Genomic DNA, 72089 nt, shown 5'->3' on the forward strand with positions numbered 1-72089 from the left:
TATAATTATAGAGATATGTATTTAGTATAAAAAAGTACTTTGGTAGAAAAAATTTATCAATCATCTGAATCATTTTTGCACAGTATGTGGCCAGCTAATTTTAAAATCTGAGATGAAACTTTATTCCTCTAGTTAAGTAAGCACATATACTCTATTTTGGTTCTAAAATAGGTGATCAGGGTTAGGTTTGAACCCCTCTCTTGTATTGTTCCACTTGTGTTAGACTCAGTTGAGTTCAGTTATTTTTCAGTCTTGTATGACTCTCTGTGATCCCATTTATGTGTTTTTTTTCTTGGCAAAGATACTGGAGTGGTTTGCCATGTTCTTCCCCAGCTCATTTTATAGATGAGGAAACTGAGGCAAACAGGGTGAAGTGACTTTCCCAAAGTCATACAGCCAGTAAATGTCTGAGACTCAGGAAGATGAGTCTTCCTGACTCCAGACCTGGCAGTCTATTTTCTGTGTCATCTATGTGTTAGCCTAATAACTAACTAATGAGATATCTAGATCTTATAATATGTGGTTTTCAGTAAACAATGATTTGGAAAGAACAAAACAGCCATTCCATTATATTTGCTTAATTTCTGTATATTTCTTGTCTCTTCCATTAGAATATAAGCTCTTTGAGGATAGAAATGGTTTCATTCTTTGTATTTATATCCTTGGTACTTGGCACAGTCCTTGGCACATAGGAGGTACTTACTGACTGGTTGACAAATGTTTCAGGGATTACCTGCAGGTTTAAAATACTGCACTAAACCTGTCAAATCTAAGATCGGTTAAAACACAACCTGAAATTTGGATGAATCTTCATCTTCTGATGAAGCTGATCATTTAGACTACAGTGGTGGAGCCCAGTATGGTAAAGTAGGAGATTGGAATGTCAGTGAACATGGAAGATTTGGAGTATTGGTCTTTCATAAATTTGGGGTACACTTTAGAAGAAATGCTCAAAAAGAAATGATATACATGAGTTTGTTAAATATACACACTAACAGAGAAAGACTTTGACTTGAATTTTATAGTCTTTATGGTTCAAATGCAAAATACCTGAACTCAAGAATATATGTCTAAAGAGATCTATGGTCTATGGAAATCTGGGAATCAAACTGTTGATTATTTTAACATGCCTTGTAGTGGAAAGATGGAAAACATTGAGCTATCTGGGGTGGGCCTGCAATAGATAAAGCTTAATGCCCCTTTGAGCTTTGCTTCATTCTCTTTTAACAATACAGCATTACTTAGGAAAATAAAAAAATAATTTGCCTAATGTAACTGCATTTCTCCCCACTCAGAATGAGAGAAGCAAAGAATTAAACAAATGTGCTTTCATTTGTCACAAAGGGACTGAACTTGCAAGTTAGTTTAGGAAGTATTGAGAGAATGAAACATCTGAGACAAAATCTTTTCAAGTTAAGTGAAATGGAGAATTGATAGTAATCGATATAGTGTCTCACCATGCCACTTACCTGTTGTCCAGTCTTTTCCAGCTGTGTATGACTCTTTGTGACTCCATTTGGGGTTTTCTTAGCAAAGATACTGAAGTGGTTTGCCATTTCTTTCTCTCAGCTTGTTTTACAGATGAGGAAACTGAGGCAAACAGGGTTAAATGACTTACCCAGGGTCACTAAGGCTAGTTTTGAACTCAGGAAGATGAGTCTTCCTGACTCCAGGCCTGGTGCTGTATCTACTGAACTACCTAGCTTCTCATGCCAATTACTTAAGAAAGGTTTACTGACATGATATAGTTTAGTGGCACAAATACTAGTCTTGGAGCCCTAAGATGAAGCATGTTACCTTCCTCTTGGCAGAGGTGATGATAGACTAGGTGTGCAAAATGAGACATCACAGATAACATGCTGATTTATTTGACTATACTTATTTGTCACAGGAGATGACTTTTTTGGGGGGGGGGTGATGTGGATCAGTAGGTTGGATAGGGACAGTGATGCAAAAAAAAAAAAAGGGAAAAAAAGACCACTAATGAAATTGAAAAAAAAAAACCAAACAAATAGAAGTGAGTTTAGAATTAGATGCAGAAAATACAGGTTTGTCACTATCTTCTTTAATACACACTTAACAACTGCACATAACATAATTCATAATTTCACAGACAATTCTCTTTTTCTGTTCTTTGTGTATTGCGATTTTACTTATGTTGACATTTAAATTCATAAAAAAGAAAATTGAAAGATAGCTCCTGGGAGTATAAAATATCAGGCTGTAAAAACCTCTCACCTTCGCCTGGGTTCTCTCAATATGCAGATAAAAATATCGTTTTGATTTGGTTTTTTTTTTTAATTACTGCTCCAACTTCACAGACCATAGTCGAGCCTAGGATTAAACTGAGACACTTATTTCAGGTCTGAGCCATCAGGCAAAGCTCAGAAAGAGCAAACTTATCTGTGGACCCTAGTAGGTCTTCTAATGAATATGTAATAAATATGACAGTCCTTTCACTCTTTTAAAAGTTTTCTTTTACTTTTAACTTGACAAGCATCAAGAAATATAAACATTTTCACATACAAAAAGAAAAGCAGAATAGATTTTGAAATTATGAATCTATTAGGAAGTTTGTTTTTCAAAGTATATTGTTGAATTGAATACAATCTTTGCAACATAGTTGAACCAACTTTTGCTGTTTTCTATGTGTTTTTAATGTTATATTGACACATTTATTTCTTTTCTTCCTTTTAATTTTGTCATTATCTGCACCCTACTCTATCCTACAAATCCCCTTGGCCAATAAAAACCCTCTTTAAAACAAATTCTGTCAACCAAAACAAATCTATACGTTGACTATGACTAAAAATGTATCTCTCATTTTTCACTTCTAGTCTATAATCTTACTGCCTAGAAATAGAAAACACGAATCATCAATGGTCTTCTAAATTAGACTAGGTCTTCTGAAATAGGTCAATTCAGATAAATATGAGGTTTTTCTGAATCCATCTTTCATCATTTAAAAAAATAAATTTATTTATTTTTAACATTAAAAAATTTCTGATTTCCGAATTCTCTCCCTCCTTCCCATCCCTCCCCAACCCATTGAGAAGGCAAGAAATATGATATCAATTATACATGTGAAATCATGCAAAACATTTCCAAATTAGCCATGTTATAAAAAAAGTGAGAAAAATAAAGTGGAAAAATTATGCTTCAGTCTGCACTCAGATTTCATCAGTTCTCTTTGGAGGGGGTTAGCATTTTTCATCCTAAGTCCTTTGGAATTGTCTTGGATCATTGCATTGATCAGAATAACCAAGTCACTCACAATTGTTCATAGAACAAAATTGCTGTTATCGTGTGCAATGCTCTCCTGGTTATGCTCATTTCACTTTGCATCAGTTCATACAAATCTTCCCAGGTTTTTCTGAAACCATCCTGCTCATCATTTCTTATATCACAATAGTATTCCATCAAAACTGTATACCACAGCTTGTTTGGCCATACTCTAATTGATAGACATTCCCTCAGTTTCCAATTCTTTGCCACCATAAAAATGGCTGCAGAAATATTTTCATACATATAGTTCCTTTTCCTTTATCTTTGATCTCTTTGGAATACAGACTTAGTAGTGGTATTGCTGAGTCAAAGGGTATATGCATTTATATAACAGCCCTTTGCTTGTAGTTCCAAGTTGCTCTCCAGAATGGCTGGATCTCTTCACAACTCCACCAAAATGCATTAATGTCCCAATTTTTCCATATCCCCTTCAACATTTGTCCTTTTCCTTTTCTATTATGTTAGCCAATTAGTTAGGCATGAGGTGGTTACCTCAGAGTTGTTGTAATTTGAATTTCTCTAATCAAAAGTGATTTACAGCATTGTATACCCAATCTATTCCACTGATCTACCACTCTATACCAAATTGTTTTGTAATGTAATATAGATTCCCTTGATATTCTGGACTTTTCTTCTTCCAGATGAATTTTGTTATGATTTTTTCTAGCTCTATAAAATATTTTTTTTGTAGTCTGCTTGGTATGGCACCGAATAAGTAAATTAATTTAGGTAGAATTATCATTTTTATTATATTGGCTCAGCCTACCCAGGAGTAATTAATATTTTTCCAGTTGTTTAGATCTGTCTTTATTTGTATGAAACGTGTTTTGTAATTGTGTTCATATAGTTCCTGGATTTGTCTTGGCAGGTAGACTCCCAAGTACTTTACATTTTCTGTAGTTATTTGAAATGGTGTTTCTCTTTCTATTTCTTCCAGCTAGACTTTGTTGATAATATAGAGAAATGTTTATGATTTATGTGGATTTATTTTATGTCTTGAAACTTTGCTGAAGTTGTTCTTTCAACTAGCATTTTAGTTGCTTTGCTATGATTCTCTCATATGGTCCTCATTGCCTATTCAAAGTCCTTCAATTTCTATTTCTTATTGCTGTAACCAGGATTTATTACTACAATGTTGACTAATAATTTTAATAATCAACTTCTTTGCTTCACCCCTGATCTGGTGGAGATGACTGTTTCACAATTTTTTACAGTACAATACTATCCTATTACATTTATATACTATAATTTATTCAGCCATTCCCAAATTGATGGGCACCCACTCTGATTTTAGTTCTTTACTATTTTAAAAATGTCTACATTTGGATCCTTTATGTCTTTGATCTTTTGGGTTTATGTACTAAAAAATGATATTGCTAGGTCAAAAGATTTAAGTTTAGTGAATTTGGGGGTATAGTTTCAAATTTCTTTCCAGAAGGGTTGGATCAGTTTCTAAAATCTACTCTGTGTGTGTGTGTGTCTGTGCGTGTATATGCATATATGTGTGTTTGTAGCTATGAGAGGTTTGTAGATATGAGAGATCCATGAAATGCCTGTCCTGCCTATGCTTTTCTCTGTTTCTTTAGTCTTTGTATGTACCCCGATTATACAAAAACATTATTTTTCTCCCAGTGTTTGTGTTTGCATGTTACTTAGTTCTCTCTGTGACTACTGGTGACAGTGAAAACCCCTATGGAAATTTATCTCTTTTCCTCATATTAAAATTTAAACATTCAATCATTATTCAGCCCCCTTTCAGTTGTTCATAGTTTTGTGTTTTTATCGAGGCTTCTTTTGACTTAGATTTCTTTTGGCTTCCGTGTTTGCATTTCACAGTTTTTGTTTGATTCTGGAATGTTCAACAGGAATGTTTGAGGATCATATTGATCCATTCTTTCTCCCCCTCTCGACATAGCATCATACTCAGTTTTTCAGGGTAAATTGGTTGTGTTCCCTCATCTTTTGTCTTTTGGAATGTCATATTTCCAGATTTTTCTCTCCTTTTTATCATTGAACATAGTCTTGTGTGATTCTGACTGTAGATTGAACTCTTGAACTTGGCCCTTGAACTCTTTCTTTCTGACTGCTTCCAGGATTTTTTTTTATTGATTCAAAATATCTGAATTTTGATTATGACATTTATGTATGTTTTCAGTTTGGGGTATCTTTTAGGATGTAAATTCCATTTTCTTTGCCCTCTAGTTCTAATAGATTTGGGCAGTTTTTTTTTTTTTTTGTGATTTCTTAAAATATGGTAACCAGATTTTTTATATAGTCAATAAGCATTTATATATCAAGCCCTGTGCTGAGTACTGGGTATACTAAAAATCTTTACCCTCAAGGACCTTACAATCTTGTGAGGGAAGACAGCACGCAACATGAAACTGAAAAGCAGGTCAGGGGAGAGACATGATGTCTCAGATATCTGAACTACCTGACATCTGACATATCTGAGCTGAGTCTTTTCCTGAAATGGAGACTTGTAGTTCATAGCCCCGCTCTCCAATCAAAACGGCAAAGGATAGTGATGAGGTCATCTCAATAATGAGCTTCCAGTAAGGAATTTCCAAGGGCATCATGGAGAATTCAGAGGGCAGCCACGTGAGCAATTAGTTTGGTAACAGTTTTCAGGTATGCTTAAATTAAATTAATTCTTAAATTATATCTCCTGCACCTGTTTTCTGGGTCAGTTTTTGATAGTAGATACCTTATATTTTCTTTTTTTCAATTCTTCCCTTTTATTTTATATTTTTTGTTTAATAGAGTAATTTAGTTCTAATTACTCCATTCTCTTTTCTATTACTTTCCATTTTCTGTTCTAAACCATTCTCCTTCTATTCCCTCCCTCACTCCCATTTTGCATCTCTTATGTTAATTTCAATTTCATTCCTTAACCTTTGCTTCATTTCTTCTAGCCATACTTGTGGTACTTGTAGCCAAGTCATTTTTTTTCTCTTTGTGTCTACTAAGTACTTGTTGATCTTTTCTCTCTATCTGGGTTTATCCCTTGAGTTTCTCTTAAATTAGAGATTTTTTTCACTGTGGTTGACATTTTTCCCCATTAGCCATATTTTTCCTGGTGCAATCCTTCAACCCAAACTTTTAGGGCTCAGGTCCATTTACTATATTTTGGGCTGGTTTCCCTCGTGTGACCCCAATCCCAGACACTGCTGTCTCCTTGTTGTTTTTGTAATTATGGATTGGATGAAGGCATTTCAGGTTTTCTTTTGTTCCCTCTTTTTTTTTGCTGTTCTATTTGTGGGTGTTTTCCCCCCTCACATGTGTCTGCAAGAGCTGTGCTCTTTTACACACCTTCACATCATCATCTTAACTGCATGTATAGGATGAGATGTTCACAGTCAATACCAGTTTCTATTCTGAGGCAAAGTCCAGAAGTTGAACTTTGGTCATCTGACTGCTCTTCTGGGTTGATAGGGTTGTTTGGTTAGTGCTGTAGAAGGGGGAAAGGATCTTGTTCAGCCAATTGCCAAATCCTCTTTAACTGGATGGGAGTAGGGAGGCTTTAAGGGGTAGCCTAGGGAAAATTATTTGGGTATCTTCTTACTCTTATTCTTCAGTATTTTAAGGAAGTGTAATTTCCAAAGTATAAATATTCCCTTCACCAACTCAGTGCCTTGAACATAGTAAGGACTTATTAAATGTTTGTTGAATCAAATATAGATTACAACCCCTCTATATATTAATAGATATTTGCAAATTGCCTTGGTTGTAAAATTAATCATCCTTCCGAATGAATGGCCTCTCCAAACTTAGCTAAGCTCGTCTTTAAGTCAGAAAACATTATTACCAATTCTACACTGAAAATCTTTCCAGCTTGGTAGGACCTGCCCAAACTTCTCTACCATCATAATCTTGGAACATCATGGCTTTCTCATTCATTAGTCTCAGCTTATTCAGATTTCTTGATGTTTGCCTCCCCTTAAACAGCAGGCTTAAGACAGCCTTTAATCCTTTCTCCTCATTCAACTTTCCAATCAGAAGCTTCCAAAGATAGTAGCTACATCAATAAAGTGAAAAAAGTTCAAATTGAATAGCAAATTTGACACTTGGGAATATTCTTTGGATATAAATTATCTATGGTGTCCCTTATCATCATGAATTTATTTCATTCTAGCAGCTATTGTATAAGGAATAATAGTTTATATTGGTATGCAGCCAAGCAGTTCACAAAGCAATTTATGTACATCATGTCATTTAATCCTTATAATTCAACAAAATAATATATCTATAATTCTCCCCTTTTGCAGATGAGAAAACAGAGGCTCCAAGAAGTGAGGTTATTTGTCTAAGCCATACTGCTAAGTGTCTATGTTGGTAATCCAACCTAGGTCTTTTGATTACAGTTGCCAGTTTGTTCCTCCATGTTCATTTTTGATGATTTGGTTTGAATTTCCAGAGCCACTCCACTTTTATTTTAAATATAGCAAGGTTGACAGCATCATTCAGTTCTGGCACTTGAAAATAACTCAATCTGTATGTAAGGAGAGAAGAAAGGAGGCTTAGAATTTGAGTCTGCAAAAACCCAAGAAACAGATGTATTTATATAAAAGGGATAATAAATGGAGTCACTTCTAAAGATTCTAAAGATAAAGTAGATTCATTTCTTACTTTGATATATTTAATACTATTAGTGACTACTGGGATAAATTAAATGTAAAACCTTTTTTACCTGAAGAGCATTTTTGCCAAATATCTTCCTTTTCTGGTGGGAAGGAGAAAGGGACAGTCTAGGTTAGTGTTACCTGGGCCCAGTTTTCATCTCAGGCCTTCACTCCAGCAATCTGAGCAGCTCGGGTGGGATCTTAGATAACAATTTACTGCCTTCAAATCAACACAAATGGCATAGATTACATAATGTTCTACCCCCAGAGTGGTTACTAAAGTGAATCCACCCAGGCTTTGCCTCTATTCCTTCAGCATAATGGAAGGAGATGGCAAACTTAGATGCTGGTTGAGGAATAAGGAACAGGAGTTCAGGTTCCCAGTAGTTACAGTGGTGGAAAGCTTGAGCTTCCTTTCCTCCATCTCTCCACAAAGAAAGCTCTAATCTCTAAGCCCCATCTCCATCTCCTTCCTTTTCTCACCTAGGAAGACTATCCTCTCTCCCATCCTCCTTTTGCGGTAATTCCAGTGCTATCTCCCTTCTTGTTGTTGTGTGGGAGGGAACTTTGCTGAAGACTCTTTGGAGGAATGTAAAGATCATGGTTTTCCAAATGCCACGAGTTAGACGAGACAACCTCGTCAACTTCCTCCTAGCTCTGAGATTCTATCCCTTAAGCCACTATATATAGTTAGTAACTAATTCCAACTTAACTGAATTTATCTTAGTTGCTTCAATATTATTTTTCACATACAAAGTTGATTTGAATGCATTTTGTAACATTTACCACAGGCAGAAGCTGCTTTAGGTGCCAAAATCACTAATTATAATTCTCCCTACCCCTTACTTTCACCTCAAATTCCTAGTTCTTCTAGAAATAAGGTCAGGATCTGTCTCCCTTGTGTCAGTTCTACAGGGACTGCCTCAGATGTATTCCACATGTTTTATGAAGGACTAAATTGAAGAAGGGATCTCATTCAGGAAAGGAAAAAAATTCTTTTAAAAAATTTTAATTTTGTTATTTTTCCAATTAACAAGCAATTTTTTCTTCCTCTTTCCAATTCCTTCCCCCAAAGTGAATAAAAAGAAACCCTCCTAACCAATATACATAGTCAAATGAAGCAAATTCCTCCATTGGCCATGTCCAAAAATATTTATTTCATTCTGCATTTCAAAATCCATCAACTTATGGTCTGGGGGTGGGTAGCTTACATCATCTTGAATCCTCTGGAAATATAGTTTGTTATTGCATTGATTAGAGTTCTAAAGTCTTTCAAAGTCATTTTCCTTTTTAATGTTGTCACTGAATAAATTATTCTCTGACTTTTGCTCACCTCACTCCACATCAGTTCCTACAGCATCTATTGTTTTTCTCACACAATAGTTGCTGGAATGAAATTAATTCATGGTGATAAGGGACACCATAAGTAATTTAAATCCAAAGAATATCCCCAAATGTCATATTTGCTACTCAATTCACTCTTTTCACTTTATTGATGTGGTTACTGTCTTTGGCAACCTCTGATAGCAAAGTGGAATGTGGGGGAAAGGTCTAGGAGCTGTCATAAACCTGATGTTCCAGGAAAGGTAAACATGGAAAACTTGTAAATAAGCTGAGGCTAATGAATGAGCAGACTGATGGCAGATCCAAGACAAGCTAGATCGAATTATTACGATTAGAGGAACAAAGGGCCAGATCTTAGATTTTTTTTTCTGAAATCACCTCTATTACTTTTCATTTCTTGCAGCAAAATAATGTCATTAGATTCACATGTCATAAATTGTCTGCCTGTTCTCCAGTAGGTAGCTATCCCTTTAGTCTCCAGGTTTTAGCTACAATGAAAAAACTATGGTTTTGTTTATATGGGTCCTTTCCTCTTTCTTTGATCTTGTTTTGGGTATAGAGCTAGTAGAATCTTGCTGGGTCAAAAGATATATGTAATTTAGTACCTTTGGGGGCATAGTTCTAAATTGCTTTTAAGAATGACAGGACCAATGGTGTATTAATGTACCTGTTTTCCCTAAGCCACTCCAGACATCTGAAATTTTCCTTTTTTGTCAATTTCATCTATCTGATCAGCATGAGGTAGAACCTCAGAGTTGCTTTAATTTGCATTTCTTTATTAGTGATTTGGAGCAAGTTTTTTTCATATAGTTGTTAATATTTGGGATTTTTTTTCATTTGAAAAATGACTTCATACTCTTCGACAATTTGTCAATTGGGAAATGTTTTTATTTTTATAAGTTTGAGTTTGTTTCTCACCCATCTAGATTATATTCTAATTTGCCTATGATATTACCTTTTATAACTAAGTCATATATCCATTTGGAATTTATCTTGTGAAATACAGCTCTGTGTTCCTTTTCTTCCTGACTGCTGTTCAGTTTTCTCATACATTTTTGTGGAATAGGGAGTCCTTGCCTTAGTACTGGCAGTACTTTCCCTTAGAGATTATCTTTTATTTACACAGTGAATATCAACATAGTTGTACATTTTCTTCCTCTTTAGAATAGGAGGAGCTTGAGGGCAGGAACTCTAGTTTTCCTTTGATTATTTATTTGGGTTTTGTGTGTGTGTATACTTTTCTTTGTATGTCCAGTACTTAGTACAGTGTATAATAAGTGCTTGAGAAATGTTTATTGACTGACTGACTAAGTTAACTTCTTGATGCCCCAGACAGCTCTCTCAGACAATAAATAACAGGTAGCGATTTCTAATGTTGGAGGGAGTTTCTACTTTTGAGAGTTCCCCATATTAATGAAATTACAAGTCTAGATTTTTAAAAAAGAGCCATAATAAAAATTCCCAAGGCTCAGTTGGAAAACTTAGAAAGGTAGCAGTCTCAGAGGAGCCCATTAGAGTAGTAGCTACAATTCCATGCTAATTGTTCCAGTGGGAGATTCAGTTACTGAGAACACAGGCCCAGCTGTTGGAGTCCTGTGGAGTGTGGGTCCCCACTCCCCACTGGTTTCTCTGCTGTGATAGTTGTTTCCAAGATTGAGTGGTGGTCGTGGTAGCTCATCTGTGGGAGTTTATTCATGTCCTGCTGGACACCTGTGCTTCGGATTCCTAAGCCCAAGGCTTTGTTAGTGATAGCAAATGTAAGAGGCTTACATCACTTGCTTTCTATATTCATTTTCCAAGAAGCTGCAGCATATGTAGTCACCACACCCCAGTAAAACCATCTTGGCACACTGGCTGAGTGTAACCAATGGGACTCCAACACACTGGTGAGTTAGGGAGATGTCTGCCCCAAGCTTGTTAAGACATCCCCTGGCAGAACAGGCAGATGAGAACGATTTGTGCCAACAGCCATGAAGGCAGCTGAAGCAGGCACCACGGAGGACTTAAAGCTTGGTCGGACATCAAAGACTCCAAGGTCATCCACTGCATCCTGGACCATCACCAGTCATCTGGATGTTTGTCCTGATACTGGACTTCAGTGACTCTGGAAGAGAGAGTGAGGCTCAAGACTGAGCAACTCTGTTTCATTTAAGTCTAATTCATGAGCAAGTCAAGACGTCACCCTGTGATGTCATGATGTCATTGATTCTCTTCTAAAATGAAGGATGTACAGTCCCTTCACTGGGATATTTTCTGCAAATTCCTTTCAGAGTATGCACGATAAAAAGAAAATCAGATGACTGCCTCTTGTAGGAGGAACACCATAGGTCCTCAGGAAAAAATATTTTCTAATGTTCTTGAAATCATAATTATAGGCTTTATGGCTTACCATAACTTTCCTCATAACAACCCGATGAAGTCAGTAGGGTCAATACCATTATCCCCATTTTATAGCTGAAGAAATTAAGGTTCAGGTTAAAATAACACTGGGTAAATTTTTTACCTGTTAGTTATTATTAGTATAATCATTTATGTACCAATTTGATATTTACAAATAACAACGTTAATCCTCACAATAACTCTGTGAATTAGTCTAAGTATCTATGTTTTACACAAAATCACAACGATGAAAGGACTTTCTCTCAAAGAGTTGGTAAGTTCTAAACTGGGATTTAAACCCAGATCTCCCAACTCCAACTCTTTCCACATCACTATTACATTTTCTACAATTAAGTCCAAGGGATAGGAAGTGATTTGCCCCAAATCAACCAGGTTTTAAGTGGCAATGCTGGAATTTGGACAAATATCTTTTTTTTTTAAAGCAATCGGGGTTAAGTAACTTGCTCAAGGTTACACGGCCAGTTATTTCTGGGTGTGGTGCTGAGTATCTGAGCCCGGATTTGATCCAGGTCATCCCGACACTGGAGCCGGTGCTCTTACTCGCTGTGCTACCTGGCCGCCCCAGGACCCATATCTTTTGACTCTAAATCCAATGCTGTTTCCATTCTATCATGATGCCTCCAAGAGAATTCTGCATTCTTTGGAGATTTTAGCAGGCACAGATAGCATTCAATATTTCCCATCCTCTTTTCCCATATCCCACATTACTCACCCTACAAAGATGATGTCATTCACTTTATGAGTACTGCTACTCGCTTGCAGCTGCTGTTCATGATTATTTTAGCAGCAGATTTTAGATATTAGGAGGGAGAAGCCATGATGATGGCCTATACTAAGTGGATGTAGCCGGGGTCATCTTACCCCATTAACATAGTTGCCCCTGTCACCACCATGCAGCTGTTCCTGCTCAGCAACTTGGATTTCTAGGATCTCCTTAAACTTCTAAATATTCCAATTTTGCTATGCCTCCCATAAATCTTGGCTCCATGCTAAAGGGTCATGGAATCTGAACAGGATTGTAGAGTTGGGCAGGATCTTAGATTTTTATAGCTAGCATAACAATAATAGCTAGCAAGTATTTAGCACATCAAGGTTGGTAAAACTCTTTAGAGGCTATTTCCCATTGTATCTGATTTGTCTACCCATATAATTTGAGAAAATGGAGACTAGGCAGTCAGAAGAAACCTTCCCTAGTACCAAAACCAATGACAAAATTTGGTGAGTGTCCTGCTAAAGATATGTAGGAAGTGCAGGCTGATGGTTGAAGTTTGCATTTAGCTTCAAAATAAGGATGTTGGAGCAGTGATTGGGAAAGGAGGTAAATTAAAGCACTTTGTATAGACTACAACGGTCAGCTAGGTGGCAAAATGGATAGAGAGTACTGGACCCGGAGTCAGGAAGACTTCTCTTCCTCAGTTCAAATCTGACCTCAGCTACTTACTAGCTGTGTGACCGTGGTCAAGTCGCTTAACTCCAGTTTGCCTCAGTTTCCTCATCTGTAGACTGAGCTGGAGAAGGAAATAATGGCAAACCACTCTAGTATCTTTGCCAAGAAAACCTCAAATTGGGGTCACAAGGAGTTGGAAACAACTGAAATAACCAAACAACAACAGACTACAATGCCAGTGTTTCTTCAGCCCTGGACAGCAAAGACTCTGAGCATGTATTCAGTATCAGTGCTGATTCTGAAACAATTGGAGAAATTCTGAAGAAAATCATCTCTACCTTGGAAGAGTTTTGTTACTATAAAAGAAGTTACTTTTAACTGTGAGTTAAGACTATTGATTCACCAGAACCTGACAGAAGGAATTATTGGGGTCAAAGGGGCTAAAATCAAAGAATTTTAAGAGAATATTTGGACAGATATCAAGCTTTTCCAGGAATGCTTTCTTCATTTCACTGATAAGAGTTATTCCTATTGGTGGAAAGTCTGATAGGGTTATGGAGTGCATAAAGATCATACTAGATCATATATTTGAGTTTCCCATCAAAGGATATACATAACCCTATGATCCCAAATTTTATGGTGAAACCTATGAGTATGGTAGTTTTACAATGATGTTTGATGATTGACGAAGATGCCCTGTAGAATTTCCCATGCTGGGAAGAGGAGGCTTTGATGAAATGCTGTCCCTTCCTATGCCCCCATCTAGAAAAGAATATAATGACATCAGTCCTTGTCAAGAACCCCTACCACCTCCTCTTTTTCCTCCAGTTTATTAAATTATTTATTTTTAGTTTTCAACATTCACTTCCATAAGTTTTAAATTTTCTCCCCCTCCCTCTCCAAGATGGCTTGCAATCTGATATTGACTCTACATATACATTCCTATTAAACATATTTTCACATTAGTCATGTTGCATAGAAGAATTATAATGAATTGTAAAAACCATGAGAAAAGAAAAAAAAAGAAAAGAAAGCAAAAAATAAAATAGTCTGCTTCATTCTGCATTCTGACTCCATAGTTCTTCCTCTGGATGTGGCTGGCATTTTCCATCACGGGTCCTTTGGAATCATTTTAGGTCCTTGCATTGCTGAGAAGGGTTAAGTCCATCAAAATCAGTCCTCACCCACTGTGTCTATCACTCTGTATAATGTTCTCCTGGTTCTGCTCCCCTCCTTCAGCATCAGTTCATATGTCTTTCCAGGTTTCTCTGAAGTCTGCCTGTTCATTGTTTCTTATAGCACAACAGTATTCCATTATATTAATATGCCACAACTTGTTCAGCCATCCCCCAACTAATGGGCATCATCTTGATTTCCAGTTCTTGGTCACCACAAAAAAGAGCTGCTATAAATACTTTTGTACACGTGGGTCATCCACCTCCTCTTGGGTGGTGGTGGCTGGGGTGAATATGGTGTCTGGGATGATTACAGAGCTCGAAGACTTCCACCATCATTCTAGAGGAAGAGCTCTTATGGTTTATGACAGAAGAGGAGTATCTGGTGAATATTAGGAAGGCATGGTTTTGTGTGGATGAGGCTGGGGACTCTGCAATAGATACATGGAGTCCTTCTGAATGGCAGATGACTTAGACACCATATAGTGGTTCTAGATATAATTATTCCTATGCAGGAAGCTGTGACTCATACAATGAATGATCTTGGTGGACCTTTTATTATAACACAAGAAACTATTCCCAAAGATTTGGATGAATCTATTGTTACAAAAGGTGGTCATCAAATCAAACAAATGTGTTATGAATCCGGAGTATCAATCATAATTGATGAGCTTTTGGAAGGATCTGAGAATCAAATTATTACAAAAACACTGGACCAGATACAGAAGGCACAATATTTACCACAAAGTGATGAAGTAGAATTTGGGGAAGTTTTTCTAAGACTAGTGAAGAACTGAAGGATTTTGCATCTTTTTAAAAAAATCTGCTTCTGTTTAAAAAGCCAACATTCCTCTGCCTCACAGGTGTTCTGCACTGCAGATGTAATGAGATCTTTTCTGTTTACTGCATGTAATGTTTTAGTTTCTTACAAACAGGCTGGGGAAAGGGAGGACAAAACTGCCATTGAAATGTTGAAAGAGCAGCAGAGAGACTGAATTTTGTTTTTGTTCATTGTGAGTGGTTTAAAAAAACCATTCCTGTCACTATTGTGTACACTTTGCTTTGTGGTCACTGTAATTGGGGCGGGGTGGGGGAGCCTAAGGAGGTAGAACAAGGGAGAAAGAGTATCATTATTTCCCATCTCCCTGGCATCCATTCAGAGCAGAATGTAGAATGCAGAACGTATTGATCTTTTGTAAGAGATGTTTTAGGAAAACATCTTAAACCTTAAAAAACCCATTTCGCAATATGAGTTCACCTTGTCATTGCAACAGCCCTGTGAGGTTGGTGCTATTATTATTCCCATTTTACTGATGAGAAAACTGAGACAGAGAGTTTAAATGACTTGCCCAGGATTATATAGCTAGTAAATGTCAGAGGAAGGATTTGAACTCTTTGGTGTCATCCTGACTCCGTGTCCCACCTAGCTGCCTAGTCTAATATAACAGCATCTTCATTCCACTTTTCAGGGTCTGTTTTCTCCCACCAACTATTTCAGGGGTATGGGCTGTTGCAGTATGTCGGAACCTTTCCACATGGCCTGTTCTCTTGTGATACACAAGTTATGGGAGGATTGGGAGTCAAAGTACACAGAATTGCAGCAAAAAGGAAGTGTGTCCCAGGATCAATCAACAAACAATTATTAAGAGCCTATTTCATACCAGGCTCTGTGCTAAGCATTGAAATGAGACAAAAGACAGCCCTTGCCCTCAATTTAATGAGGTGACAACATGTGAACAAATATACACAAACAAGCTATATACAGGATAAATAGCAGAGGGAAGGCATTGGAATTAAAAGAGGTTGAAGAAGGCTTCCTGTACAAGGTGAGATTTTAGTTGGGACTAAATTAATCAGTGGTGGGGAGTTGAGGAGCAAGAGCGGTCCAGGCAGGGGAGACAGCCAGAGAGAATGCCCTGAGCCTAGAAACGGAATGTCTTTATTGTGGAGCAGCCAGGAGGCCAGTGTCTCTGGGCTGAATAGTACATGTTGGGGAGTAAGGTATAAGAAGACTGGATGCTTACATTTCGTATTATCTCAGTTGCCCAAAGTTATAGCATTACATAAAGGTTTACATTAAATACTCTTTAATGATCGTGGAAGATTTATGGACCAAGAAATTTAAAGGGTCAAGTATATAATCTACCCTCCATAAAAATGAGGGCTTTTGCAACTAAATCAATTTTGCCTGAAACGGTTGCTAAATACCTCTCACACAGATGTTCAAATGGCACCTGGGGAAAAAAAAGTTGATAGGAAAACAAAGTTAAAAGGAAAATCAAAAGCCAATTTGGAGGACCTTTGGTGAAAACAATTAAAATATTTCTGAGGGGGAAATGGAAGATGTGAAGAGAAGAAATGTTTTAAAATTGGAGTATTTTTATATTGTCATATTTGGATATATAAAGATTCTGGCTTATACTGGTGATGTACATTTCTCTCTTTCTCTCTGTCTCTGTCTGTCTCTGTCTCTCTGTCTCCGTCTCTCTCTCAGTCACCTAACTACTTATTCACCTGGTGAAAATCCTCAGTGGAGCTCTCTTATATACCAAATTAAGTCCAAACTGCTTAACCTTGCATTTAAGACTCTGTCAGCTTTAGCCAAACCCTATATTTCCAAGATTATCTTCCACTATTCTTGTGCCAGATAACTCAAATGGAACTTCTACAGTATTTCCCAAACATGCCCTGTACTTTCTCACCTCTGAACTTTTACCCTGGTGATTCCCATGCCAAAACTGCCTCCTCCATTACATATCTTCCTTTAAGGAAGGGTAGAATTAAGAGGAAGAGAAGAGGTTGGTAAGGACAATCTAGGGGTGAGAACAGGCACAGTTATATCTGGAATCAAAACCATTAGCCTTCAGGTAAGATATTGAATGGAAAACTCTTGTTAGCCACAACTGAAAAACTGAAACTAAGTGGACAATTTTTATTAGGTGAGATGATTTGTCATAGGAAAACATTTAGTCAGTACCCGAAAAAATAAATTTACAGTTGAAGCTTTGTACACAGTCCCAGGACATCAGGTAAATAAATCATACCAACATGTCTTAAGAAAAAAAAAATCTGAAAATTAAGAAAAAAATCATGAAAAATCCTTTCTGTGAAAGCCAGGCAAGGAAAATAACATGGAGAAATTGTAAAGTCAAAAGGATTTCTTTTCAAGATGGCATCTTTTTTTTAAATAAATGGTATGAAGGCCAGAGGAGTATGCACAAATCTCTTCATAATACAGTGGAATTGAAAAGAAGCAGTTGGTATTTCTGTATTTTATTGAATAACTAATTCAAGGATGGTGACCATCCAAGAGAATTTTTAAAAAATCTACATTAACTGAAATCACGGTATTATAGGAACTAGGCAACTGGAATATCCAGTAAGCAGAATGGCATCAAGGCAGATGAGGTCAGTGGAGGTTGGGATCTGTAATAAAACGCCTCTCACTTTGCAGAGATCAGGCAAAGAAACTGTCTCATTCACTCAGAAATAGGGAATTTAGGAAGAGGAATTGGGTGTGGGAGGAAGATGGTAAGTTCAAATATGGATGGGTTGGGCTTTAAATGCTGTCAGTTAGAGACAGTCCTGAGGCAGGTATATATGGGAGTTTTTGCCTTATTGAATGCTTCTCTTTAAAAATTGTACCATCTTTGGTACAATTGGTACAATTTGGTACCTTGAAAATGACCATCTTCACCTCATTTATTCCTGTTAAAATTCTATCTTTTCTTAAAGGCAGAGATAGAATGGGGGAGGACAGTTCTGGCATAGGTGCAGAACTGGTAAAGGCACAGAAACCAGGAAGTACAGATAAGAAGAAGGGAATGGCATAAGCATTTGTTAAGTGTTTACTGTGTGCCAGGAAATGTGCTAAATGCTTTATAAATATCTCATTTGATGCTATGCTTTGGAAGTCCTTTGAGTTATCTATAGAGGAATAATGGGAGATAACCATGACTCCTGAGACATGGTTGTTAAATGTTCAGTGTGAATATTTATGCCTCAGAAATCAGTAGATGCTACAAATCAGGGCTTCATTTATGACTTTTATTGATACTGCATGTTTGTGGTGGAGAAAATGTTAACTTTGCAGATTAAACTTAAAATTGTGTCATGAATACTTGCCCCTCCCCCAAACATTTATCAGCACTCCTCTGGAAATAACTTTGGAAATGTAGGTTGTGCTCAAAGCAGATAGGGTCTTGAATGCCAAGCTAAGGAGTTTGGATTTAACTCTGCGAACAAGAAAGAGCTTCGGAGGAGTTTAAGGAAGTGAGTGAAATGATCAGAGAAGTACATTCCATGCAGCCTACGTAGAATGAATTGGAGTGGGGATAGACCAGTTAGGAAGCTATCACTTCCTGTCCAGACACGAAATAACGAAGAAGAGCCCTGTATTGGTAGCAGTGAATGGAAGTGGAAGAATTATGATAAGACTTAATTAATTGGATGGAGGTTTGAGACAAAGGAAAGGAAGCAGTAAAATATGACTCCAAGGTTTCAAATCCTGGTGACTGGGGAAACAATGGAGTGGTTGGTTAGGTGTTGCAGCGCATAGAGAGCTGGGCCTGGAGAAAGGAAGACAAATTCAAATCTGGCCTCAGACACTTACTGACTGCATGACCCTGGGCAAGTCATCCCTGTTTGCCTCAGTTTTCTTATCTGTAAAAATAAGCAGGAGAAGGAAATTGCAAACTACTCTAGTTTCTTTGCCAAAAAAACCCCAAATGGGATCACAAAGAGTGGGACATGACTGAATCAATAACAACAAAGGGAAATGATGCCTTTAATAGAAGCAGAGGACTCAGAAAGAGGAGGCCAGGGTACAAGACTTTATTAGGCATTTACTGTGTGGCAGGTACTTTGCTGAAATTCCCTGCGCTCAAGGCACTTCCATTCTAATGGGGGAAGACAGTGCATAAAAGGGAGCTGAAAAGGAGAGGAGGGAGAGATGAAGTCAGAAGACGAGCTAGTAAATGAAGGTTGGCCACAGTGGGACCCTCCTCAAAGGAGGGGCCCCAGGAAGAACTCACTAATGGAAGAAGGGAGCTGCCATGGTGGAGAAATGTTGGGAATGGAGAAATGAAGGAAGTTCCAGGGTGAAATGGTAGCAGAAGCATGGTGTTGAAGTCCAGAGATGGGAGCAAGTTTTGGTTTTTGGTTTTTTGGTGAGGAGGTGGAAGGGGACTGAAAATGCTGACGTCAGGGCTGAACAAGTTAAGTCATGCACAATATTAGAGGCAGGTGGATAGGTATTTTACAGAGAATAAACACAAGTGCTTGATGAAAACTACCTTTCCCATTCAAGGGTGTAGAGAGGCAGGGACTAGCAAGCATTCTGGTCTGGAAAAAGGGATGGGGGATTGTCAAATAATGACAATTAATTCACTGGAAAGCCCAGAATAAGTAATGACAAATAGATGCCGGCTCTTAGCATTGAGTTGTTGGACTTGAAGTCTGGAAGACCCAGATTGGAAGCCCACCTCAGACATTTGCAATACATGTGACTGTAAGCAAATTACTTAACCTTTCAGTCTCAGTTTCCCCATCTATAAAATAAGGGTAATAATGGCAAAAAACTCCTTTCTCAAGTCAGCACCTTCTCTACAACTTATATTTTAAGAGAATTGTCCAGAGCAGCGTTTCTCCAAGTGTGGTTCAGGACTCCTAGAGGCCCTGAGACTGCTAGTTCTGGGGGAGGGGTGTCTGTGAGGGCAAAACTATTTTCATAATAGTACTAAGATATTTAATTTCTAATATGATAAACATTAATAGATATATCCCACATAAACAAAACATGGAGGGGGCATCCTCAATCACTTTTGGGTCCTGAAATGAAAAAGTTTGAGAATCATAGGCCTAGGTGGAGCCAAGATGGCGGAACAGAAGCAGTGACTTTTCTAAGCTCCTCTGCGAATCCTGTCTTTAAACCTTAAAAAGTGAATCTGAACAGATTTTGGAGTGTCAGAATCCACTGGAAGACAGAGCATGGCAGAATCCAGCCCAGGAAAGTGCCCATGTGGGTCCAGGCAGGGGGAGCGCAGAGCATATGGGGGCTGCAGCAGCTCGGACTAGAGAGTGGACTACAGCAGAGAGAGAAGGAGACTCAGCCAGGCACTCACCCACCCCAAGGGCGATTCCCAGCCCTCTCACCAGCATCTCACCACGGGAGGATCTGTCAGAGCCAGGTAAGAGAAAGCACAGGGCCCGCAGCAGAGACAGCAGCTTCTCCTGGGGCTATCAGCCTCCAGCCTGGAAGTTTAGAAATCACTTGCCTGACTTTCTAGGGGCCAGGATGGCAAAGTAAACTCTGGCTGCTCAGATTCCCCCTCCCTGACCTAGAAAACCTGGAGATGTGTCCCACCCAGAGTGAAATCCTGAGACAGTGGAAATAGCCTCGGGCTTGGGAGTCACTGAGAAGGGGTGTAACTGAGGCAGTAAGGAGTCTGAAGAGAAGAGGGGGAGGGGTCCCAACAAGCCCCACATCACCTGACCAGCAAGAGGCAGAAATCTGAAGTGGCCAGACCACCCCTCCTCCACAGATTACTCTGGGAGCCTCAGCATGACTTAGGGGGAACACTGAGACTCCTGGCCTTGGCCTCAATCTAGACACCCAGAGGCTACAGCACACAAAGTCAACAACCAGGCCCTTAGCTCCCAGCCTAAGAAATTAGAAAATAGGAAGTTACAATGGGAAGGAAGGAAGCTGAGAAGGAGAAGGGGAGGGCAAGAAAATCGATTAGAGCTTATTATAGCAATCAAGAACAACCAAATACAGAGGACAACATGGACTCTATACTCATACCTGAGACCACAGAAGGAAATATGAACTGGTCTCAAGACCAAAAAGCATTCTTGGAGGAGCTCAAGAAAGAATTTAAAACCCAAATTAGAGAGGTAGAAGATAAGTTTAAATCTAGTGACCAAATTGGAAAAAAGTCTCACTGAAGAAAACAAATCCTTAAAAATTAGTGAACTAATTGGAGAAAATACCGCCACAAAAAAGGACCTTCAAAAACTAACCGAAGAGAATAATTTACTAAAAATTAGAATCAGTCAAATTGAAGCTCAGGACTCTATGATGCACCAAAAGTCAATCAAACAAAACATGAAGATTGAAAAATTGGAAGAAAGTGTAAAATATCTCACTGGAAAAACAACTGACCTTGAGAACAGATCCAGGAGAGATAACTTAAGAATTACTGGTCAACCAGAAAGCCATGATGAAAAAAACCAGTCTGGACAACATCCTCCAAGAGATTGTCAAAGAAAACTGTCCTGAAGTCCTAGAATCAGAATGTAAAATAGTTATCGCAAGAATTCACCGGACTCTTCCTGAAAGAGATCCCAAATTGAAAACTCTAAGAAATATAGTACCCAAATTCCAGAATTACAAGATTAAGGAGAAAATACTGCAAGCAGCCAAAAAGAAACAATTCAAATGTCATGGAACTACAGTCAGGATCACACAGGACCTAGCAGCTTCTACATTAAAAGATCAGAGGGATTGGAATTTGATATTTCGTAGGGCAAAAGAACTAGGACTGCAACCAAGGATTAACTACCTGGCAAAACTGAGCATAATTTTCAGGAAAGGAGATGATAATTTAATGAAATAAGGGACTTCCAGACTTTCCTGATGAAAAAGCCAGAGCTCACTGGAAAATTTGATCTCCAATTACAAGACTCAAGAAAGACATATAAAGGTAAACAAGGAAAACACACACTCACACCTACACACATGCACACACGCACACATGCACATAACTTGGGATGCAATAAGAGCAAAATGTTTACATCCCTATATGAGAAGCTGATAACTGTCAATATCAAAATTTATATGATTATCATGACCTTTAAAAGGGTTATACATAGATAGAGGGTATGGGTATAAATGAACTAATCTGATGATAAAAAAAACCTTAGTAAAGGAGTCAAAGGGACTGTGATGGGATAAAAGGAAAGGATGAGACAGAAAAAGGTAAATTATGCCACACAAAGAGGCATAAAAAACACACTATAGTAGAGGGGAAGGAAAGAGGGAGAGGAACATCAGTTGAACATTATTCTCACTGGTTCTGGTTCAAAGAGGGATCAACATAATCAGTTAAGTTTAAGATTCTAATATAAAAAGACACAAAACTCATTAAATAGAGGGAAAGGAGGGAGGGAGAGGAGCACTGTATGAAATTTACTCTCATTGGTTTGGGGTCAAAGGGGGAATAATATACTCTGATAAGTATAAAAATCTATTGTGACGGGGTGGACAGGTAGTGCAGTGAGTAAGAGCACTGGCCCCAGAGTCGGGAGAGCTGGGATCGAATCCGGGCTCAGATACTTAGCACCACACCCAGAAATAACTGGCCATGTAACCTTGAGCAAGTTACTTAACTCCAATTGCTTAAAAAAAAAATCTATCGTGTCCTATAGACATTAGGAGGGTAGTAAGGGAAGGATAAAAAGGGGGGATTAGAGGGGAAGGAAATAGTAAGGGGAGAGGGTAGGTGAAGAAGGGGGAGTCACAGGGAGGGAACACTGAGCGAAGTGGTGGTCAAAAGGAAAACCCTTAAGGAGGGGAAAGGAGAAGGAAGGAACAAAAACATAAGCAGGGGAGGGAATAGGATGGAGGGAAAGAGACAGATAGTCATCATGACTGTGAATGTGAATGGGATGAACTCTCCCCTAAAACAGAGGCAGAGAGCAGAATGGATTAAAAACCATAATCCTACAATATGCTGTCTACAAGAAACACATTTGAAACAAAGGGATACCCACAGGGTAAAGGTAAAAGGCTGGAGTAAAATATATCATGCCTCAGCTAAAGTAAAAAAAGCAGGGGTAGCAATCCTTATCTCAGATAAAGCAAAAGCAAAAATTGATCTAATTAAAAGACATAAGGAAGGAAACTATATCCTGCTAAAAGGCACCATCAAGAATGAAGCAATATCATTACTTAACATATATACACCAAGTGGTATAGTGTCCAAATTCCTAGAGGAGAAGTTAAGGGAATTAGAGGAAGAAATAGATAGCAAAACTATACTAGTGGGGGACCTTAATCTCCCCCTCTCTGAACTTGATAAATCTAACATCAAAATAAACAAGAAAGAAGTTAAGGAGTCAAATAGAATTTTAGAGAGGCTAGATATGATAGCTCTCTGGAGAAAACTGAATGGGGATAAAATGGAATATACTTTCTTCTCAGCAGTTCGTGGCACATACTCAAAAATCAACCATATACTAAGGCATAAAACCCTCACAATTCAGTGCAGAAAGGCAGAAATATTAAATGCGTCCTTCTCAGATCATGATGCAATAAAAATCATATGCAATAAAGGGCCATGGAAAGATAGATTAAAAACTAATTGGAAATTAAACAATTTAATCTTAAAGAATGAGTGGGTCAAACAAGAAATTATAGAAACAATCAGTAATTTCATTCAAGAGAATGACAATAATGAGACAACATTCCAAAATTTGTGGGATGTAGCAAAGGCAGTTATTAGGGGAAGTTTTATATCCCTGAGTGCATACATTAATAAATTAGAGAAAAAGGAGGTCGATGAATTGGGCATGCCATTGAAAAAGCTAGAAAAAGAACAAATTTAAAATCCTCAATTAAATACTAAATTAGAAATACTGGAAACCAAAGGAGTGATTAATAAAATTAAATTAAGAAAACTATTGAATTAATAAATAAAACTAAGAGCTGGTTTTATGAAAAAACCAATAAAATTGATAGACTATTAGTCAATATGATAAAAAAAGACAGAAGAAAACCAAATTATGAGTATCAAAAATGAAAAGGGTGAATCTACCTTCAATGAAGAGGAAATCAAAACAATAACTAGGAATTATTTTTCCCAATTGTATGCACATAAATTTGACAATCTTAGTGAAATGGATGAATATTTATAAAAATACAAGTTGCCCAGATTAACTGAAGAGGAAGTAAATTACTTAAATAACCCTGTCTCAGAGAATCACAGGCCTAGAGTATCAAGATTAAGTAAATTGGCCAGGATGGTAGAAGCCCTACATGTCAGAGGCAAGACTAGAACCCAAGTTTTCCTGGCTCTGAAGCTGGTTCTCTATCCCTATAAAATTTTTTTTTATCACCATTATCAGATCAACAAATATTTATGGAACACTTAAATGTTAAAGGGACTGTGATTGGTGCTGTAGGGGAAAGAAAAATGGGTAAGACATTGTCCTTGCCTTGAGACATGGCTCTCAATGAGAAATGGAAATGGAGAAATGAGAGAAGTTGTAGGGTGAAATGGTTAGCAGAAGCATGGTGTTGAAGTCCAGAGATAGGAGCAAGTTTTGGTTTTTGTTTTTTTGGTGAGGCTCTCTGCTCACCCTCCAATAATCTCACCTCACTTTGACTCTCAAATAATCTGCAAACTCTGTTGAGGGAGTAGTTTTCCAGTGCAGAGACTGCTGGATAGTCAGAACTTTTTCAGGCAAAACAAAGTGGATATCCACCAATTGGGGAATGGATGAAATAGATGAAATAAAAAAAAAGAAAGAAATGAGCATTAATGAACCATTTAAAAACAAACAGAAGAAAACAAGTTCAGAAGGGAATATGGACAGGATGATTTTGTTACTACATTGTTCAATTTAATATATACTAAAACACTATACCAACAGAAGGTCACATTTTCATAAACAGTTTCTCTTTTTGTTATTCTTTGTACATTAAAATATTTGTTTTTTTGATGATAAAGTTCATAATTTTAAAAAGCGTAAAAGAGAAATCTTCCAAACAGATATGATATCTATTAGGGCTCTTGCCTCATTATTCCCCAAATGCTGACATTGTTACATGGGAATATTCTGGAACCCAGAGTCACTCATTCTCAGGATTCAAAATTCCAGCAGAGCATGCCAGCCCCAATATCCCAACAATGGCCTGGTTACAATCTCCATCTCAGTGATCCTTAACTGGTAGGGGCCAAGGGAACTCATCTTCCTCGTTGTGCTTATATCCAAGTCACATCTGAAAACACACCTTCATCTCTTCGTATAAGTAGCAAGCCCATCACAAAAACCCAGGAGATTAATCTCATATCTTACATCCATATGCCCAACAGCCATGCTCTATCATCAAAGGAACATATTAATACGGCCTGCACCCCTGCATAGTGTTTATTGCAGGATTTGAATTCCAGTCTTCCTTATTCCATCCAGTCCTTTAAAGGCCACACCAGGGGTGTCAAGCATGGTCATAAAAGGTACTTGAACTCAGGTTTTCATAACTCTTAGACTGACTTTCTCTCCATTACACCATATTACCTCTAATAATAATAATAACAATAATGAGAGACCTTGTACTCTGAGGAATGATTATTATCAAATGTGTATTGAATGGATTATATCATGCTCATAAGAAAACCTTTTCTCTAAAATGTATTCTAATTCTTGTGGAAACCCCACTTAGGCTTGAGGATGAAATCTCTGGGCAACACAGTGGATAGAGAACTGACCTTGGAGTCAGGGAGGCTTGAGTTCAAATTCAGCCTTAGACACTCACTAGAAGTGTCACCCCAGGCAAATCACTTAACCTCTGTCTGCCTCAGTTTCCTTAAATGGGGATTCTTGTGAGAATACAATAACATAATGTGTGTAAAGCATTTTGCAAACTGAAAAGCATTATATAAATGCTAGCTACTATTCTAATATTCTAATATAAAGTAGTTTAGGAAGAGAAATGTTGTAGTTTTTATGAGATCCTAAAGTTCATTTGGAACTCATGAAACAGAAATGTCTATAAATATATGTACCTTTGTCTAGTACTCTGTGATTCAAGCCTGTCTTGTCAATGTCTTTAAAATCAATTCAGACTATTACTATCACTTATCCCCCAGCAGCTGTGGATCCTAACTCCATAAACAACTTGTAGATACACAGTTCTTTTCTCTATGGAGAACTAGTAATCACAATTTTTAACCCTGAAGATATTTTGATTTCATTCTTCTTCCAACCTTTTACTGCTCTTAAATCTATCTGTGTAGCACCAATGCAATATTCACAGCACCGATGGTGACTACAAATATGCTGACATAATTCTGAATCGCAAAATATAACAGACTCTCCATATGGAAGACATAAGCAAAACATTTATTCAGACACCAGAAAACCAGATCCCAACACAGGAAAACAAGTTCATCATAGTAACAAAGTTAATGCACCATAGCAGAGCAGAGAACACCATCATCCTTTAGCCTTCCCACAAACAAACTCTCACAAGCCGACTTGTCAAAAAACAAACAGTCACAAGCCTATCTCCTTGGGTGCATCCTTTCCTCCATCCAGCTCTAACTGCTCTGACTCCCAGCTTCCTGTGGACTCTGCTCCACTTTTCAGCAAGCTCCTCCCAACACAGGCTTCTCCGACCACATCCTCCACCATATTCGGCCTATTGGGGGCAAGGAATATCTTCAAATTCCCTTGGGCCTATTAAGGAGCAGGGAAGATCTTCAAATTCCCGTTACCACTATCGTCTGCTATCATGGTGTAATAAAATCAGCGTCTTCCATGATCAGCTAGTCATTTCTTGGTCTGAAGATCTCCAGTAAGGGAAGAGTCATCAACACCCCAAGCAGCCCACACTCCACTGGGATAACTAATCGTCAGGAGAAGTTTCCTTATAGTAATCCTAAGTGTTTCTCCTTGCAACTTTGTACTGGTTCAACACTTGGTAGGATGACTCTCTCAGAGCCTGAAAGCTTAAATGGCCCATCCCTTCAATAATATAAATAGCCCCCAGATACAAAGCAGTTCTCAAGGTGATTATAAGGCAAAGTAAAAGCAAGTAAAAGTTGGCAGAAAGAAAATTAAAGGCAGTACCTGAAGTCTCAAGAATTCTGTGTCAGAGTCTAAAAACCACTCCATTTGGCTGGGGCCTACATCACCTTTAGCCTTCCTGGCAAAGGTCAGTAAACTAGGCCCCTTCCACTCTCTCATTACTTGCAGTATCAGGGCTACTGCCTGTTGGCTGGGTGTCATTACTAAGGCTATTGTCCCCTGTTTCCTATGGTGCTGATAAGGAGTCACTTTCTTTCCATTATCTTGCTATTGTCAGTGTTTTCCATTTTCTTGCTATTGTCAAAATTTTCTTTCTGCTTAAAATAAGGAATAATAGTAACAATGTACATTTATACATCATTTTAAGATTTATAAAATTCTCCATACAACATCCCTGGGAAGTAGCTAGTGCAAATATTACAATCTCCATTTTACAGATGAGTAAAGTAAGACTCAGAAGTCAATTGTTCCAACTACTTCATTTTACAAATGAGACAACAGATCCCCAGAGAGTTAAGTGATGGTCCCAAGGTTACATGGATGGTAAGGAGCAAAGTCAAGATTTGAACCTAAATCCTCTGACTCCATATCTAGCTTTTTACCCCCATTGTACCAAGCTAAGGCTCTGGGAAAATGAATTTGGACAAATAGGACACAGTAAAATAAATATAATTTTATGATGCCAATGTGAACAAACATATCTGAAATCCCTTTTTTTTTTTTTTTTTGCTTTTTGGAGGGCAATTGGAGTTAAGCGACTTGCCCAAGGCCACACGGCTAGTTTTTTTGTGTTAAGTGTCTGAGGCCAGATTTCAACTCAGGTCCTGACTCCAGGGCTGGCACTCTACTCACTGTGCCACCTAGCTGCCCCCAAAATCCTTCTATTAAAGGACTAGAACTTATTCATTCGTCCAGTGCTTTAGAAAGGAAGAGAAGCCTGGGATATGGACTAGTATTGAGATCTAGAGACCCTACTGCTGTTACTGCTGATGTTAACAACCTCTGTAATAAACAGACAACATTCTATCGTTTCCTTTACTCTCTTGTCCACACTATTTACAATGTGTGGAAGCGTTAATAAAATTAACTTGGAAAAAAATACAGCAGAATTAATCTGAGTTCTAGAAACCAAATGAGATTCCTTCTCTCTGCCCTCTTACTCCTTCAGATTACCTTTAGAAAAGGTCACCTTTCTAATGCAAACACGGTGGTGTGCTTCTTGCATTCTTGGTTTCTGGTGTTGCAACAAAAGGACAAGTAAGAGAGGAAGCTATTAATGTTCAGAGTAGCAGCAGGTGCTCTCTTTCAGGGTCTTGCTGAAGACATCAGACCACATGAAGTCTATTTGGGAGCTGAGAAGTTTTTTTCCTTAAAGCGTTCCACACTAGACAGAGATTCAATAATGTTCCTAATTTTCATCTAGGTAGATGTAAATGTGATTATTGTCAATTACTGGAGCTCTTCCAAGGATCTCAATTTTAAAACTCAAATGAGGCTTAATCACCCATTTCCCATTTTGCATCCTCTGCAACTCTATCGTCCCTTATTTGGCATTGCTCAGCAATCGTGCAGAGCTTGAATTAAGATCCTGCTTCCCAGGCTGCTCCTGAAAGAGAAAAAGACTAATTGTTTGCAGCTTCTGCTAGACGCTTTGAATTTTCGATGTTTAATCATTTGTGTTACCCTACATTGTCTTTCCGATTACCAGCAAGCTCTCCCCATATGTGTTCTTTTTTCTTTTACTGACTATACACTCACCCCAGGGGAGCAGAAGCCTCATGGTAGACATCCTGTCATTATTAATTAAGCTGGGATTTTGTACTATACCACTAATTGTAGTGATCTCATTTGGTATTAATGAATGGATGGCATACACAGTGAAGCCATTTGGATGCAGTTTAGTAATATTTAATGTGCCATTTAAAATAAAGTGTTGCTGCTGAGAGGGAGGGGAGAATAGGAATAAAACATGGTCATGAATACAGAAGTAGAATTTTGGGGAAAAATTCCCAATGTGGCCATTTCTGCTTCTTTCTTTAGGAGGTAGGTTGTTACCAAAGGAATCAATACTTGAAGCAACTATTGCATTTTTATGGTCTTCTAGGGGTCACATTGAAAATAGTAAATGTTCCATAGATGATTCTATAATGCTTCAAGACTTGGAGACCTCGGACAGGGTCTATGATGCTTCATTGTGTTTAAGGGGCTCCCTTCTTCCAAGGAATGATAAATGTTCTATTGACATTGCATTTAGAGTTCTTAACAGTCTTCAGAATTCATCAGCTACAGATCATCATGTTACAAAGAGGGAAACAAAGCTGTGACTTCTTGTTGAGGAAAATATCCCCATTGGAAATTCCAAAATGCACTAAATATTTGAAAACCTGTTATGCAGGGAATCCACATGACATTTTTGGATCTTGGGGGTCAGTGTATTTAGCCTTTTGAACTGGCTTCCTTTCTTTAAAGTAAAAAAAAAAAGTTTTGTAGTTATACGTGCAACTCAATATCTTCCTTTCCTTCGGTTCTGACCTTGCCTTTTGATGTACAACATGTGATTTGAGTTACTCTCACAGATTGTTGTTTTTTGTCCTTCATTCTCAAAGAAGACCAATGACCTCAGGAAGGTGATATCCTGACATGAAGGTGAATTGGATTTAAGGGAGGGAGGGCTGTGCAAAGTCACCAGTCTCACTTTCTCCTCAGGAGCCATCTGGGTCCAGTGTAAAGATATAAATCAGGACAACTGCAGATTGCTCTGGATGCATTGGGAGATGGTGGTCTTTTAAAACTAAGATCTTTCCTAAGTCTCATTTTGATTGAGGCAACACCCATTCAGTGATTGAGGCTAGGTAGGAAATGAGGCAAAGAATGGCCTCTTTTACCTAGTCCAACAACAAAAAAAATCAGTCTGGGAGGGGAAAACCCTCAGGGTTCCTGGCCAAAACAGAAACAATGGACCTTTTAAAGGCTTCAATTTGCAATTGAATGCAGTAGAACAATTTTAATTGCTTTGAGGATGTTCTAGGCTGGCAATCCCTAGAGAGAACCTTTCTTATCCCCTAGGTTCAAAGTCTATAGGTTTTGGCTGTCACATTGTTATCTAGCATGGTAATTGCTTTAGATAGGGTTGTGGCTGTGGGTGGAAGACAGCTCACAATGAGTAAGCCTCTAAAAAAATCTATTTCATTTCCATTTATGAATTGTGCTTCTCTTCCTAGATGCAGGCTGTATTACCATATTTATTCTTTCCCTGTTGTAGTATTTTAAACTCTGATAGGAAAATCAAGTGTGTTAATACTTCTTAACCTCAAACCTATATTTTATCATTTATGATATCATGATCCCAACCTAATCGATAATTAGAGACTGTGTCCAGTTCCTTCTTTTAAAAAATAATAATTATGATATAACAATAGCTAACAATTACATAGTAATTGAAGGTTTGCAAAGTGCTTTAAAATAATAATTTATCCTTACAACAACATAAGTGCTATTATTATCTCTTATTTTACAGGTAAAAAAACCAAGGTTGAGATTATCATCCTAGTAATTATTAAAACCTGAATACCCAGCTCCTTCTTTTTAAAAATTAAATTAAAAACCTCATTGATATTTTTACAGTACCTACATTTGCCAATTTATCCTTCCCCTACCAAAGATAGGTATCAGGGCTAGAGGTTGGGTGGAGAATTATCCCTTATGATAAGAATTTTAAAAAATTAAACAAAACTAACATGTCAAACCAAATCAAACATTATATGCAGTGTACCATACCCACTGCTCCATTGGAACATCATGATGTTCTTTCTGGTTACATTCTTGTTCTCATTATATATATTGTTTTACTGTTTCTACTTATTTTAATTTTCATCGGATCATATAAGTCTTCCTGTGCATCTCAGTACTCATCATTTCTTACTGCCTATTGATATTCCATTACATTCACATATTATAATTTGGTTATTCCTCAATCCACTTTAATATTTTGGTGCAAATGGGACTTTAAAAGAATAATTGACCTTAGGTTATATGTACAACAGTGGGACAGCTTCTTTATACTTTAGAAATCTTGAGTAATTCTGGGTACTTGAGTAATTGCTTCTTGGACATCCCTTTCCCCTGGTAACTCCTGAATTAAGCAACCACATTTGGGGTAGTTTCAGGGAAACCTGGAGTTTCCCCATGATCATGCCCAGTGGATTCTATCAGTCTGCCCTTAGCTCACTGGTTTCCATATTTCTGGATCTTTTTCTGATTTCCTGAAGTACGGTATTGAGGAACTTTGTTTCATCACATTTTTTCCCAGATCCCAGTGACTTTTGAAAAGGATCTTCCCAAATTCTGACATCTAGCTTAGTTGTCCCTGTGAAGACAGTTGTGCATATTTTTCCATTTTGATGTGTTTTGATTTTGTTCTACTAGCTCTTGTATTGTTGTGTTTTTAAGTTCTGTCTCCTTAATTTCTTTTTCAAGATGTACTTTGATTTACTAATCTTTGTCAGCTGCAGTTTTTGCATGAAAAAATCAACAAAGCTTGAACAAGAAGGGAAATTGTTAATGAGGAAATATTTTCATCAAATCTGATAAGCATCTAATATATAAGACACATTTAAGAAATTGATTAAAATAGTTGACCCCAGGAGCTCCCCTTGAAATGGATAAAGGATTAAAAAATGTAAACAAATAATTCTCAAAAGAAGAAATGCAAATAATCAACAACTGTTTGATTGATCCAAATACCAAATAATAAGTGTAAATCAAAACAAATGTAAGGTTTCATATCACATTCAACAATTCAGCAAAGATAAGGAAGATATTGGAGAAGCTACAGGAAGATATGCACACTAACATGCTATTGGAGGTATGAATTAATTCAACCATTCTACAGAGCAATTTTGAAAAATGCTTTTTAAAAAGTAACTAAAATGTCTGTACCATAGGATCATTAGATTTAGAGCTAGGAGGAATCTTAGAGACTATTTAGTCTGATTCCTTCATTTTAAATGAGGCCCAGAGAGATTAAGTGATTTTCCCTAAGTCATACAGGTAATAAATGAAAGAGGTGGAATTTGAATCCATGACCTCTGACTCCATATTCTTTGTTCCTTCCATATTTAAAAACTATTTTTAACCGAGAGAGTTTATTGTCAGACCTTATCCTAAGGAGGTAAAAAACAGAAACAATGGTCCTTTTTACACCATAAGAGTCATAGTAACTTATTTTTGATAGCAAAAAAAAAAGGAGGAAAATTAGGTCCTTATCCAATTAGAAATAACTAAACAACTTGTGGTACATGAATTTAATAATATTTACTGTGCCATAAGAAATGATAATCATAAAGAATTTAGAGAAGCACAGAGAGATACATAAACTGATGCAATGTGAAATAAGCAGAACCAGAGGTTGGAGGGAATATACAATGACTTTAACAAATGAAAAAAAAAATCTTAATTGGCCGTTTCGTAAGCATAATGACCAACTTTGGCCCTGAAGAAGAGTTGAGAGGATGTACTTTCCTTATATTGCAGAGTTGGGGGACCATGGGTGTGAAGTATTTTTTTCTCTTTCATGTTAAATCTTTGTTATAAGGAATTGTGCACTGGGTAGGAGAGGGAGATACATTTAGAAGTGAATTGATGTAAAATGAAAAGGCATTAGTAAAAATAAGATACAATGAAATATTTTAAGCTATTTGAAATCATTGGCTTTTCTTTGGAATTCTCATTGAGTTCTGAATTTCCTTTTTTTTGTCAATTCAGTTATTGGGCTGTAACTACTCTTGCTATTGTCATGGCCATTCAACGATCTTTTCTGGGATACTAGTTACAGCTATCAAATTGTTCTCTTCTACATCTATATCTATAGATTTCCACTAACAATCTTTTATGGCACAGGATTTCTTTGTGGTATTACGAGTTTTTATTTGCTTGCTTAGTTCTTCAATATCTTTGCTAGTTTTCCATTCGAGGATTTCTATTTTTTTTTAACTTCCTATACTAATTGTTCTTTTATTTGTCATAGTTCTTACTCTTTTTGAAGTGATGAGGGCAAACTGGGTTTAGACATAATCTCAGTCATTTTGTTGGACAGAGAGTGGAAGTAATATAATTTGCCACAGTTGCTATGGTTACCAGGTATTTATACTGACATAACTCTTAAAAATACTATTGCAGATGAATGTTTCCTCAAATACTGCCTTTTATACTTTTATTGCACAAAGAATAATATGTTACATTCTTCTAACCTCTGAAAACATTATTTTCTGGCTTTGCCCTACATTTTGCTTCCCTTTTTTTGTACCGTCATCCTGGAATCATCAACATAGTGAATCCAATTACATCAGATGTTATCTTTCAACCAGAGAAGCAAATCGATTTAGTTTTGTTCTAAACAATGATATAAAAAATTATAAGACTACTAATTTCAGGCAGTTTGCTGTTAGGACTGTTGAACTCTGCCTCCAAAAAATACCTCAAATTGCTTTTAAAAATATTTTCATTGTCTTCTTAGGATTTTGTTAGGCAGTAAATATACTTAGGCTTTTCTAAAATGGTTTCAATATAAATGATAACATTTGAAAGATAAAAATAATTAAATTAACATAACATGTTGATAAGAAGTCAAAATGAGCAATGATTTTATCTGAGATATAAATTAATGGTAATAACTATTTGTGGAAGCATGAGAAAAACGAGCCCTCATTAGTGATATAGTGAGCCATAATTAGGTTGGGTAAAGCAGGGCTTTGCACCAGTGACCCCAAATTTAGAGTATACTGCCACACTTATACTACTTAAGTAATATTGGTTTCTTTTTAGCACCTGGGTAGCAGAATCAATTAAATAGAGGGACTAAATTAAGAGAATATACTTTTTTTTACCACATCCCAGATGGCTTCTTCCTGTGCCCATCCCTGCCTTCCTCCCTACTCCTTTATCTTCCTATTCTAGCAGCCTGCTGAATGGTACCCTGTGGTTTCTGCCTGTAGAAGCTACCACCTATGGTTCTCTGTCTCTTCAATGATAGAGTTTTCTGGGTTTTATCTGGTTTCTACCCTCCCATGGGACCTTGTATCCCAGTACTACTTCACTTCCTCCAGTAGAATTTATCTTGAAAAGTTCTGTGCTTCTTTCTCTGGGTAATTTGTATGAATCTGACCCTGGGCACCAAAATTTCTAATGCGGGTTCTGTTTACCTGTAATGCTAATGGGATTTAAGATCTTCCCTGCCCATTAATAGGCATCACCAGGAGCCCATTAAAGGAAACTTGCTTAGGGGAGGCTTGTGGGTAGGAAGGTTTTCACACCTTTTGCTAATTTCTAATTAGGCACTAGTGACAGAGGGTTGTGATGCTTTTGGCTCTGAGAAGCATTTATATAGTTTGAGCCTGTATTTTGCTTTTTGGGTTCACTTATAAGAAGTATCTTGTGATTCCCTGATAGAGATTCTGAGTGGCCATATGTTAAGATTTCCCCAACTGCTCAGAGGTAAAGGCTCTCTTGATCCAAGGATGTATGTAAAGTGTATAGTTGATTCAGGCAGTCAGAACCCTGTCTGTTGGTATTTATTTCTCTGCTTGTATTTTCTCTGAAGTTCAGGGTGCTGACTTTTCCCCTAAACTAGTGAATATAATTTAAAAAGATTGACCCTTTAAACAGTTATCTTTCCTAGTAAAGTAGATCTAACAACCTGTGCTAGCAGCCATCCTGGGTATGCCAGTGTAGTTGCTACTACAATACCTTATGAATGATATGGTTATTCCTAATAACATCAAAACTTGTGTTAAATTACAGGTAATATATCTTTTAAAAGAATGTTTTTATTTTATTTTTTTCTCAGTTCAATATAAAAGCTATTTTTAACATTCATTTAAAAAAATTTTTGAGTTCCAAATTTCTTCCTGTTGGGATAAAAATTATCCAACCTGCAATAAAAGAGACTGAGGAAAAACTCTGAGCTTTGAGGGGGTCCATGGTCCCCTCTAATGATGTACAGTCTGAGATGCCCCCTCCTTTCAGGGCCCTATTTTTATAGGATTGGATGTCTAAACAATCAAGAACAGCTATATCATATACAGAATAATTTCATTGGTTAACATATGATGCATAGAATAAAATAAACAAAAAATATATCAGCAAAATTATGAGTTGGGCCAAGCAAGGAATATTTCCATTGACTAGGTGGTCATAAGGTGGTCATAGGATGGGTGAAGCATAGGGCATCTCCATTGGCTGGATGGTCATAAAATGGACACCTCTTCTTATTGGACAAGAGAAAATTATTCAGAGGTACAAAAATAATTTGGGGGGACTTTCCATGTAGCTGAATCACTTCTGCCACACTAGGCTTGGTCACCACAACAAGGAAACACAAGGATGGAGGGCCTCCTGCCAGCTTTCCACGATTATGCAAGTGATCTTACAATCTGCAGCTTACAGTTCTGGGGCCAAATATACAGAACTTATAATCATAGCAAATTGATTGATACTGATCAGAATAGAGTCTGGGTCTTCAATGAATCAATTTCTTCATTCTCTTCTTCCCTCCCTCTCCTCCTCATTCCTTGAGAAAGCAAGTACTTTGACATAGATTTTACATGTGAAGTCATACAAAACATGTTTCCACATCAGTTATGTTGCAGAATAAAACACAGCAGCTGGGTGGCACAGTGGATAGAGTAATGGGTTTGGAGTCAGGAAGATTGACTGTGTAACCCTGGGCAAGTCACTTAATCCTGTTTGCCTCAGTTCCCTCATCCATAAAATGAGCTGGTGAAGGAAATGGCAAATCACTCCAATATCTTTGCCAATAAAACCCCAAATGGGATCATGAAGAGTCAGACATGACTGAAAAAATAACCGATTAACAAGAACAAAAGAGAACACAAAGAAAAAAAAACAACACCAAGAAAAATGAAGTAAAAATAAAGTATGCTTCATATTAAATTCATTAGTTCTTTCTCTGGAGGTGGATAGCATTTTTCATCATAAATCCTTTGGAATTTTCTTGTATCATTGTATTACTGAGAATAGCTCTAAGCCATTTACAATTGATCATCACACAATGTTGCTGTTACTGTGTGCAATGTTATCCTGGTTCTGCTCATTTCACTTTGCATTAGTTCATGTAAGTCTTTCCAGGTTTTCTGAAAGCATCCTGTCATTTCTCACAGCACAATAGTATTCCATCACAATCATATCAGGTAATCATTTTTAAAAAGAAAGCATTTCAATGAAGATATTTCAGAATTCCTAGTAAATTTAAAACAGTTTAATTGCTTGCTTTGATTCTTTGTTTCTAATTCTAGATTTTTTCCCCCACTTTGGAGTGTGTACACAAACTTATTTACAATGTTGTACGATAAACATTATTCAGGATTAATTTTCTAGAAGGAGCAGTGATAGAGGAGTAGCTTGGTGGCAGTAGAAGCAGCATTCATTTGAGAAGCAGGAGAACAAGATTCTGACCTCAGCTTTTAAATTGCCTTGCTAAGTAGCTTTTTCATTTTTTTTTTCATTTTTCATTACAAATGAAGATGGGAATGATCTCCAAGGCACTTTCTTATTCTAAAATATTTACATGTTTGAAATTTATTTCCATGTCCACAATGAATTTTAAAATTCAATAAGATTTTTTTTTTTAGAAAACACACACATACAAGGGTGGCTATGTGGTGCAGTGAATAGAGCACCAACCCAGGAGTCAGGAGGACCTGAGTTCAAATCTGACCTCAGACACATAACACTAGCTGTGTGACCTTGGGCAAGTCACATAACCCCAACTGCCCTGCCTTTCCCCCTCCAAAAAGAAAAAAAAAGAAAATATACATATATTGTGTATATGCAATATACACATTTTAGAAAATATAGAAATACACACAGAAAATAATATGACCAATTTGCACACATAACAGAGATGAAAAGATGGTTCTACATTAAAAACAATGAACATAACTGAACACATAAGCCTCAAAACCCTGCATGATTATTCTAACAGGTGCAGAAGATATATTTGATAGAAGTACTCGTTTATTTTTAAAACTCTGAAAATATTAGCAGAGTTTGTTTAATATAATAAAAACATTTAAAAACAAGAACCAGCATTATTTGCAAAGTCACTGTTAACAAATATTTATTAAGTACCTACTGTGTGCTAGGCACTATGATACTGGGAATATAAAGTGTTGGGGAAATAAAGAAAGGTAAAGGAGAAATATTGGACACTTTCCTACTACAAGCAGAGGGCAATACAAGGATTTCTCCTCTTTACTATTATTTGACATAGTTCTAGAAATGCTAACTATAACGATGAGATAAGAAAACTGAATTGAAGGTAGAAACATTGGCAAAAAGAAGACGAAATTATCTCTTTTTGTAGATGGCATGATGAGGTAATGGAAGACTACAGAATCAATGAAGAAACTAATTGAGATGATTAATAGCATCATAAAGAAGCAGTAACAAAATAAATTTATAAATCATCATCATTTCTATACAGTACCAATAGAAACTGGGAAGAAATTATAATAAGTAAAACACCATTTTAAATAACTATAAAATGAATGAAATATCTGCAAATGAATATAATCTCACAATACACATACTAACTTATATAAATACAATTACAAAACACTCTTTAAGAAATAAAGGGGCTATGTTGACCCACTCACATACCAGTTACCTGAGAGGCTGAGGCTGGCCAATCTCTTTCTTGATTTGGGGAGTTCTGAGGTGCAGTGGGCTGTCTGCACTAAATCTCGTGTCCATATGGTAAACCTTGGCCTCAAGGAGTGGTGTTTGTGGAGACCAAGTTTCCAAGGAGAGGGCAAATTAATCCAGATCCAAGCCAGGGTAGGTGAGATCTTTTGTACTGTTTTGCCGTGGGCTTAGACACGAGTAGTCCTTGTACTTCCAGTCTGGGTGAGATAAGGAAACCCAATCATTAAAAAAAAAAAGGAAGAGACAGAGACAGAGAGAGAAGGAGACAAATAATTGGAGATATATTCACTGATTGTGATTGGGGTGTGCCAATATGATGGTACTATCTAAATTATTTAAAGTTTTAGTGATATGCCAATCAAATTAACTGAGAGAATATTCATCTGAAAGAACAAAAATTCAAGAATATAAAAAAATAAGAAAAAATTATGACTGGATGAATAGCTGTATTAGATTTGCCAGAGCTCTCTCTTATTCCCTCTGTATACGCACATATTTGTTTAGCAATACTTATGCACTTACATACATATGTAGCAATACCTATATATATATGCATATATTTGTATATATAGATACATATGTATATCTATTTTGACATCTATATTTATAGAGAGGGAGGAAGAAGGGATAGAGAACCATTAAAACTATTTAGTACTGGTTAAAAAAACAGAAAAATAATCAGTGGAGTAAACTGTATAAGCAAAAACAGAAGAAGCAATCAAAAATAGTTAATTGTGTTGATAATCTCTAGAGACTCAATTACTCAGGGAAATTCTCCCTTTTTGACAAAAACTTCTGGGAAAATTGGAAAGTAGTTTGGTAGGAATTAGGCTTAGACTAAAGCCTTATACCATATACAACAAAGGTACTAAAATGGTAACATGACCTAAATTATATTAAAAGTCACATTTTCCAAAATAAATCAAGAGGACAAGATCAGGTATGTTTCAAAACTTTAGTTAGTGGAGAATTCTTTTAATTTATTTTAATTTACTTTTAGTTTACAAAATTCAGTTCCACAATCTCTTAAGTTTCAAATTTTCTCCCCCTCTTCTCCTCCCTCTCCCCCCACCCCCCAGCAGCATGTAATCAAATATAAGTTCTACAAATACCTTCACATTAAATGTTAATCATGTTGTAAAGGATTATAACCATGGGCTCAACAATGAAAAAGAAGGGATAAAACAAAACACAACACAAATGAGAGAGAGCAAATAGTTTGCTTCAATCTGAGGCTCTGTTGTTCTTTCTCTAGTTGTGGATCTCCCTTTCCATTAAGAGTCTTATGTAGTTGTCTTCTAGCCTTGTATTGCTGAGAGGAGTCCAGTCTATCAAAGTTAGTCATCACACATATGATGTGTCTGTAATTGTGTACAAAGTTCTCCTGGTTCTGCTCTCCTCACTCAGCATCAGTTTATATAAGTCTCTCCAAGTTATTATGAAGTCCATCTGCTCCTCATATACCACAGTAGTATTCCATTACATTCATGTACCACAAATTGTTTAGCCATTCCCCAATTGATAGGCATCCTCTTGACTTCCAATTCTTTGCCAACATAAAAAGAGCTGCTATATTTTTGTACATATGGGTCTTGTCCCCACTTCTGTGATTTCTTTGGGATACAGCCCCAGAAGTGGTATTGCTTATTTATAGACCTTTGGGCATAGTTCCAAATTGCTCTCCAGAATGGTTGGATTACAACTCCACCAACAATGCATTAGTGTTTCAATTTTTCTACATCCTCTCTAGCGTTTTAGATGGAGAATTCTTAACTAAACATGGGATAGAGGGCATCATTAAAGATAAAATGAATACTTTTGACTCATAAAATTAAAAAAAAACTTTTACATGAGTGAAATTATTAAGAAGGGAAACTATGGAGAGAATATTTGCATAAAATTCTGTGGATAAATGTTTGATATCCAAGTTACATAAGGAATTCATACAAATATATAATACCAAGGGACATTCTCCATTGATAAATGGTCAGAGGATAGAGACAAAATTTTCAAAAGAATTGTAAGCTCTAAATGCCCACATGAAAATGTTATCAAAATCACTAACAGCAGGATAATTAACTTTGAGGTTTTGCCTCACACCATGTTATTTAGCAAAGGTGACAAAAAAATTAGAATCGTTAATGGGGCAATGGGAAGCCATATAAGCTAATAAATAGTTGGCATTATGAATTGATTCAGCCCTTATTGGTATCAGTTTGGAAATATGCAAGGAAAATGACTGAACTACCAAAAGCCTTTGATATAATGATCCCACTCCTGAGCTTTTACCCCAAGGAATAATAAGATCAGATATTTAGAAGATACCTTAGAGTACCTTCCAGTCCAGATTTCTCAATTTACAGATAAGGAAACTGAGTTTGAAAGAGGTTAAGCAACATACCCAGAATCACACAGTTCATATAGTATTTGAGTTGGGTTCTTCTTGACTTAAAATACAGTACCCTATCCACTGTGGCACTTTGCTGCCTAAGAAGACAGACAGAAATAACATATGTGAAGATATTCCTATCAGTATGGTTAGTGGTCAAAAAGAACAACAAGCTGAGCAGGTATCTATCAGTTGGGGAATAGGTGGGGAAAAAAACTATGGCATATGAATGTAATGGAATATTTTGCAATGATGCATATGAGGAATTTAGAGAACTAAGAGATTTGTGTGAACTGATGAATAGTGACATAACCAGAACCAAACAAACGATATATACAATGACCACAAAAATATAAATAAAAAGCTCATTGAAAAGCAAGTTGAAATTGTGCAATGATCGCCTATGATCGACTTAGCTCATCTGAGTACTAGAATGATCCAAAACAATTCCAAAAGACTCATGGTGGAAAATGCTATTATCCACATCCACAGAAAGAACTGTGGAATCTGAATGCAGATTGAAGCATACTATTTTCACTTCTTTTTTTAATTCATGGTTCCCCCCCCCCCTTTTTTCTTTTTCTTCTTTTACAACATGACTAATGTAGAAATAAGTTTAACATGACTGCACCTGTATAACCTATATCAGATTTTTTGCTATCTTGGGGATGGAAAAAGGGAGGAAGAAAAAATTGGAACTCAAAATCTTATAAAAAATGAATGTTGAAATCTTTACATGTAATTGGAAAAATAAAATTTGATTTAAAAAAATAAAGAGGAGAAGGGGAAAAAATAAAGCAAGTTGAACCTTGAATATCTGAAAAATCAGTAAATATTCCAGGGAGTAGGTAGTAGATAGTATCTCCTTTTTCATGGCAGGAATATGAGTGAGGACTAGAAGAGAATGTTGAATACATTGAATACAGTTACTGTATTGGACATTTTTGCTGATTTTTTATTCTTTGCCAGAAGGGAGACTTCTCTGCCCCAAGTCTTTTCCCATTTAAGTCTGTCCTCCACACAGTTACCAAAGTGATTTTCCTTTAGCTCAGATCTAATCTGGTCACTTGCTTATTCAATAAACTACAGTGGTTCCCTATTGCCTCTAGAATCAAACAACTTCTATATTTAGCTTTTAAACCCCTTCACAATGTGATCTCAACCTATCATTCCACCTCCATTTTATCTTACTCTCCTTCCTACACTAAGATCTAACCTAATTGGCTTTGCACCTGTTACTCAATCATGGCCCTCATTTCTCCATTCTTCTCTTTTCACTGTCTATCTATCCCCCACACCAGGAATGCACTCCTCTCTCACTCCCACCTCAAAAGAATACTCTGTCTCTAAGGTACAGCTCAAGCACCATCTTCGACACAGAGATCTTACTGATGCCCCCAGCTGCTACTGCTCTCCCTCCATAACTGCCTTCTATTTATCAACTTTGTATTTATTTTTTATATTTATTCCAGATAATCATATATATGTACATGTGTATGTGCATACACATTTCCACATTTCCAGGGGTCAGGAACACCCCACAGTACTATATAATTTCTCAAAGATGATCATTTACAAGAGGATGTCTAAACCCTCACTTTCCCACATTATGACCCTGGACTTGTGGGAAAGAAAGTCGTGGGGCAGACATGGCACAGTTTGGGTTAGTTTTGCCCCCAGGTGAATCGATCTGGGACTCGGCCCATTGGGTCTGCCTAGAGACCTGTTTTTCTCCGACAGTGATAGAAGTAGTAAAAGTCCTAGATCTTTGAACCCTCAGAGCTTCGAGTACTCTTTCACCAGACAGATACTGAACTATTTATTACCTTGACACTCTCCCATTAGAAAGTAAGTTCCATAGAGTAGGGACTTTTCTTCATTGTTTTTGTATCTTTTGGGGTCTAGCAAAGTCCCTGGAATATAGTGGGTGCTTAAATAAAACGTTTGTTGTTTAATTGATGAAGAAACTGTTTATTTTCCCAGAGATGATTGTGAGCCAAAACAAAATACGTCAGTAAAATATACTTTAAAAAGCATAATAAAGCAAAAAATAAAAACACACCCAAGCATTTGTAGTAACAGATAACCCTGCTGGCTTTAGGTAGGGCTGGGGTACTCTTTTCCCGCTAAGGAGCCTCAGATTCTGGACTCATGCGCAGACTGCATTGAATCCTGAGAGGAACCTGGCCTCTTAGGGATGTTCAGGTCCTTTTTCTCTCATAGTCTCTGCTTCTACATCATTCCCCTTGGAACCCTAGGGAAAGTCACTTTAGGTTTGGCTAATGTCTAGGCTTTCCTCAAGATGAATTAGAAAGATATTCAATTTACAATGTAGCAAAGAGTACAGGATAGCAATTCACTTAATCCACAAAAAAGAGATGCTTAGAGCATAAAGTATTCATAAGCACTAATTTAAAAATACTTAAATTAGGACACAGTAATATATAACTTCTTTTGTATTCTCAGAAGAGAATACAAAACATGGAATTTTCAATGGGACTATTGAATTGTCTCACCTTAGCTCTCCATTATCTTAATAATTCCTTTAAGGACTATGTCTTCTGGCAATCCAGGACAGGGTTTAGACTCATCATCTTACAAGTGGTCTTCTCAGAAAAATGATGTAGCACTGGAGGGGTATTCCTGACCTATGGTTGGAAAAATCCATCACAGAATTACTGTTTGGTCACCTATGCTCAGGAAAGGAAACACAAAACAGAAGAAACATCCAGGAGCCTAAGGTTCAAGTCCAGGCTCTCTACGCAGCATGTGTGAGTAATGCTATGTATATAACCCCAGTCCCAAAGCCCATCGATGTGGGACTCTCTCCTCGAATACCCTGCCCTGTGTGGGGTTTGGAGTGGAGTTAGTGAGAGCAGTAGAACTTGGATCTTTTCAGTTCTTCTTGAAATGATCTTCAAATTGTCCTCAAGCTTTGAGTTGTTTTGGGCACCGCTAGCTTTGAGAGGGAAGATATAAGATGCCGCCCCCAGTTCAGGCTGCTGAAGAAAAAGACTCTGGGGAGACAAGAAAAGAGTTGGTGGGTCTCCATCATGAGCCTCTCCCAAATTGTTACACTAAAGAGAACTTGGGAGAACTTCCCCTTGGGTGAGATCTAGGATTCTCTGTTGAGCAGAGTTACCTCATTCCCAAACAGAGGGCTCCTTCACTCTGTATTGTCTGGTATATATTCTCCTATACCTTCTTATATTTCTGTTTGCTATCGATTGTGATAATTCCTTTTCTTGGCTAAGTGCTATGTGTGTTCATTTTGGAGCTGATATTTGATGGGAAGGAAGATAAGCTTTGGATGTAAAGTTTAGGGTCCTCCTGATTCTCCCCAATAATGAACAGTAACCAAAATTAGGTTAAAACTGAAAAGCTCATCCCCTAGACTAATAATATTTAAAGGAGTAGACAGATAGAATTCTAGTCTGGTACCCCTCTTTCTCTGAGGAGAGCAGAATGGTAGCCTCCAGCCCCAACCTCCTCTTTCTCCTCCTTGAATGAACTCAAATCTCTGTTAGAGAAGAGTGGGGGAAGAAGAGGCTGGAGATGGCTATTCTACCTCCCTTTGAGTCACACAATGCCACCACCATGCTGCATGTGGGGAATAGTCCTTGCTACCTGTAGGCCTCACTACACAAGCAAAGCAGCTGCCATTGAATTAGGAATGGAGTGTGAAAGTGGAGAAGGGAGGCACCAATCCCTCCTCCTATAATTATGAAATTGCAGAGAGAGTTGCAGACCACATATTCTGAAGTAGAAGATAGTAAGAGATTGTTGTTGTGTTTTTCCTTTGTTTTGGCATCAGGGAAAGGATGACATGACTTGTAGTTGATTTTGATTGACTCTGATTGAGAGAGGGCTATACAAGGTCACCAGCCTCACTTTCTCCTCCAGAGCCATCTGGGTCCAGTGACATGATATTCATCAGGATGACTGGAGATGACCCAGGATGCAATGGGAGACCCTGGGCCTTTTAAGACTAAGACCTTGGGGCAGCCAGGTAGCACAGCGAGTAAGAGCACTGGCTCCAGTGTCAGGATGACCTGGAGATCGAATCCCGGGCTCAGACACTTAGCACCCACCCAGAAACACCTGGCCGTGTAATCTTGAGCAAGTTACTTAACCCCAATTGCTTAGGGGTGGCCAGGTGGCTCAGCAAGTAAGAGCACCGGCTCCAGTGTCGAGATGACCTGGAGATCGAATCCTGGGCTCAGACACTCAGCACCACACCCAGAAATAACTGGCCATGTAACCTTGAGCAAGTTACTTAACCCCAATTGGTTTAAAAAAAAAAAGACTAAGGCCTTTGCAGGTATACACTGAAAGTGAGGTAATGCCCATTCAATGAATAGGCCTCTTTAAGAAGTGAGTCAAGGGATGGCCCCTTTAATTAGAAAAAGAAAAAAAGTCAAGCTGGGAGGGGAAGACCCTTAGGGTTGCTGTTCAAAAAAAAAAACCTGTTGACATAGACATTCACTCTCAGCCAGGAGGGCTCAAAATACAGCCATTAAGTGAAACTGGGGCAGGGACCTATTGCTTCATAGTGAATTGGGTGGAAGTTTGCTCTCTTTTTAAAGAGCAGAACATCTTGGCTTAGGGTTTATTATTATTATTATTAAAATAATAAGGGAATTATTTTATCATCCCAAAATGTTAAGTCTGGGGTACAGTCAAGATGGCAGAGTAGAAACAGGACCTCTGCAAGGCTCCAGCTTCCACCTTCCCCAATCCATGTAAAAAGGGATCTCTGAACAAACGTTGGAGCTGCAGAACCCAGAAAATGACACAGAGAAGCTAACCTCCTGCTGAGGACAGCATGGCAGGCTGGCAGGAATCCGCCAGCACAGCCCTCTGGGAGCCAAGCCCAAGCTCACTGTGAGCCAGAGGTTTTAACCCCAGGGCATGTCTGACCAGCCACTGGCTGGAGGGACTCCAGATCACCAGCAGCTGTGATCGTTTCCAGATTTATCAACACATAGATGCAAAGGACAAAGTGAGAGGTAAGTGCAGTCTAGACTTTGGGACCCAGTAAGTGGGAGTGCCTGGCTTTTGCCCCTGGAGGTGAGAAGCCGGTGAGACACCAGCACAGCCAGCCAGTGCCACATGGCAGCTTCAGCTCCTGGCCTGCAGGCTGTAGCGGGGCCAAGTGACCAGTCTGAGGGGTAATCGCTCTTGCTTTAACCTGCTTGGATCTGGATTGCAGTCTAGAGTGGAGGTCCTGGGGTGTGTGTCATGCTTGCCAGAGTGTGTGGAAGCCTCAGAGAGGGCATTCATCTAATGCCTCCAGCAACTGAGAAAACCCCAGCATTTGGGAGGAAAGCTCCCCTGTCTGGTGGCAGAGTCCTACTGTGGCAAAAAGCCCAGGGGTCAAGTGACTGAGGGGCGACATGACCACACAAAGGAAACAAAACAAATAGAAGATTCCAACATTAGACTCCTTTTTTGGGGACAAAAAGGAGCAAAGCATGGAACAGGAGGAAGACAGTGAAGTCAGAACTCCTGTATCAAAAGCTTCAAAGGAAAATACAAGCTGGTTACAGGCCATAGAGGACCTTAAGAAGCAGATAAGAGAAGTGGAGGAAAAATTGGGAAGAGAAATGAGAACGATGCAAGAAAATTATGAAATAAGAGTCAACAGCCTGACTGAGGAAAATCACACCTTAAAAAACAGACCAACTGAAATGGCAAAAGAGGCTCAAAAAGGCAATGAGAAGAATGCCTTAAAAAGCCAAATTTGCCAGATGGAAAAACAATCTCAAAAGTTCAATGAGGAGGATCATTCCCTCAGATTTAGAATGGAGCAAAGGGAAGCTAGTGACTTTATGAGAAATCAAGATGCTGTTAAACAGATCAAAACAAATGAAAGAATAGAAGGCAATGTGAAATATCTCATGGGAAAAACCACTGACCTGGAAAATAGATCCAGGACAGATAATTTAAAAATTATTGGACTACCTGAAAGCCATGATCAAAGAAAGAACCTAGAAATCATCCTCCAAGAAATTCTCAAGGAAAATTGCCCTGATGTTTTAGAACCAGAGGGCAAAACAGAGGTTGAAAGAATCCACAGAAAACCTCCTGAAAAAGATCCCCCCCCCCCAAAACTCCAAAATGTCAAGTCTTTTGTGCTACACCAGAGGGCATGGGCCTAATGGAAGGGCCCAGCATACTACAGAGAAGGAGGCTCCACCCTTTGAGTCCTGTTATACATTTATTTGGAATCTACCATGTGTCAGGCACTATGCTAGATACAAAAAGATTCAAGGATAAAAGTTATCAGTCCCTGCCCCCAAGGAGCTTACATTTTATTTGGCAGTTCCACCAATGGTCACTATGAATATACTTGCATAGTGCTCAATTACAAAATATAACAGACTCTCCATATAGAAGATAGAAGCAAAACATTTATTCAGACAACAGAAAACCAAATCCCAAACCAGGAAGCCATTTCCTTTATAGTAGGAAAGAAGTTAATAAGCCATAACTGCACAGAGAGCCACAGCATTCTTTAGCCTTCCCTTAAACCAACACAAGTCTAACTGGCACATACCAACTTTTACTTGCAAGCCTAACTGTCTGCTTCTGATGTGTCCTCTCCTCTCAACTGTGTCCAACTGCTCTGATTTCCAGTTTCCAATGGGCTCTGCTCCACCCTTCAACAAACTTCTCCCATCACAGGCTTCATGTGATTATATTCAACCTGTTAGGGGGCAGAGTATATTTTCAAAGCAGGGAAGGTCTTCAAATTCCCTTAGGCATATTAAGGGGCAGGGAAGATCTTCAAAATCCCATTAAATTGTAAGTAGGAAGGAGGAGTGTTCTAATATATGCAAGTAAATACATACAAATTAAGCACAAAGTGATGGAGAGGAGGGCATTATCAACTGGGGAGATCAGAAGACATCTCATGTAGGAGGTGACACAAGGTGAGCTTGAAGGACAAATAGATAAAAAAATGTAAATAGGTAGTTTTGTTGTGTTCAGAGGCTAACAGAGAAGAAGCAATAGGCAATCCAACAGCAGCAATTAATATTATTTTAAAGTTTAAATGAGGCTTTTGGTATTTTACATTTATTTTCCTTTATTATTTGTGGCTTGTGCTTTAAAGAAAAAAATAAATGAGCTCCTCATTTTCCTTTGCCTTTTAATCTTCCTCATTCTTCCTCCCCCTTCCTTGCCATGATCTCATTAAAAAAAGTTTACCTATGTAATATTTGGTTGATAAATTTAGCATGGCATTAATGAAGACAAAACAGCATTTTCAGGATAAATTATGAAATTTTCTTAGCACTGGCAGGGACTTGGTGAGGACCAATATGCAACACATTATGTGACTGAGCTATAAGGCAGGATCCTCGAATTTTGCAGTGGTATCAAGAGACACATTATGCACTGGTGTCATTAAGGATGTGGGATCAGCTATGAAAACTGTGAGTCAGAAGAGTAGCAGATACCACCACTGAGCTGTAAAAGCATCAGGACCTTTGTTCTGTCATCTGTCTGCCTCTCTGTGATCTTTTTGGTCTGCTCTTCTCTCCAGAGAAACAGGTAGTTTAACAGCCTATCCCTTTCTGACTTTAGCCTCTGATCCTGTGGTTTTCCTCTTCCATTGGTGAGTCCTCTTGGAACCTCCATTTTGAAAAAGGAGTCAGGCCAGCTATTGTTTACTCACCTAACTTTGCGACCATGTCCCAATCTCTCTTCCCTTTTCACCTCCCTTTTATTTGTTGGCTTCCCCCATTAGAATGTACCTTCCTTGAGGACAGACTATCTTTTTGTTTATACCTGTATATTCAGAGCTCAGTATAGCAGTAGTAAGCACTTAATCAATATTTGTTGACTGAGTAACTAATCCTCACAATTAACTTGTTGAGTAGTCAGTGTGCATATTATTATCTCATCTGCAGATGAGGAAACTAAAGCACAGGGAGGAAAAGTGCTTTGCTCAACTTAAGAGGTGGAACTCCAACTTGAAATCAGACCTTTTAGCTCCTGATATAGTTCCTTTTCTTCTGTACTATGCTGGTTTATAATGAAATTAATACAGTGCTTTGGATTTTATGAATCTTTCTAAATTATCTCATTTGATATTATTGGGATTTCAGTTGTTTCATTCTTCGTGATCCTAGCTGGGGTTTTCTTAGCCAAGACACTGGAGTGGTTTGCCATTTCTTTCTCCAGCTCATTTTTACAGATGAGGAAACTGAGGCAAACAGGGTTAAGTGATTTGCCCAGGGTCACAATCTAGTCTGAGACCAGATTTGAATTCACAAAGATGAGTCTTCTGGACTCCAAGGCGTGGCACCTTATCCTCTGCATCATCTAGCTTACCTTTGATATTATTATTATTATTATTTTTTGGAGGGGCAAAGGCAGGGCAATTGGGGTTAAGTGACTTGCGCAAGGTCACACATCTTGTAAGTGTTAAGTGTCTGAGGCTGTATTTGAACTCAGGTCCTCCTGACTCCGGGGCCAGTGCTCTATTCACTGTGCCACCTAGCTGCCCCCTTTGTATTATTAATGCCACCATTTTATACGTGGGGAAACTGAGACTCAGGGAGGTAAGGTGACTTGCCTAAGACAACATAGCCAGTAAACAGCAGACATCAGAATGAATCTGCCTAGTTCCAGTCAGAACAAGAGCTCTTTCCTCTATGCCTTAAATAACCCTTAACAAGTCCAGGCTATTGATTCTTCTCTGTTTATCTAATTTCCTTTGCTTCACTTATGATGACACAGCAAAAGGGGATGTTCGTTGGCAAATCTGATTAACTCCACCAAATGTGGTAAAGCTGGTTTATTTATTGAAGGAGGTTTTTCTTCTTTCATATAATTTAATTCTGCTAATAGAAGAAAAAAGCATTTGGTGCAGGTAGGTTTCTGAATAGAGAAGCTCTCTGGTTTCTTAGACTAATAGTGACAACATCCTACATTGAATGCTAACACATATATTAGAATAACAAGATCCTAGATTCAGAGCCGGAAGAGAATTTAGGGATCATTTGCTCAAATTCCCTGTTTTATGGAAGAGGAAAATGAGACCTAGAGAGGTTAACTCAACTCACTTTAAGTCCACAATGCAGGAATCCTCCTAGACCAGGGGTGGGGAACCTGGGGCCTTGAGGCCACATGTGGCCCTCTAGGTTCTCAAGTGCAGCAATGAATCCGAAGGAAAGGATTCCCCACCGTGTCTTAGACTCTTCATATCTAATCAATTGTCAAGTATTTTGGATTTTATGTTCACAATGCCTTTTGCAACTGTCTCCTCCTCTCCACTCACACCGTAACTACCATTATTCTGGCTCTCATCACTTCTCTCCCTTGGACTTTTGCAATGGCTTCCTCATTGGTCTTTCTGCCTCCAGCCTCTCCTCTTTCTGACCCACCTGCTGCATGTCTTTCAAATTGCTAAAGCACAGGTTTTAGTTCATCACTCACTCTGTTGCAATAAGAACCTTCTAGGGCTTCTATTGCCTCTAGGATAAAATACAAATTTCTCTTTTTGTCATTTAAAACCCTTTAGATCTGGCTCCAGCCTATCCTTCCAGTCTTTCTACACATTACTCCCCTTCACATACACTATATTACAGCCAAACTGGACCACTTGCAGCTCCCCATACACAAAAACCCACAATGTATTCAGGGACAAACTTTTAATTTTAATCTGAATTATCAACATTTTCTCCATGACTTTCTTAAGTCTAGACAATCAACAAAACAATGAACCAAGCCCTGATTTGTAATGTGTAAATGTTCGCATTGAAAATTTCATAATCAGCTTTCAAAGACCAGCCCACACTGGCTCCAAACCACCATACACAACAGTCATCATTTGCCTCTTTACTTTAGTATGAACATGGAAATGCTCTCCTTTTCTTTTTTTAAACTTTATTTATTTTTAGTTTTCAACATTTCCTTCCATAAGATTTTGATCTTTAAATTTTCTCCCCCTCTCCCCTTCCCCCTGCCCCCCCCAAGACGGCATGCAATCTGATACAGACTCTACTTATACATTCATATTAAACATATTTTCACATTGGTCATGTTGAGTGCTCTCCTTTTCACTTCCGCCTCCCACAAGAGGTCCTTCCAGATTTTGTTAGTTCCACCCCCTAAAATGTGTTTTGCATATATTTTGTATTTGCTTATCTAGGTACCTTAGAAAATAAGCTCATCAATAGAAAAAAAATAAGCTCCCAGTAGAAAATAAGCTCATCAAAAGCAGAAACTGTTTCATTTCTTTTTATCCCTAGAGTCTAGTACAGTGGCTGGCACACAGTGATAAATGTTTGTTGGTTTGAACTGAAGTTAAGTCATCTGACCAATGTCCTATAAGGAAGTAAGTAGCAGGAATCAAACCAAGTCCTCTGACTTATGACTGATTGATTATTCTTTCCACTGACTATACCATTCCCTCTCTCCAGATATTTTAAATGGGAAACACACACACACACACTCACCCCAATGTAGCATCTTCCTGGAAACTGCCATATTTCTGTTCTCTAGCCTCCACTTCTGCCCTAGAACTTAAGCTCCCATACTGGGACCCTGGGCTTCTGATTGCTGAGCATTTACTTCATCTTGTGCAGGTCTAGCCAGCACTATTCTACCAGTGGTCCATGCCATCATCTCCCAGCTAATCAAATCAATTTGTTGTTCAGTCATTTTCAGTCATGTTCAACTCTTTCTTGACCCTGTTTGGGGTTTTCTTATAAAAGATACTAGAGTGGCTTGCCATTTCCTTCTCTGGCTCATTTTACAGATGAGGAAACTGAGGCAAACAGGGTTAAGTGACCTACCCAGGATCACACTGCTAGTAAGTGCCTGAGGTCAGATTTGAATTCAGAAAGATGAATCTTCCTGACTCTAAGCCAGGCACTCTATCTACTGTATCATGTGGCTGCCCAGTCAAATCAATACTAGAAATCAATAATTAATCAATAATCACAATAATTATTAAGTGCTGATGATGGGCCAGGAACTGTGCTAAGCACTGGAAGGTGTGTCAATCAATTGCTTTATGATTCCAGGCTTCATTTCTCTGACTTCCTTATCCAAAATGTTCTTCTCTGCTTTTCCCTCCATTATTCCCTCCAATAGGTTGTCTTTTCCTGTTAGAATATAAGCACCTTGAGGAGAGGATCTTCTTTGCTTTCCTTTGTGAAACTTGGCACAGGGTCAGACCCTTAATAAGTGCTTTTTTGTTCATTCATTCATTTATTCATTCATCTTAGAAAAGCCCTGTGGTGTGTAATACAGATAAGGTTGATCTTGGAATCAGGAAGATCTTCAAGAGAGGAAGTATTGCCTTGGACACATACTAATTGTGTGACCGTGGGCAAATAACCTCAGTTTTTTAGTGCTCTATGAAACTTCCTAAGCCTTTAGTTATAAAAGAGCTGCCAGACAAAGATGAAGGGAGTTCCCACACTGGGAGCTCCCTATAGAATCAAATCACTGGCCCAGGCTAAAATAAATATAATTTTTAAAAAGAACCAAACTCATTTTTGAGATTTCTATCATAGAATAGAATTTAAATGTTTACTATGTGCTAAGCATCATGCTAAATGCTGGAGATACACAATATAAAATCGAGGAAGTCCCTGTTCTTTTTTTTTTATGGTAAACAACACCTAGCTAAAATGAAGAGCTAGGATTATTTTCATTAATTTATTTATTTTAGTTTTTAACATTTGTTTCCACAAGATTTTGAGTTCCAAATTTTCTCCCCATCTCTTCCCTCCCCCCCCCCCAACATTGCATACCTTCTGATTGCCCCTTCCCCCAATCTGCCCTTCCCTGTATCACCCTCCCTCGCCTCCCTCTCACTTTCTTGTATGGCAAGATCGAGTTCTCTACCCCAGTACTTGTACATCTTATTTCTCAGTTGCATGTAAAAAAACCCTAACATTTGTTTTTAAAACTCTGAGTTACAAATTCTCTCCCTTCTTCCCTCCCCACCCACCCTCACTGAGAAGGCAAGCAATCAGTATAGGTTATACATGTGTAGTTATGCAAAATACTTCCATAATAGTAATGTGAAAGACTCCCTCTATCCTATCCCCCCCCATTTATTCTATTCTCTCCTTTGACCCTGTACCTTTTCAAAAGTGTTTGCTTCTAACTACCCTCTCCCCCAATCTGCCCTCCCTTCTATCATCCACTTCCTCCCCACCCCCATCCTCTTCCCTCTACTTTTCTGTAGGGTAAGATACCCAATTGAGTGTGTATGCTATTCCCTTTCACCTCCCCCCTTTCCTTTCTTGCCTCCTTTATGTGAGATAATTTACCCTATTCTATCTCCTTATCCCCTTATCCCAACATTTTGTTCTCTCATCCATTAATTTCATTTTTTAGATGTCATCCCTTCATATTCAACTCACTCTGTGCCCTCTGTCTACACCCACACACACACATACACATACACACACATGCATATATATATATATTCCCTCCAACTACCCTAATACTGAGAAAGGTCTCATGAGTTACAAATATCATCTTTCCATGTAGCAATGTAAACAGTTCTACTTTAATAAGTCCCTTATGATTTCTCTTTCCTGTTTACCATTCCTGCTTCTCCTGAGTCATTTATTTGAGAGTCAAATTTTCTATTCAACTCTGGTCTTTTCATCAAGAGTGCTCAAAATTCCTGTTTCATTGAATATCCATTTTTTGCCCTGAAGTATTAGGCTCAGTTTTTTAGGTAGGTGATTCTTGGTTTTAATCCTAGCTCCTTTGACCTCTGGAATATCATATTCCAAATCCTCCCATCCCTTAATGTAGAAGCTTCTAGATCTTGTATTATCCTGATTGTGTTTCCACAGTACTCGAATTGTTTCTTTCTGGCTGCTTGCAATATTTTCTCCTTGATCTAGAAACTCTGGAATTTGACTACAATATTCCTAGGAGTTTTCCTTTTGGGATCTCTTTCAAGAGGTGATCGGTGGATTCTTTCAATTTCTATTTTATCCTCTGTTTCTAGAATACCAGGGCAGTTTTCCTTGATAATTTCTTGAAAGATGATGCCTAGGCTCCTTTTTTGATCATGGCTTTCAGGTAGTCCAAAATTGGTTTTTTCAATGAGATATTTCAAATTGTCGTCTACTTTTCTATTCTTTTGGTACTATTTTATAATTTCTTGATTTCTCATGAAGTCATTAGCTTCCATTTCCTCCATTCTAATTTTTAAGGAATTGTTTTCTTCAGTGAGCTTTTGGATCTTCTTTTCCATTTGGCCAATTCTGCTTTTTTTAAGGCATTCTTCTCTTCATTGACTTTTTGAACCTCTTTTGCCATTTGGGTTACTCTATTTTTAAGGTGTTATTTTCTTCAGTATTTTGGGGGAGTCTCCTTTAGCAGGCTGTTGACTCATTTTTCATTATTTTCTTGCATCATTCTCATTTCTTCTCCCAATTTTTCCTCTATTTCTCTTACTTGATTTTCAAAATCCTTTTTGAGCTCTTCCATGGCCTGCAACCAACTCATATTTTTCTTGGAGACTTTTAATGTAGGAACTTAGACTTTATTGTCTTCTTCTGGTTGTATGTTTTGATCTTCTTTGTCACCAAAGTAAAATTCTATAGTCTGATTTTTTCCCACTGTTTGCTCATTTTTCCCAGCCAAATACTTGACTTTCTAACTTTTGTCAAGGTAGGACTCTGCTTCCAATGGGGATGGGTGTATTGTCCCAAGCTGCTTTCAGAGATACTTCTAGTGATCTGTAAATTTTCAGTTCTTCCAACGTGCTATGATCTAAGGAGAGGTGTTTACTGCTTTCTTGGCCTGTGTTCTGATCTGTGAGTGACCACAAGCACTCTTTTCTGTCTTGGGGCTGTGACAATTCCCTCTCCACTGCAGCTACAAGCTCTGCCATACCAGCACTCTTCCTCACCCCAGGACTGCAACTCAGATCCAAGCATGGGCAAGAAAAAAATTCCTCCCTTGGCACCAACAAAGAAATCCCTGCAATTCCCTTCTTATCACTCACTCAGTCCCCACACAATCTATGTGCTGGGAGGTCTAGAAGTAGCACTTGCAGCTGCTCCTGCCTCTGGGGTGGACCACGCCCCTCTCTAACCCAAGTTCGAGAATTTTCCCACTGACTTTCTATGCTGTCTTGGGCATTTGTGGGCTGAAAAGTCTGGAAACCGCCACAGCTGCCCAGTGATTTCAGTCCCCTGAGGCCTGCTCGGGCCCTGTCTATGCCAGTGTGGCTCACATTGGATTGCACTTTGCTCCCAATCTGGTGGGATAGATCTTTCCTGTCAACCTTCAAGGCTGTCTCAGGCTGGAGATTTGACCACTCTGACAATTTGTGTGTTCTGTAGCTCTAGAATTTGTTTAGAGTTATTTTTACAGGTATTTGGAGGTGTTTGGGGGAGATCTCAAGCAAGTCCCTGCTTTTACACCACGATCTTGCCCCTGCTCCTAACAGTGCCTACTCTTAAGAAAGTCACATTCTAATTAGGGGAAACAAAATGCAGAGGAGAGTCCAAGATTATGTTCAAATCAATGGCAGATGGAAAAGCCAGCAGAATGTTGCAACTTGTCCACTATCCTAGGACTGCTAGCTGAGTCTTACCTCTCCCAGGTCTTCTGTGCACATCCGGTCACATCCCATATGTTCACATAAAGGAGAAGGCGAGCCAGTGGAAATGGAGAAAGGCACAGCTTTATTGGAAAGACAGGCGTGTTGTTACATCTGTCTTTAGCCCCCTCGTGCTTCAGCCCTTAAATCCCCCAAAGTGCACTTACAGAGCCCATGGACAGATCATGAGGGAAGGTGGGGGACCAATCAGAGAACAGGGAGACAGTGTCCAGGATAGCTGGCATACTCCTGTGCACTTACCCTTTGCCCTGAGATAAACATCAGGGTAACAGGGTATTTTGTGTGACAGCACACAATCTGGATACCTCAGTACTTCAGTACAGATAAGATAAGCACATACAGCTGAGTGCTCTGTTTCCAGACCTGAGCTCAGAGAGGCTGCCTGAGGCCCTTGAGGGGCTGCAGATCCCAACAGTAGAACTTAGGAAGGAAAAGTAGAAGGGCCGCTAGCAAAGCCTAGAGGATTTGGGGGAGTAATGGTGGGGCAGATGGTTAGTCCCCTAAGAAGACAGTGGATCAAGGATTAGGGTGAAATAATAATTACTAATAGTAATAACTAGCATTTATAATAGCACTTTAAAGTTTGAAGAGTAGATTAGAAACATAATTTTATCCTCATAACAACCCTGGGAGGTAGATGCTATTATTTTCCTCATTTTATAGATGAAACTGAGGCAGACAGAAAATTAAGTGACTTGTACAGGGTCACTTAGCTAGTAAGTGTCAGAGGCTGGATTTGAACTCAGATTCTCCTGATACCAGGTTCCGTGGAATTCCAGTATTCAGTGGAATACTATAATATTATTATTATGCTATAATACTATTCAGTATGTTACTTAGAGACTTTGGGATGTCTGTTTCAGAGGTAGAGATCTGGGGAGGGGGGGTCAGCATGTCTTTGACAGTGAGCAATCTTTTCCTGGTAAGAAGTTGGCAGTTGAGCAATGAGGATTGATTGGTGAAGTGAGAAGTCAGTAGCTCCCCTTAGGAGCAACAAATGTTGCTTGTCTCTCTTCCTGATGCCCTTTCATGTGGCTTGAGAGGCAGGGAGGGTAAAGCCTCTTTCTCCCAATCCTAGGGCTGATGCAGGTGGCTGGTTCTTCTTGGTCGGTCTGTTGGTTTGCATATTTTTGGCTAAAGACTACACTTCTATTTTCCTCTGGCTAGATTTCCAGGTTCACTTTGCCTTTGAAGTATGATTAACATTATCTCTCTGTAAGCTCTACCTGAAATATGATTATGAAGTTTTGGGCTCCCTTGTCCCTGCTGGCTCCTTCAACATAATTCTTTTCTAAAGCAGCCATTTAGCCAGTAAGATTTGAGAATGACACATTTAGAAATGTGACACTGACTCAGTTTTGAGGCAGCTGGTACCATGGATACAGTTTTTAAAAACATCAAGTACATAATTCCTCATATTCAAGTGAGTGCTGTGTTATATATGGAACAAAGACTGTCTCAGAATCTCAGAGTCTGAAGACATCTCAGAGGTCATCTCGTCCAACCCATTTTTGAATAGAAACCTTCTCTGTGCCATCCCCAAACCAGTAAGAGGGTCCGCTCAATGACTGCCAAAGAGTGAGAAAGACATTGCTTCTCCTGGCAACCCCTCCAGCTTACGGACAGCTGGTCATTGTTAGGAATTCTCTTTGAGCCTAAATCTGCTTCTCTTCTGCTCTATGCCTTTTTCACCCACTGTCCCCCATGCATGGACAGCTCTCCATAAGCACCTTTTGGCTTCCCTGTCCTCCTTCAATACTGAGCTCAAATCCCACCTTCTGCAGGAGACCTTTCCCATTCCCCCAAGTGTTAGTGCATCCTCTCTGAGATTACTTTCCATTTGTTCTATATAGAGCTTGTATGGATGTACTTGTTTGCATATTGTCTCTGCCTTTCTTTGAATCCCCAGCATTTAATATATGGCCTAGCATATAATAAGCACGTATTATTATATAATATATTATAAATATTATAATGTAATAAGCATTTATTAATGTTTCTTGATTGATTGCTCCTAGATTTTCTCTCTGGAATCATGTACAAAGAGTCTAATGACTCTTCCACATGAGAGCCCTTTTATTTTAAAAATCCTGTTATGCACCCAAGGGCAGCTAGGTGGCACAGTGGGTAGAGAGCCAGGCTTGGAGTCAGGAATATTCATCTTCCTGAGTTCAAATCTGGCCTCTGACACTTACTAGCTGTGTGACCCTGTGCAAGTCACTTCACCCTTTTTGCCTTACTTTCTTCATCTATAAAATGAGCTGGAGAAGGAAATGGCAAACCACTCTGATATCTTTGTCAAGAAAACCCCAAATAGAGTCGAATACAACTTAAATTTTTACCCTTCTCCAAGCTAAACATCCCAGGCTCCTCCAAAGAGCCTCCAGTCACATCATCACTCTAATAAACTTTTTCTAGGTACTCACCAGCTTCTTAATGTCTTTCATAAAATGTAGTGGTCAGAGCTCAACAAAATACCCCAGATGCAGTGTAATTGAGGCAGACCAGAGGGCAAAAATGTCTCAAGAGCCTCGTTCTTTTCTCCCCTGTCCATTTGATTTTAAAGCTAAACCCTTGATTTCACTTGTGTAGGGAACTAGCAACGAGGACCTTCCTCCAGCAGTTCAGATAAGCACTTTAGAGTCTTAGACACTAAGACTTAGAGAGCTGATTGGGTGGATGGGTGGGACGCTAAAAGTTTCAGGGACTTGCCTACGGTCCCTCAGCTGCTATGTGGGAAAGATGGTATTTGAACGAATTCTTTCTGATTCCAAAGCAACTCTCTATTCATTACATCATACTGCTTCACTTATTGTGGTCCACACTTACATTATCATTTGGAGGTTATGCCACACATTTCTTTTATGTAGAGTCCTGGGCCCAGAGTGAGGAAGACCTGAATTCATATCCAACATCAGGCACTTACTAGTTGTTTGACCCTGGGCAAGTCACTTAACCTCGTTTTGCCTCAGTTTCCTCATCTGTAAAATAGCACCTCCCTTTTAGGGTTGTTGTGAGGATCAAATGAGATGATGATTGTAAAGTGCTTGGCACAGTACCTAACATGTAGCAAGTGCTATATTAATGTTATTGTTGTATTATTATATCCCACAATTTTTTTTCTCTAAGTTTTCCCACCCATAATTCCCTCAATCTATACTTCACTTCTGCAGTTGTTTTCTTTAAACTCAAACAATAGGGGTTTTTTGAGGGGGTAAGGCAAGACTATTGGGGTTAAGTGACTTGCACAAGGTCACACGGCTAGTAAGTGTCAAGTGTCTGAGATTGTATTTGAATTCAGGTCCTCCTGACTTCAGGTCTGTGCTCTGTTCACTGCACCACCTAGCTGCCCCATAATAGGGGTTGAGAGTTATCCCTATTAAAGTTTGTTTTCATTAGATTAGGCTAACACTAGACTGCCACAATTGCTTTGTATCCTGACTCTGTTATCCAGTGAGTTAGTCATCTCTCCCAGTTTTATGCCATCTGAAAATCTGATAAGCTTCACTAGTGCCAAGGACAAAGGACAATCCCTTGGAACAACATTTCACTAGAGACCTCCCTCCAAGCAGCCATCAATCTATTAAGGACTCCTCTGTGGTTCCAACCATTCAAAGTCTCCTGACCAAATTGTCATCTGGCTGATATGTATGTGTATGTAGCCATCTTGCCTCCAAGGAGAGTAAGAGAAACCTTGTCAAATGCTATGCTGAAATACAGGTGTAATATTCATGCTAATAGCCTTGTCAAAAACAGAAACAAGGATAGGCCGCTCTGGCCTATTCTTAATGAAGCCATTTTGACTTTTAATTATTACTTCTTTTTCTAAATTCTCACCAATTACTCCTCTAATTATTTCTTCTAATAACACATATTACATTTTGCCAAGAATTTAAGTTAAACTCATTGGCTTATAGTTTGAAGATTCTACCCTCTTTCCTTTCTTGAACATTGGGATAATATTTAACTTTCTTCATTCTCTATTTTCTTTCCAATTTCATCCCAAACAGCTCAAGCTCATCGATTACCATTGTTGTTTTCACCCAATCTTAGGATGTAATGTTTGCCAACTAATAATAATAATAATAATTAACATTTATATAGCATTTATTATGTTTTGGGGGCAGCTAGGTAGTGCAGTGGATAGAGCACTGGGCTTAGAATCACAAAGATTTGTCTACATAAATTCAAATCCAACCTCAGATACATACTGGCTATGTGACCCTGGGCAAGTCATTTAACTGTGTTGCCGCAGTTCCTCAACTATAAAATGAGCTGGAGAAGGGAATGGCAAACCACTCCATTATCTTTGCCAGGAAAACCCCAGATTGGGTCACAGACTCAGACATGACTAAAAATTATTAAACACATACACATGTACATACTACACTCCAGGCACTGCGCTAAATATTTTGCTATTATTTCATTTGATCTAGAAAAAACTGTGGGAGGGAGGTGCTGTTATTATCCCTATTTTACAGATGGGAAAACTGAGGCAGATTGAGTTTAAATGACTTGCCCAGGGTCATATAACTAGCTTCTGAGGTTGTATTTGAACTAAGATTTTCCTCATTCCACCTCCTGAGGTCTTTCCACTGCATCAACTAGCTGCCTAGGGATTTGAATTCCTCTAAACTGTTGAGATTGGCTTCTTATCACCTCCATTATCTTTGGCTTGATTTTTCTTTTTTATCTTGGGTGTCAACTCTTGGTTAACCACTGCCATTTTTATGACTGGGATGGGGTGATCTATTTTCTGCCCTGAGGCCCTGCTTGCTCCTGACTGAGGAGAATTCTCCATTACTAGTGAGATCACATTGCTTGTTGCTCTCCAGACATCTTGAATCCATGCTACACCCCATTTCCACCTTGCAAAGCCAATCATGAGTAGTTCTCCTGAGGACTACTGCTGTGAATAATTTTAAGGATCTAATCACATTGTATAATGAACTCTCTATTTATTCAGCAATAAACTAAAGCATAACATTCACTACAACATAGCATCAAAACTTATTACTAAGTTGGCCATGTAGTCTCAAACAAAACATATTATTCAGTATATCTTATAGCTATCTTTAAGGGGTAGCAGGAAATACAAATGCCATCTACCCTTAGGTCACAGTAAGTTACAATCTCCTCAGTCTATACACAGTATCCAAGTAAAGTCCTCTTTAACCTGGACTTGAGGCTGGCTTCCCAATCCCGTGGCTCCTCCTCCACAGGCTCTCTTCCTGGATTCACATGTAGGCAGTTCTCCACTCCTGTTCCACATCTCAGCTCATGGGGGCTGCTCCACTCCAAAGTCTTCACAGTTTCTGTTTCTAGGAAAACAAAGCTTAACAGGGCTGCAACAATATTTACACATATTACCAGCACTATCATCTCAATTCACTTTCTGTCTGAGAGATCAACACAGAACAAAAGGCAGGACTTCTGTCTGAAAACGTAACACAGATCAACAGACAGAGCTTTTGTCTGAGAAATCAACATGGAACAAAAGACAGAGAGCATCAACATCACAAACATTCTCTCTTTCAGTTCTGTTTGCTCCCAGCTCTGCTCATGTTCTTATCTGTTCCTTCCTGTTTTACCCTTTTTGCAAGCACCTCCCACTGTGGGCTCCCATTCGATTACATTCAGTTTATTAAGGGTCAAGGGAGATCTTCACATTCCCTTAGGCCTATTAAGGACAATAAAATATATACTGTTTCCAACCAAAGACTTTGATACAATCAAAGGTGAGGCTCAAAGACACCTGATTAGCTAAAACTCAATCCAGAAAAACGGGAAAAAATCCTATTTTGCTTGCCATTACACACGTCAAGCTATTATAGACATAGTCAGATCAATACTACCACCCCTGGGAAGGATATTCTAATCAGTTGCCCTGTGGTTCTATTCATCATTCCAGGGATTTCCCAAACCAAATCACTCTTCCCTCTTCCTTATGTGTAAGTTTCCTAAGTACAGGGTATGTCTTTCTTGTTTTATGTGTATCTCAGCATCTAGAACAGTGGCTAGAACATCAAAAGGGCTTAATAAAATGCTCTCTGTCTTCATATCTCTCTGTCTCTGTCTCTTTTTCTCTCTATCCCTCTTCCCCTTTTTTCTCTCCCTCCTTTTTCTTTTTTTCCTTTCTTTTTTTCTTCTCTTTCACTTTCTTTCTCTCCTTTTATCATTCTTTTCTCCTCCTCCTCCTTCTTTCTCCTCCTCTCTTTTTCCTGCTACCCTTTCTCTTTTTCTCTTTTTATTTTTCCAGGTTACATTATTCTTCTTGGTAGAGAAAACAGAAGCAAAATAAGAGTTGAAAAATTCTGCCTTTTCTCCATTGTCCATTATCATCAACTTGTCCATTCCATATGGTGTTTTATCCTTTCTTTGATCTCCCTCTTCTCTCTAATATAAGTAGCAAAACCCTTTCCATTGACCTTGAAATTCTTCACTGACTTCAACTTCTTTGGTTTTTCCTAACATTAGGAGTGTGTTTCATCCTCAGTTACCTGTCCTTACTTCTATCTTATGTGTGTATATGTGTGTGTGTATAACATTTAAAAAAAAATCAGAATACAAAAGGATCTCAATGAGCTTGAAAACTGGGCCAAATTTAAAAAGACGAAACTTACTAGGGATAAATGTAACCTATTATACTTCATCTCCCAACTCTGGATATTTTTACTGGTTGTCTCACACAGCTGGAATACTATTCCTTCTTAACTCCACCTTCTATTTTCCTTTTAAGTCCCAGCTAAAATCTGACCTTATCCTTATAAAGGAAGCTTTTCCTCATTCTGCTTAATTTCAATCTGTTGACTGATTAGTGCTAATTTGTCTTATCTGTAGCTTGTTTGTATGAAATTGTTTACATTAGATTGTAAACTTCTCAAGGGCAGGCGATGTTTTATCTTTCTTTGTAATCTTATTATTTGGCATTGTGCCTGGTACATATAGGGCAGCAAGATGATCCAGTGGATAGAATGGTAGATCTGGAGGAAAGAAGACATGAGTTCAAATTTGGCCTCAGACATTTAGTGGCTGCATGATCATGAGTCAATCACTTAACCCCTTTTTTGCCATAATTTCCCAATTTGTAAAATGGGATAATAGCACTTACCTTCCAGGGTTGTTGTAAGGACCAAATGAGATGATATTTGTAAAGTGTTTAGCATAGTGCCTGGCATATATTAGGCACTATATATATATTCATATATAATTGCTATTATTGTTATGGTTGTTATTATTGTAGTTGCTTATAAATGCTTGTTGACTTGGCTTGACTTGAAATACCACCCAATGTTTAGGACCTATTTCAAATACTCCCTTTTCTAAGAAGCCTTTTCTGATTCTCCTAGCTCAAACTGATCTCTCCTCAAAACTCTCATAGAAATTTGTTGCGACCTCCTGTATACACCAATCACACCCTTTTCATGACAGCTTTGCATGTCTCTGACTTATTTCCACAGCTAGTCTCTAAGCTGTCTAAAGTCAGGGAAGGTGTCTCATTTATCTTTGTCTCCTTCCACCTACTAGCACCATGCTTTACACATAACAGGTGTCAGAGAAGTGAATCCCAAAAGATCAGAATGAGTAAAAGTCTCCCTCTTCAACACTCTCATTTTATAAGTAAGAAAACTAAATAAAGCCCATGGAGGTCAAGTGACTTGTCCAAGGTTTTGAAGTTAATTAGTGCCAGAATGCAAGGTAAAACCCAGCTCTCCTGATTCAGTCCTCATTTCATGACCTCAAACCAAGTACTGAATTATGTTACTTAAAAATGCACTGGTTAGAGATTAGAGACTATGGGGATGGACATTATTCACTATGTATAACATCAAACTTGGATTAGTTTTACCAAACTAAATTTTTTTATAATTTTTTATTCTTTCTTATTAAGGTTAGTTATCCAGAAAAGGAGGGATATAAAGAGAAATGCAGTCTATGTAAAAATAAAAGATATCAATACAACCTTATTTTTTAAAGGGTATGGGGGACTAAAGGTGATCGTTTTCTACACATGCGTTATATATATATGTGCACATACACACATGTATAAGTATATATACATATACATGTATGTATATATATATATACTATCTGAAAATAAAGGCATGATTTTTTTTTGGAGGGGGAAAGGCAAGACAATTGGAGTTAAATGACTTGCCCAAGGTCACACAGGTAGTAAGTGTGTCGACTGTCTGAGGCCAGATTTGAACTCAGGTCCTCCTGACTCCAGGGCCAGTGCTCTATTCACTACGCCACCTAGCTGCCCCTAAAGGCATAATTTTTAAAAGAAGAAACAACCATCAAATATAATGTCATGGTCTGTTAAGACCTGGCCAAATTACTAAATTGAATTAAGTAAATTGTTTATATGAAAGGTCTCAACAAAGTTCTAAAGAATGTGATCTGAGACATTTATAGGCGTTTGGTACAAACTTACACATAAATTATTCCTTTGAACATCCCTCTTAAGTCTTACTCTTACTCTGTATTGGCTTTGACATTTAAAATGATTTTACAAAAAAGTAATAGTTTCAAATGTTTATTATTAAACAATAGTGCCCAGAACTGGGGCCCAAAATAGCAAAGGCCAAAATACTTTAAATAAAAGGGTCAGTGGACCCTGGATGAAATTGAACAAAGTGGTACACATCTTTGGAGCCTCATTAAATAATACTAAGGAGTCATGGCTCAAAAACAAAAAGGAAACATTGAAAAGTTCTGGATAAGAGTGTGACTGTTTGTAGCTGAAGGAAACAGCCACTTTTTAAATGTGGGGTTTAGGGGGGGAACCGAGACAGAAACTTGTCTCTTAGGTAGAGACAAGAGAAAATTTATAGAGTAGTAATTTGCCAAATCATGTTGAGGAAGGATGCATCGGAATGTGACTGGCAATAGATCTTGTCCCTACACACACACACACACACACACACACACACACACACACACACACACACAACCAACAACATATGTAGGCTGTCCATCCATCCTACACTGATTTGTCAGAATCAATGCAATGAATATGCTACTTCTGACAAGATACCATTGAGTTGATCTTAACTAGTTTGCATTAACATTTTGTTTTGAACCAGACCTTTCTTTTCATTGATATAGGGACCTACTGACAAGTTAGTTGACTCTACCAATGTAAATGTTGGTAAGTCTGCCAGAATATATTAAAAGCTAACAATTTGTCCAGCCCCATATTGAATACTCAGGAAACAAAGATACATTCACATACCACCTTCTACCTTTACCTTCTGCAGTCTTGGAAAACTTGCTGAAGTATTGTAAAGTTGTTTCCCTTCTGTTTTTTTTTTTATTACATTATGTTTGTTTGTAAAAACAAAACAAACAAAATGAAGCAAAACCCTTTAATTTCATATAATAAAAATCATACATTTGATCTTGTGTGAGAATCTATTACTTGTGTAATCATGAAGCCTTTCCCACTCCATAGATCTGAATGGTGATTTCTCTTTTACTACACTGATGTTTAGGATGTGGCCTTTTATATCTAGGTCATGTATACATTTGGAGCTTATTTTGGTGTATAATGTAAGTTGTTTGTCTAAACCTAATATCTGCCAGATCTCTGTCTAGCATTCCAGCAGCTTTTGTCAAATAGTGAGTCCTTCTCCCATTAACTAGGGTCTTTTGGTTTATCAAACATAATGGCATGGAATTTGTTGGCCTCTGTATGGTTTGCATCTGATTTGTTCCACTTATCTATTCACACCCACCCAACCCATTTTTCTCTCTCAACAAGTATCAAATTGCTTAATGATTATTGCTTCATTTTTTTACCTGAAAAACAACAATAACAACTACAGAAGCAGGAGAACAATGACTACATCAGAATGATTACAATCACATAAAGGAAAAGAAGCTGAGTAAGTATAATAAATAATCTTGACCCTGGAGGACAGGTGATGAAACTAGTCTCTCTCTTCTTTGCAGAATGTTGAAAGACTTTGGCTAAAGACTATTAGATTTAGGGGCGGCCAGGTGGCCCAGCGAGTAAGAGCACGGCTCCAGTGTTGGGATGACCTGGGGATCAAATCTGGGCTCAGACACTCAGCACCACACCTAGAAATAACTGGCCGTGTAACCTTGAGCAAGTTACTTAACCCTGATTGCTTAGGGGCGGCCAGGTGGCTCAGCGAGTAAGAGCACTGGCTCCAGTGTCGGGATGACTGGGGATCAAATCTGGGCTCAGATACTCAGACCACACCCAGAAACACCTGGCCGTGTAACTTTGAGCAAGTTACTTAACCCTGATTACTTTAAAAAAAAAAAGACTGTTAGATTTAAGTCACAGTGATGTTTTTATTTACCTCTTTTTTTGTTATAAGAGAAGGTCCAATTTTTGGTGAAGGGGGACGCAGGATGTTAAATTCAAAAATGACTAATGTAGGAAAAAAAATCACTAATAAAACTTTTAAAATGATTTATTACAAACAATTCTTGATATCAATACACTAATTAAATTTCCTTTCAGTTTAATTCCATAGTCATTTATTAATGATAACAGTAATAGCTAGGATACAGTCCTTGAAGTGGTATTGCTAGGTCAAAGGGTATGTACATTTTTATAGCCCTTTGGGCATAGTTCCAAATTGCTCTCCAGAATTGTTGGATGAGATCCCAACTCCACCAACAATGTATTAGTGTTCCAGTTTTTCCACATCCTCTCCAGCATTTATCATTTTCCAGTTTTGTTATGTTAGCCAATCTGACCAGTGAAATGTGGTACCCGAGTTGTTTTAATTTGCATTTCTCTAATCAATAGTGATAAATCAAATATTTTGAGAAAGAAAAAAATATTTATAAGATTCCTTCAAGGAGTTTAGAATCTAATTGAGAAGATAAATCTCATTTCAAGTAACATGAAGTATTAAGCTGTGTTAATGATTCTAAATGTCATAGGAGATCAAAGAAGGGTAAAGTGAGTGTGAGATTTAGGGAAAAGGTAATATTTGATTAGGGCTTTGAACATTGGATAGGCTCTGCACAGGTAGAGAGGAAATTAATAATGGTACTGCTTATATAGTGCTTACTACGTGCTAAGTGCTTTTCAGTTATCATCTCATTTGATTCTCATAACCCTAGAAGGGAGGTGCTATTATTATCCTCATTTTACCAGTGAGGAAACTGAGGCAAATAGGGGTTAAATGATTTGCCCAGTGTCACAGAGCTAGTAAGTTTCTGAAGCTGAATTTGAACTCGGGTCTTCTAGACTCCAGGCATTGCAATCGATCCACTTTGCTACAAGGAGAGAACAGCGTGAAAAAAGGCAGGAAAGTGAGAATAAGTGCATATTAAGAGAGAAGAAGGGTTGGTCTGGCTAAATTGAGGGGAAGCTGGGAGAATGGAGGAGGCTTGGAGAAGATTATGGAGCCTTTGAAAGTCAGACAAAGGAATTTAACTTGAAAAGGGGGAATAGGAAGCCATTGTAGGTTTTTAGAGCTGGAGAGTGGCATAATTAGAATAGTGGTCTGTGCGACAACATCAGAATAATCCTGATTAATAATCAGGATTTAATTATTAATCAGGATTTAATCATCAGGATTATTCTGACATTGTTATACTAGTTGGATAGGAAGTGGAAAAGATTGGAACAAAGAGACCCATTAGGAGGCTTTCTGGAAATCTAAACACGAGAATTATGCTAGTGGGAATCTTGGTGATTTCATAGAGGAAGTGAATAAAAGTAAAAGATGTCTAGCCTGGGAGACTAGAATGATAGTACCATTGATAGAATGAGGGAGTTGGGAATGTATATCAGTCTGGGTGTTTGTGAAGATAGAATGTTTGGATCCCACCAGGTTTGACTGCACTGTGGGACATCCAAATGGAAATGTCCTACAGGCAGCTAAACACGTGAGACCAAAAAAAATGTCAGGGGTCACAGATATTTGAATGTTATCAAAATGGAAGTTTTAGTTAAACTCATAGAAATAAATGGTATTTCTAAAGAATAGTATACAGAAGGAAAGGCAGATGAATAGCGTCAGGATCATTTGGGAGGCTTTCTGGAAATCTAGACAAAAAAAGGTTGTACTAGCAAAAGAAAGAGAAATAGAATGATTAGAGAAGTAGAAAGGGGATGATGAGAATTGGTTGGTTGGTTAATTGTCCTTCATTCTCAAAGAGAAAATAACATCACCACATTGGAGTCAAGGTACAAGTGTGTCCAACTGTGGCTGATCAGACCATTATAAGTTCAGAAAGTTCTACCACAGGCCAGGCACATAGTCCACATGAACATTTGGAGTGGCAATGTCTCTAAATTTGCCCATCTCGTGTTTCTTTAGAGCTACTGCAATTCTGCTTTGCTCATATAGCACAATGCCTTCTTTGATGCAGGCAAGCCATGTGGTCCTTTTCCAGAATCAATCATGTAATGATTCCAAAGGTCCAAATGATGAGACTAGAGTGTAATAGAAATCAAGGGCATAAGCAAAGGTTGATTCATAGTGCCAAATGGCATAGAGAGATGGAAGAACAAATGAAATCACATTTGCAAAGCACTTTGTAAACCTTAAAATGCCATAGAGATGGTGTTAGGGACTCATAATTGTAATTTCACTATTATAGGGAATTCTCAGGCAAGGAAACTCCTACCAATGTAAATCAGAACCTTCTCTTCAATTTATGCCTTAAGAAATTGTGCAGACTCTAGACTACTTAGAGCTTAAGTGACTTGCTCAGGATCCCATTACCAGTATGTGTCAAAAGTAACATGTGCACGAACCCAGAACTTCCTGTTTCTGAAGTCAACTTTCTACCCACTATACTGCAACCCTACCTCTCGTGTTTTTTAAATACCAGGGACAGCACTGGTCCTGGAGTCAGGAGGACCAGAGTTCAAATCAGGCCTCAGATGCTTACTAGCTGTATGACCCTGGGCAAGTCACTTAACTCCAATTGTCTCAAAAATACTAGTAATTAGTATTAATTGTGATTAATAAATTAATTGGAAGGCAGAGTAGAATAGTGGCTAGAGATCTAACCTTGGGGTCAGAAAGACCTAGGTGTGCCTCTTCTATGTACTAGCTATGAGGCCATGGGTTGAGTTATTTAATTTCTCATTGCCCCAGGCAGCTCTGAGACTACAAATTAAAAATAGTTGTCCATATGCTGCAGTGGAAATAATTTCCACACCAGGAATTCTCCTTCCTATTTAAATTAGGGGTCAAAAATGTTAATTAATATTAATAGAGATGGAATAAAGGCGTTTGAATTTGGCTAATAGATCATTGTGGCATAATGTGGGTGAAACTCGATTAAATCCTAACACTTCCAAGTAAGCAGACAAGTGCTCTCCAGAGGCAGTAAGTCATTAGAAAAGCAAAGACTTTAAGAAATCTAAAAGGGAAAGAATCAGCAGGAATTGTGGGACCAAGGGCTCTGACGAGGATATCCTTGAATATCAAGTTAACTTCTGGAGCCTAGATGATTATGTGTGTTAATTAACTGGTATTACTTATCTAATGGAAGAGGGTTTGGCAAAGCAATTTTCCTAGTCCTTTGAATCATTTTATCCCCAGAAAGCCTTAATACCTTCAATTCAGAAGCTCTGGTTTGTGGGTTTAGAATGTTCTACCCATTAGTAAAACACTTCCCAAAAAGGAAAAAAAAATCAGCAGCTATTGAATGTTGTCTAAGGTCTGTTGTATTCTTTACGTCATCCAGAACAAAAGAAAACCAGTTTCTTGCTAAGTAAGGGTTTATATATTTAATATGAGTATATACAAAGGAGTCATGATTTCATTATTATGGGGAACTCTTTCAACCAAGGAAGATTGCTTGAGGGAGACAGAAATTAAGTGATATGCTGAGAGCGTGCTTCTGAAATAGGTCTTGGACCCAAGTTTTCCTAATTGTGAGCCCAGTTTTCTATCTTCTATGCTATGCTATCTTATTACATTTAAAATTTTACATATACATATATATAATATATATATACATATACATACATCTGCATATTTACTTTCATATAATATACATATATAACATATAACACACATACAAACATATGTATCAAAAAAGAAAAGAAAAGGATTTTTGACAAATTTTTTTGAGGTAGGAAAGATGAACTTAGGGGAACTGCTGTGATTTCATCAGTATAGGAAACTCCTGATGTGGAAACTGTCTCCACCTCTGTAGGTATTAAGGGGTTAAATTAATTTCCTATGACCATCCAACCAGAAGATGTCAGAAGTGGACTTAAACACTGGTCTTAGGGACTTGCCTTGGACACTGAAAAGTTAAGTCATTCTCCTGTGATCTCACAGCCAAAATGTATTGGAAGGGGAATGTGAACCTAGGTCTTCCCTGATTCCAAAGCTACCTTCTCTAACTATTCTACCATATAACCCCTCATGTTTTTTTTTTTTATATTCCTTTGAAAAGAAATAAAACAAATAAAATGACTATAGCCTCAGTTCCAAACTTCTATTATTGACTGTAAAGTCACATGAAATGTCATGTTTATGATCAGCAATATTATAAGAGTATATTATCAATTGTTGCATTTTTTTACCTACTGAAAATGTGATGTGATGTGATATGGTGTGTGTGTGTGTAAAAGGACATACTATAAATTGTACCTGTTGGTCAGCTGATTGAATTCAATGACCTGGGAGCATCATAACAGACTAAAGTCTATCACAAATATGCCATCTTTTATTTCAGCATCCAGACTGCGACAGGAGGGAAAAAAAAGCATTTAAAAACTGATTTGAATAGCAAAAGCTAACCCACTTGTGCTATTTTGGAAGTCATAAAATTTTAATTTCCCCCTTTCACATGTTAATTTCGTTTGGAACAGATGTGTGTGTATGTGGATGGATGTGGGCATCTTAGAACTGTCTCTCTACCCTATTCATGTACAGATAGTCCTCATATAATCATTTGTAGTGGAGTGTAGGTGTCACTCCTGACTTTGCACCAGAGTCTAAACTGGGATCATTTTAAGACTAAGTAATCTAGAAGCCAGTTACTTTTGGATATGTGAAACCATGTATCTCCTTGAACTCTAAAACCATGAGTCTTTTCTTTGTGTGGAGTGGACAATGTAATTATTTGCCTCTTTTTCTCTAGCTTTTTGCACTGATACATTCATTCTTCTTCCCTAGGGTCACATCCATGACTCACCAGATATGGAAAGTTGCATGCCAGACTCAACCCAAGTAGCATGGCCTGCATTACAAAATAGGCTTTGTAAGCAAGCCTCTTTAAACATGGAAAACCCTGGCAGAGAAAAGAGTGCCTTTAAATCTCATGAACTTTAAAAAATATTCTGAGCAATTTCACTACATATTTTTATTTTCAGCAAACTCTACTTGGCATTTCAGTAAATCAATCACTTTATTAAGTGTTTTCTATGTGCCAGTCACTGTGCTAAGTATTGGAAGGTGGAGGGGGGAAGCAGAGAAAAATTTAAAAATCCCTGCCCTCAAGGGGTTTACATTCCAACAGGAAGAAAAAACAGGTATATCCATGGGTATATACAAGATTCATACAGAGCAATGTAATGGCAAGAAGAGTAGTTCACACCTTGTTTCAGCTATTGAATTAACACCTTGTTTCAGTTCAAGTTTCTTTTCAGTCTTGTATCAAGTCTGTTAAGAAACAACATTCTAACCCCACAACTTGTGAACCCTAGAACTCATGAACTCCTGCAACAGGAAGGGGAGGAGCTAATGACCCTATATAAGGAGAGGCCCAGGCTAGAGACAGCAGAACTGAGAAGAGGACTCATGTGGTAGCAGAGTCAAGGAGAAAACTTGTGGTATATCAGCACTCTGTCTGCTCTGTCTGTGTTCATGTTTGTTTGTGATACTTTGTACAGAAGCCCTGGGACCTTACTGCAAGCCCTGAAAGAGCATTTTCTGATTGGATGTTTACAGAAGTCCTGGAGAAAGGTTTTGGACGTCCTGGGACTTCACTGATGATTTGTGCTGACTTCTCGGACCTTGTTTGTGGATCTGTGTTGGTTTCTATGTTGGTGATTTGTGTTGAGTTTTCAGACCTCGTTGGTGGGTCTGAGTTGATTTCACAGGCAGATAGTGAATTAATGATGGTGCCAGCAATGTGGATGAATATTATTGTGGCTCTGTCAAGCTTTGTCTTCCTAGAAACAGGAACTGTGAAGGACTTGAGGTGGACTGGACACTGTGAACTTCAATATGGAATGGGAACTGGATGAAGGACTGGACAAGGAGCCAGACAAGGAACTGGGAGCTGCCTGCCTTTGAACCCAGGTGACAATTGGAGCTGGGACCATGGAAGAGAAACCATGGAAGCTGAGAGCCAGCCTTGAGTCAAGCTGAAAGAAGACTTTACTTGGATACTGTATACCGACTGAGAAGATTATGATTTACTGTGACCTAGGGGTGGAGAACTTTGACTTTTGTACTTTGTGATTGAATTAAGCATTTTGTGATTGACTAAATGAATATACTTTGTTTAAAACTTTCACTTTTTCACTTTGTTTTCACTTTGGTGAAAACTATGTGGCCATTTTAGTGATAAGTTGTTGAGTTGTGAAATGGTGAATGCTGTATTTTGATTTTTCTGTGATAAGTTGTAACATTGTGAATGCTGTATTTTGATTTTTTATGGTTTTGCTCTGATTTGTTCTTGAATAGAGAGCTCACTACATTATGTAATAAGAACCTTGAAAACTGTTCACAGCAGCAGTCTTCTGGAAAGCTGCTCATGTGTAGCTTTACAAGGAGAGAGAGACAGAGAGAGAGAGAGAGAGAGAGAGAGAGAGAGAGAGAGAGAGAGAGACAGAGAGAGAGAGAGACATAGAGAGACAGAGAGAGACAGAGAGACAGAGGGAGACAGAGAGACAGAGAGACAGAGACAGAGACAGAGAAAGACAGAGGAGATGAAAGCAAGGATAATCTGCTGAAGAAGACAGAAGAGTATGCACGTAGGGCTTGGCAAGTCCTTGGAAAGCAGAAGACCTCCCCTCTTCATCAGAAACTGGAATGAAAGAGGATATATAGAGAATTGTCAAGGAGATGTGAGATGAGGAGAAGGAGGCTTGTTCTTGGCCAATGTTCTTGTGGCCAATGGCTTTACTTTTTCAGTTAAGTATGAGGCAAAGTTCTCAGCTGAGAGGGTGAAGGGAAAGGATGTCATGGGAAACTTGAGGAGAGAAGACAAGGTTTAGAAAATCTGCTGTGGGGAGTAGGATATAGACTTTATTAGGGAGGAGTAGAAGGCTTGCCTTGTCGTGAGAACCCAGTTGAGTTTAAATAACAAACTTGTGGTGGACCAAGTCAGCACAGTTTTGTGATTTCCCATAGTTCCATTT

The 72089-nt window shown here is 38.2% G+C and overlaps 1 long non-coding RNA gene and 1 pseudogene across 2 annotated transcripts; one reads left to right on the forward strand and one right to left on the reverse strand.

The window, feature by feature from the left end:
* Nucleotides 1-7434: 7434 nt before the first annotated feature.
* Nucleotides 7435-54861, reverse strand: LOC138161455 (uncharacterized). 2 transcript variants are annotated; one of them, XR_011168373.1, is made up of 4 exons: nt 54731-54861; nt 42654-42785; nt 37711-37945; nt 7435-7777 (listed from the first exon to the last, which is right to left on the reverse strand). It is a non-coding gene; the product is annotated as an uncharacterized lncRNA (long non-coding RNA). The 2 variants fall into 2 exon arrangements; XR_011168367.1 differs by having other exon boundaries at nt 37704-37945.
* Nucleotides 12811-13874, forward strand: LOC138160861 (heterogeneous nuclear ribonucleoprotein K pseudogene; annotated as a pseudogene).
* Nucleotides 54862-72089: the final 17228 nt, after the last annotated feature.

Source organism: Petaurus breviceps, unplaced genomic scaffold (genome assembly GCF_028583685.1).
Source record: "Petaurus breviceps papuanus isolate PSGF00001 unplaced genomic scaffold, PetGlider_PUasm1.0 118, whole genome shotgun sequence".
Classification (NCBI taxonomy): domain Eukaryota; kingdom Metazoa; phylum Chordata; class Mammalia; order Diprotodontia; family Petauridae; genus Petaurus; species Petaurus breviceps.